At 35.1% G+C, this 72089-nt stretch overlaps 2 protein-coding genes across 3 annotated transcripts; one reads left to right on the top strand and one right to left on the bottom strand.

The window, feature by feature from the left end:
- The first annotated feature begins 25995 nt into the window (after positions 1–25995).
- Positions 25996–52303, top strand: LOC131432192 (protein PFC0760c-like). The gene is made up of 6 exons (XM_058598327.1): positions 25996–27240; positions 40491–41079; positions 50093–50150; positions 50213–50430; positions 50535–50812; positions 50872–52303. Exons 1-6 carry the CDS (start codon positions 26687–26689, stop codon positions 50984–50986), a joined length of 1812 nt encoding a protein of 603 aa, XP_058454310.1. The 5' UTR covers positions 25996–26686; the 3' UTR covers positions 50987–52303.
- Positions 52304–52344: 41 nt separating this feature from the next.
- On the bottom strand, positions 52345–71531 carry LOC131432191 (dynein axonemal heavy chain 2-like). Of its 2 annotated transcripts, XM_058598325.1 has the most exons (27): positions 71416–71531; positions 70654–71361; positions 70140–70597; positions 69951–70081; positions 67983–69880; positions 67762–67923; positions 67394–67616; positions 67209–67332; positions 66969–67120; positions 66731–66901; positions 65568–66669; positions 64557–65504; positions 64330–64482; positions 63142–64103; positions 62125–63087; positions 61539–62060; positions 61309–61480; positions 61076–61248; positions 58550–59209; positions 57564–58486; positions 56944–57400; positions 56045–56891; positions 55596–55796; positions 55388–55544; positions 53485–53825; positions 52922–53341; positions 52345–52767 (listed from the first exon to the last, which is right to left on the bottom strand). In XM_058598325.1, exons 1-27 carry the CDS (start codon positions 71492–71494, stop codon positions 52381–52383), a joined length of 13494 nt encoding a protein of 4497 aa, XP_058454308.1. In that variant the 5' UTR covers positions 71495–71531; the 3' UTR covers positions 52345–52380. The 2 variants fall into 2 exon arrangements, with proteins under 2 accessions (XP_058454308.1, XP_058454309.1); XM_058598326.1 differs by lacking the exons at positions 52345–52767; positions 53485–53825 and having other exon boundaries at positions 53140–53341.
- Between the last annotated feature and the right edge of the window lie 558 nt (positions 71532–72089).

Here is a 72089-nt window from a genome sequence, read left to right as displayed (position 1 = left end):
ATTTTAATACTTATCACACGATTTCCCTAAGTGTTAAAGACAATTTTATTTCCATGTCGCATAAATCACACGAGAATTCGATCGGTATAAAACAAAAATAAACTTGTCATTTTAACCAACAGCAAAACAAAAATCTAGCGAGAAGTGAATGTTGCACCCAAAGTTGTGTCTCAAGTGAAAGCGGCACCCAAATAGTGGTGGCACCTCGTGTCGATCGTGGTGACATCTGCAAGTGTTCGCCATGCTGATTGAGCAAATTTTACACACAGTTCATATGTAAGCCTGTATATCTGTTATCTGTGTTATAACTTTCATTATGGTAATGTCTATTTAGATTTAACGTACACTTTAAATAAAGATTATAAGTTTTCATATAACTTCTATAAATTATATTCTGCATATGATTCATTAGACAAATCTAATGATTATACATAAGATTTTCATTTCAGTTTTGGAAAAGTTGCGAAATGGTTCAATTTTCACTATTTAGCTTTGAGGGAATCGCCATTACATCTTGACACTTAAAGATATTTTGTTACGAAAGTAGGGAATCTCGTGGCAAAAAAGGATTATTGCGATTCCGGGAACAATTTAAAAATCATGAATACTGATATTTTACAGAAATACAATTTTCCCCTGAAATAATAATTGAAGTCAAACAATTTTACGTGGTGCACACAAAACATCATGTGCATGCTGTAATGTACTTGTTCGAACTATTTGTCTAAACCCTTTATTAGTACACTTCTCAGCCTGTGAGAGTAAGTAGCTTTGCAGAACTTCATATAAAAGAGACGTACAATATAGAGCTGGTCTCTCTTACCAGTCGTTGACTAAACCTAACGTGTCTAGTGTTATGATTACTGAGAAACCCCTAGTACTCATCTATAACAGTGGCGACGAGTCGAAAATTGCAATAGTCCATAAGTCGGCTATGTGCAACGGTAAGCGTGTGATAATTCGCACCCAGTGAAATTTAGTTTTGCCTAAAAGTTTTACCATTTGATCTAGGTTGCGTGCGCTATAAAAGAAAAGAGGCATTGTTTAACAAGCAAACGACCATTCTGGGGTAATACAGTTTCTAACAAGTATCGCCATTTTGAAAAGTGGCGTGGGTCGGCATACGCCAGGTTTTATTAAGGTCAGGGTAATTCGCTTATACTAGCGTGCTCCGTGAAGTGGATGCTGGATAAGTAAAACTCCCGCCAGTGAGTGCAATCGGTGAGCAGAATAATCTGGCTGCTATAAATCTATAAAGTGCGTGTTTCAGGCAAAAAAAATCCTGTGAATTGTGAGTTATTGCGGTGAGCTTAGTGATTTGAGAGTATTTGATTCGATAAAGTTGATAGACTTTGAGCTAAGTAAGACGGAGTTTAGTGAGCCAAGAATCCGTTTACTAACCGAGCTGAGTATCCGTGAGCCGAGACCCAGTGAGCAAAGGGCTGGTGAGCAAAGAAAGTGACCTGGGAGTCCGTGAGTCTTTAATTCGAGAGAGGCGCGTTCGTGAGCGGAGAGCAGCAAGAAGCATAAGTGAGCAAGATTGAGTTTCAGGTCACGTAAGTCGTTCTAATTTATTCTTTTTCACTCCTTTTCTGATATTATTTCCTGTATAGCATATTTAAGATTCAGCATGTCTTTATTTGGCAGCGTTGATCATTATATAAGAGGGTCTAGCTTCAGTCATTATATGGAACGTATAGGGTTCCTTTATCAGCTAAACAATGTACAAGATGAAAGAAAACGAAGTTTATTTATTACTTTGAGCGGACCTGTCATTTTTGAAGAGCTTAAGTTACTCTATCCAGGAAGAAATTTAAATACGATAAATTATGTTGATATGATCGGTAAATTAAAGGATCGTTTGGATAAAAGTGAACCAAATATGATGTACCGCTATAAATTTCACAACAGAGTGCAGGGCATAGAAAAGTCTGCAGAGAATTATATACTTGCTATAAAGTTACTGGGAGAAAATTGCGGTTTTGGGGATCATAAAGATGAAACTGTATAAGATCGAATCATATTGGGCTTAAGAGATGAATGTTTAAAAAAATTATTAATGCAGGACGGTGTAATGTTGGAAGAAGTGGAGCAGCTTGTGGTGAGAAGTGAGTTAGCAAACTTGAGAGCGAAATTTCTTGGGGACGATGCAGGTAAAATTCTCTCTGTGAAACACCGATTGGGTAACAGAGATGCTGAGCTCCGAGGTGAGTTGAGTAGACAAAGTAGACCGTTTGTCAGATTTCGAGATCGAACTCCCAGTCGTAGTCGCAGTGGCGGCAGGTCTAGATATTTCGGCAGAAACGGCTATGTTCGCCGTTCCTTTTCCCGAAACAATTATGATAGGTCAAGAGATAACCATACCCATTTGATATGTAACCGATGTAAAAAGCGGGGCCACATTAAGAGAAATTGTAGAAGTAGGGAAAATCGTAGATCTGTAAACTTTATTGACCAGGGAGATAACTAAGATGAAACCTATGATTTTAAAACTTTACGAATTACAGAACAGAGTGATGCGGATGATGATGTTTATCAATGTATGATGATTTCATCTGTAAACCATATTAGCGAGCCATGTTTAGTGAAAGCTAATATAGAAGGTGTAAGTCTTAGAATGGAGATTGATTGTGGTGCAGCTGTATCAGTTATCAGCAAATCAACATATATGACTAAATTTTACAAATTACCCATAAAACACAGTCAAAGCAAACTGATTGTGGTAAATGGTAAGCCACTAGATATTTACGAAAATGTTTTCGCGCGGGTCAGGGTGAATGAAATGGAAAGAGAATTAGGTTTGATTGTGCTGGATGGAAAGCATAGTTTCACTCCTTTGCTAGGAAGAAACTGGCTCGACATTTTTTATCCAATTTGGAGAAACATGTTTTTGGGATCGATGGCTGTGAATAATTTGGATATTGATAAAAAGCATGACGATAACTTAGGTATAATAAAATCTCTATTTCCAAATGTTTTTGAGAGCGACTTATCTGAACCAATTACAGGTTTCGAGGCCGATTTAGCTTTTAAAACAGAACAACCGATATTTAAAAAAGCGTATGATGTCCCGTATCAATTAAGACAGAAAGTGATAGATCATCTAGAACAGTTGGAGAAACAGAGAGTTATTACACCAGTTGATGTGAGTGAGTGGGCCTCACCAGTTGTCATTGTACTAAAAAAAGATAAAGAGATAAAATCTATCAATAAAGTCATCATACCAAATACATATCCTCTTCCTTTAGTGCAAGATATCTTTGCATCTATTTCGGGTTGCAAGGTGTTTTGTTCCCTTGATCTGACGGGGGCGTATACGCAGCTTCAGCTGTCAGTGCGGTCTCGAAAATATTTAGTCATAAATACCATCAAAGGTTTATATACCTATAACCGATTACCGCAGGGGGCATCTTCCAGTGCGTCCATATTCCAGCAAATCATGGACCAGATTTAAGTGGGTTTGAAATTGGTGTGCTGTTATCTGGATGATGTGCTGATCGGTGGGGCAACAGAAAAAGATTGCAAAGAGAAGTTATTGCTAGTTCTCGGTAGACTTAGCAAAGCCAATGTAAAGGTGAATTTTTCAAAATGTAAGTTCTTTGTGTCCAGTTTACCTTATTTGGGCCATGTTATAACCGACAAAGGACTTTTACCATCATTAGAAAAAATTTTGACGATTCAACAAGCTAAAACTCCTACTAATGTTTCAGAGCTGAAAGCCTATCTGGGTTTGTTGAATTACTACGGAAAATTCATAGCTCATTTATCAGGAAAACTTTAACCCTTGTATGGTCTGCTAAAGAAAAATGTGAGGTTTGTATGGGACGACAGTTGCCAAGAAGCCTTCGTGAACAGCAAAGAAGCATTGTTGAAGACAGGATTGTTGGAATACTATGACCCAGCGAAACCAATAGTGGTGGTAATAGCACATGTGATCGGTGGCAAGGAGAAGCCAATTAGTTTCTCATCATTTTCTTTAAACACCGCTCAACAATCATACCCAATTTTACATCTAGAGGCGCTGGCATTGGTATGCACGATTAAAAAATTCCATAAATATTTATTCGGGCAGAAGTTTACGATATATACGGATCATTAACCGTTGTTGAGAATTTTCGGGAAAGAAGGGAAAAATCAATTATGTGTTACGAGATTACAGCGATATGTGATGGAGTTGTATATCTACCAGTACGAAATTCGGTACAGACCTGCTTCGCAAATGGGAAACGCAGATTTCTGCTCTCGTTTCCCATTAACACAACAGGTGCCATCAAATATAGACACGGGAGAAATCAAAAACATAAACTTTTTCAATGAGATTCCTTTAAATTTTTTAGTAATAGCAGAGGAAACGGATAAAGATCAATTTTTGTCTAGGATAACACATTTTTTAAAAGACGGCTGGCCTCAATGCAAGCTCTTCATTCTCTAAAGGATGATTTAGAAGAATCGAATGGTTGCTTGCTATACAAAGATAGGGTGTTCATTCCCTTTTCTATGCGAGGTAAAATCCTGAACCTCTTACATACCAATCATAATGGCATAGTAAAGATGAAACAGATGGCTAGGCGATGTTCATTCTGGTTAGGAATAAACACAGATATGGAAAAAATTGTCAAACAGTGTCAGTCTTGCTTGAAAACAACTCCTGTTCCAAAGAAAGATTGTTCTTCGGCTTGGATCCCCACGACACGTCCGTTTAGCAGATTACATGCTGATTTTTTTTATTTCGATCAAAAATGTTTCCTTCTGATGGTGGATAGTTACTCTAAGTGGCTTGAAATCGAACTGATGAATTATGGGACGGATACAGATAGGGTTATAAAAAAAATTTACTATTTTATTTTCAAGATTCGGTCTTCCGGATGTCCTAGTTACAGATGGCGGCCCTCCATTTAATTCGGTAGGTTTTGTGTCATTTATGGAAAAACAAGGAATTGTCGTTCTAGAAAGTCCGCCCTATAACCCTAGTAGTAACGGCCAAGCCGACCGCATGGTACGTGTTGTAAAAGAAGTTTTTAAAAAATTTATTCTAGATTCTCAAACACGAAGTTTATCTATTGAAGATCGAATAACATATTTTTTAGTTAATTACATACATACATATACATACATGCTCTACTTCGGACGATCGGTTTCCATCTGAGAAAGTTTTAAGCTATAAACCAAATATTTTATTAGATTTAATACATCCTAAAAGTCATTATAAGAGTTATTTAAAAAAATCTTCAGAGGAAATTTTGAATGAGCCGGCTGATTTAGCCATTGAATGGAATACGCCTCCGCCTGATCAGTTTTCGAAATTAGTGTTGGGTGATATAATTTTATACAGAAATCCTAACAGAAGGGAGTTAGAAAAATGGATCGAGGCAACTTTTGTTAAAAGAATTTCCACAAATGTTTTTTGCATTTCTATTGACAGGTCAACAATCAACGCCCACAGGTCTCAGCTCAAATTGGTGCAGCAGATTAAATCGAAAGCTATTATAGGAGTACCAATGCAACGAATGAAACGTCAGAGAGAAGCAATGAATTCGGATGAAGATTCCATAGGTTACTCCAACATGGAAGATTCGGAGCATAGTACTACAAGTGATCGAAAGCGTGTCAAACAATTGAGGGAGTGTTCACGGAGTCTAGTGCTTACGCGAAGTAAGACGCGATCGAGAAAGTAGTGATGATTACATCACAGTGAAGTGACATCGAATGAAAATCTTTTCGCATGATTATTGTGTAATGAATTAGTTATTTTTGTATACTATCTAACTACATATGAATTTATATAATTCTTTAATGGAAACAGAAAACTTAAAGGGCAAGAATTGTAATGTACTTGTTCGAACTATTTGTCTAAATCCTTTATTAGTACACTTCTCAGCATGTGAGAGTAAGTAGCTTTGCAGAACTTCATATAAAAGAGACGTACAATATAGAGTTACCAGTCGTTGACTAAACCTAACGTGTCTAGTGTTATTATTACTGAGAAACCCCTAGTACTCATCTATAACACATGCAAAAAATCAAATTGCTCAAGAAGGAAAGAAGAAACTCGACGCAATGAATGTTTTTGATTTTTGAATTCATTTTTATACCGCGATCTTAACTGTAACGTTGCTATCAATTAACGGTCAAAGTTAGGATTCGATCAGTGTCGACAAGTTAAGCCCGTATCCGAGCGAGTTGCGCTGCGGTACGCTTCGCGCGTGCAGGTCGTGATTGAAAATTTCACTGCTCCGGAAGTATTAATCTTTCCACTCTGAAACTTTGCCAAGATAGAAGAAAAAATTAGGCCCAAGTTTGATAATTTTTAATTTGTTTATTAATTTTTAACTTTTTTCATGAAACTAACTTTAAAGGTTGTTTTATGGAATCGCTTATTTGAAAGCTAAGAAAAAGACGCACATTTCAGGTCTTGGAGGAATTTTTGTATCTTTATTAGATTTTACAGTACAGGCTGTTGAAAATAAGGCTCTTTTTTGTAAACACGAAACTTTAAAAAATCATAGCTCGAAAATTCCACGTAACATATCGAAATAAAAAATACGTGTCGAATATTTTCGAGTTATTTACCGAAAAAAAATAGTTGCATAGATGCCCCATATATAAAAATGCAGAGATCATTCTTTGTAATCGCATCACGTAAGAACGGATGGACGGATTTACATCATCCTTTTTTGTTGATCAGTTTTTACCCGGTGGGGGTAAAATACATAAATACATCGTACATAAAAAAAATTAGGAAAACTCGTCGGAAAAGTGGGAAAAATCGATAAAGTTGTTTTGTATGGACAATGGAATTTTCCGTTGAAAAAGTCGTCTATGCTTGCTAGATCATCGATAGATGTTTGGCGCATAACGAGTTGCGTTATGTTGAAAAAAAAATACTAGATCGTTGAGAAAATCCTTTGGCGCGCTACGAGTTATTCGTCATTTCGAACCACGTGCTTAATTGGGTATCAAAATTATTGCTTACCTTATGGCTCAATGACGGAATGCATATGACTGTTTTAGAAAACTGCTGTAGGCAGGAGAAAAACTTCTGATATCATTTACCAGTTGATGGGACGGGTATAGTATGATGGGTTAGTCGATGCCTTTCATGCAGCCCACCTGGGTTCTATTCGCAACCCCTGGCCCGAAGAGGCGAATGACATTAATGTTAAAACCTCTATAATCGAAACAAAAAAAAATTACCAGTTGATGAATTGTGTTCAATGGAATCAGATGAATAGTAATAGTCATCGCGGGCTCGAGTTAAAAAATTCAGAAAAATTTTGAATGAATCAATGAATAGATAGTGCTGTAGATGTACTAGGGTCAAACTAAGATATGTTTCTTGCATTTTGCTTTCTAATGATTTAGATTAGACTAAGCGCACACAATAAGTGGCAATTAGATATCAATGATTAGTTGATAGTTGATTATAATTCAAGATGGTAATCAATGAAAAATATCCACTTTATTAGAGCTCTAAAGTACGCGTGGCATATTTTAGCAACTTGAACATACAGAATAAGTTCTGAGAAAACATTCTCGCTGCATAAAAGCTGTACAATTATTATTATTATATCGTTTATTTTACCCCGGCCCACCCACAACCCCTCCCCCCTCCCCCCCAAATCAAAAACGTATAATTATTTAGAAGGCCTTAGACATGTGTTATAGAAATAATAAGACAGTAAACGTAATGAAATGAATATAATATCAGTTCCAGTGGAAAAGTTTAAAGTGCATGTTAAAAACACCCGTAAAAGGCCCAGCGAGAATTAGGTACATAAGCAATCTTCATTATTTTTTAATCTTTGGGCCCCTTTAACTCTACCGAAAGAACAACTCTAGAAGAGAAACACTTCAACATTGTGTTATGTTTATCAATACAACATTATGGTTAGTGAGTTTTTTATCGGTTACCTGAAGTAAGAGTCACATCTGGAACGGAAAACGTGGCATCTTATATCCATTATGTCGAAGCCATTAGAGAGGGATCTCCGTTCAGTGCATTGATTCAAAGGATGAGAGTCGGTGAGTCTGTTCATTGGCTCTATTTTTACTTAACAGAAATTGTTCACATGTTCACATTGATTTTTGTTTATGTTTCTTTTTTTATTGGGTTAATGCGAATGTGTGTCGAATTCCATTGATTGCAGGTTAATTATTCAGAAAAATATTGGAGAGAAACGTTAACCACTTAGTCGTTGGACAGTTCTGCTCTCCGGAAACATAAATTCGAACAAATATTTTTTGGGCGAGACGAAGTTCGACGGGTCAGCTAGAATATACATAAATAGTTGAACCATAAATTCTATCTGCAAGAGTAAAAGGAGATTCGATATATTCATACACTTGAAGAATAGAATAATAACTTCCTAATAAAATTGTGAAAAATGAGCCCTAAATAGTTTGTGTGTGATAATTTTCTGTTGAGCTATGATGGGCTCATGTTACAGTCACCTCAGAAATTAATAAAATTGCTGTATTTGAAGAAGGAATATGAAAAGGATTAGAGGGAAAAAATACTATAATAGGGTCAATTCATTCCAAGTTTAATAGTTGGAGATAAACTTCTATGAAAAAAAGCTCAAAAAAATAAATTAAAAAAAAACGAAATAATAAATAAAATTATTTCTCATCGTAAACCTAGTGTTGCAGGAAAAATATGAAGTCTTTGAAAAGCCCTTCTGAAGAAATATTTCGTCATCATTGATATATAGTTATTAAAATAATAATATTTCCTATAATAAATAAATTATAATTATATTGATAGAATCATTGTACAATACCTGAACTGTTGTTATTGTTCAAATAGCTCCTGTTAAAGGTCAGGGTCTATAATCTACTAAATGAAAAGGGTGATTTGAGTGAGTTGACATAAATTTAATTAATTTCTCTAGAATTCAGATTTCTTAATACTGAAAATACATAAGGTTGAAAAATAGCCACAGCTGATTCTAAAATTAAATGAGCAATTTGGGTAATTAAAATTGAAGAAATAACAATATAAGATGTTGATATTATGTCTGTATTACCTAATAAAGCTAATAATAGATGTCCTGCAATTATATTTGCTGTTAATCAATACAAACTATAAAAGGTTAAAACTCTTGGGATACCTTGAGGTACTAGATGAGTATGTAAATATATGTTGTGTATTTTTAATTCATCCATAAAGTATAAATCCTAATCATAAAGGAAAAGCTAAGGTTAATGTTAAAGTTAAATGACTAGTTCTTGAAAAAATATAAGAAAATAAACCTAAAAACCTGTTTTAATCCACCTAGTGGTGTAATGATGCCTTTCTCATATCAATCATACTATCATATATAATACTGTGGTATTCTTCAAAATTATTTTTCTTCGATTCTTAAAAGTCGGATGCGAATAATATTCAGGAATTTTGTATGGGATCACGAGACCTTTCATTTGAATCTGAGTTTGTGAAAATCGGTTCAGCCATCTCCGAGAAAAGTTAATGCAAAAAATTTTACATACACACATACGCACATACACACACACACATACACACATACACACACAGACATTTTGCGTACTCGGCGAACTGAGTCGAATGGTATAGGACACTCGGCTCTCCGGGCCTCGGTTCAAAAGTCGGTTTTCACAGTGATTGCATAACCTTTCTATATGAGAAAGGCAAAAAAAAAAAATTTCTTCGATTCTTTAAAGAATAACCGAAATCGGTTTGTTTGACCGTCTACTGATAAAAACCATCAAATTGGAAAAGATTTGAGGTCGATTTAAAAATTTATTTAAGGTTTTCACCCATTTTCAGTGATGGTATACAATTTTTAACACACTTTACCCTATATTTCCGGATCCGGAAATCGGATCCGCATGAAATTCAGGAATAACGCATGGGACCACAGGACCTTTCATTTGAATCTAAGTTTGTGAAAATCGGTCGCGCCATCTATGAGAAAAGTTAGAACACATATTTTCTTTTTTTGCACATTTTACCCCATAACTCCCGAGCCGGAAGTCGGATCCAAATAATATTCACGAATTTTTTATGGGACCTCAAGATCTTTTATTTGAATCTAAGTTTGTGAAAATCGGTTCAACCATCTCTGCGAAAGGTTAGTGCACTTATTTTCACAATTTTTTGCACATTTTACCCCATAATTCCGGAACCGGAAATCGGATCCAAATAATATTCAGGAATTTTGTATGGGACCACAAGACCTTTCATTTGAATCTAAGTTTGTGAAAATCGGTTCAGCCATCTCCGAGAAAAGTTAGTGCAAAAAAACGTTACATACACACATACGCACATACACACACACACACATACACACACAGACATTTTGCGTACTCGACGAACTGAGTCGAATGGCATATGACACTCGGCCCTCCGGGCCTCGGTTCAAAAGTCGGTTTTCACAGTGATTGCATAACCTTTCTTATGAGAAAGGCAAAAATATTAAATATAATAAGTGAAAATATAGAAATAAATATTAAAGTTCTTCCATTATTAATATTAGAATTTGATAATAATTAAAATTATTATATTATTTCAGATAATTTGGAATCGATTAGGTATAAATAAAAAAGAAAAAAGAATAATTAATAATCCAATAAATGTTCTTATTGAATTTAATGATAAATTTATAATTGAAGTAGAAGGGTCAAATACAGCAAATAAGTGTGTTATCATTTTCAAGTTATTGTTTTTTGTTTAGGTATTGTATATTGTGATGATTTAATTGATATAGGAAGAAAACAATAATAATTTTTTACATTAAAAATTATAATTGTAATACTGAAAATAACAAATAAAATTAATCAATTAATTGGTGCTTTTTGAGGTACTAAAATATATTAAAAAATTAATTTTTTGAATTTGACAAACTAGTGTTTTATATAATAATTTTTTTTTTCATTAGAAGTAAATGCTAATTTACTATAATTCGAACATTTAGGGGTTTTTTGGTTTGTGCAAAAGAGCACATATTTCCGCCTAGCAGTTCAATATGAGAAAGGCAAAAAAATTATAGGAATACTTTCAATTACAATAAGTATAAATCTATGGTTAGCTCCGCAAATTTCTGAACATTGACCAGAAAAGACCTGGTTGATTTATAAAAAAATAGTTTGATTTAATCATCCAGGAGTAGCATCAATTTTTATCTAGGAATGTTTCATGAATGAAGAACATTAGTGGCTGTAACTAAAATTCGAATTTGATTATTGAATGGTAAAATAATTCGATCATCAACATCTAAAAGTCGAAATCCATTAGTAATTAATTCGTTTGTGGGAATTATATTTGAAACAAATTCTAAATTATTGAAATTTGATTATTCATATCTTCAATATCATTAATGACCAATAGCTTTTAAAGTAATTAAATGAGTATTATATTATCCATTATACATAATAATCGTAGAGAAGGAAAAGCAATAAATACTAAAATAATGGCAGGTAAAATTTTTAAAAAAATTTCAATTTTTTGCCCATGTAACACAAATTGATTAGTAAATTTATTAAAAAATATCATAATTATAATATAAGTAATTAATGAGGTAATTATAATAAATATTATAATTGTATAGTCATGAAAAAAATGTTCTATTAAAAATGAAAATCTATTTTGTAATCCTAAGTTAGATCATGTTACCATTTTCCAATAAAAAATTAAAAATTGTTATATATGAAGCTTAAATTCATTGCACCAATCTGCCATATTAGAAATTAGAAGATAATAATGGGAGTTCTAAATATGTATGCTCGACCCACAAGTAAGAATACGAAAACCATCGATCACCAGGATAATTCAGCGTACAAGTTCCAACCGACCAGCCGCTGCCGATGACTAGTTGGAGACTACATCCTTCAAATCTGATCTCCTCGAAATCACATCACGAAATAGAAGAAATTACTCTAATTTTAAGTAGTAAAATTAATGCCCTCGGCATCTTATAGCTTAACGCAGTGTGCCTATATATATATATATATTATTGAATAAAAAAAATATGTACGCTCTATAGGTTGTATAGAATGGGATCATTCAATAGAAGAGCATAATTGTACAGGAAATAAAGAAATTCGTTGAGAAGATTTCTCATATAATAAGACTTTCTCATATAATAAATAGAAAGAAAATAATACCAAATAAAAAAATTGATCTACCTAAAGATGAAATAATATTACAAGTTAAAAAAAACTCTCTGGAAAATCAGAGTATCGTCGAGGTATTCCTGATAAACCTAAAAAATGTTGAGGAAAAAATGTTAAATTTACTCCAATAAATATAATTGAAAATTGAATTTTTAGTCATAGAGAATTTATTGTTAATCTAATTGATAGAGGATATCAATGAATAAATCCAGCTATAATAATACAGCTCCTTTTGATGAAAGTAGTAAAAATGGGTAACTACATAATATGTATCATGAAGAACTTTATCAATGCTTATCATGAAGAACATTATCAATACATTAATTGAGCTCCATGAAGAGTAGCTAATCAAATGAAAATTTTAATTCCTGTGGGCAGGGGCGGTAAGTTCCATGAAGTATTTGGGGGCCACAAAAAATTACTGATCATTGAACTTTGCAATATATATAAATCATTTTCATAAAGGAAATGGAGAGGTTAGAGCAAATAAAAAGCAACCAAGTAAAAATCACAAACATTTTCCCTACTATTCCTGTAATAACCAATATTCGAAAGTGGTAAAGTATAGCACATTTAGTAACTTAGTTTAGAAATATGAAGGATTACGGAGACGAAATACGGGGACAACAGAAAAAAGTGTTATATCATAAGATATTTCGAGCCAATTTTCTAATAATTAATCCTGTTGCCAAAATAGGAGAGGGGGGTCATGGCTCCTCCAATATATCTTTTGGAAGGTGCTTTGACCACCCCCCTCCCTTCCCATAGTTGCCGCGCCTGCCTGTGGGAACAGCAATAATTATAGTTGCTTTTGTAAAATAGGCTCGAGTATCTACATCTATTCCAACTGTAAATATATGATGAGCAATGAATCCTAACAATCCATTTGGTAATATAGCATAAATTATTCCTAAAGTTCCGAATTTCCTTTTTTCGTCTTTTTTGAGTAATAATATGGGAAAATATTCCAAATCCTGGGAGAATTAGAATATATACTTCAAGGTGACCAAAACATCAAAATAAATGATGGTATAAAATAGGATCTCCTCCTCCAATAAGGTCGAAAAATGAAGTAGTAAAATTGCGATCTGTTAGTAATATTGTAATTGCTCCAGGTAATACAGGTAGTGATAATCAAAGTAATAAAACCGTAGTAACAACAGATCAAACAAATAATTATATTATTTCGGTCGCATGATTGCAATTTGTTAACTAAAGAATGACCATGAAGATTAGATAAGTCCACTCTATTCTGATAGGTGATTTAAATAGTTTCAATGTTAACATTTTTGTTCTTGTAACTGTATTCCTTTCAGCACACATATATTATTACTTTATCCCTTTCTACTCACAAATGTATTAAGGTATGAAAAAGTCACTCTCTCTGTCTCCCCTATGTCTTTGTCTTTGTCTTAGTTTTAATCAGCCAGGTGGCAAGATTAGGGCGCTCTAGCAAGTGCTATCGTAGCCAACATCTGGGGCATTTGGTGAGCAATCAGAGCGCTCAAAGTCTGGTAAACAATCATTCGAGCATTTTAAATCGAGTAAAATCTTAATTTCCTTATCGTAGTGATGATATTCTGATCGATAATTTGCGGGGAAGTGCGGTAAAGGGTACTGAATAAACAAGTAGTTTGTAATATCCAATTTTTTGTTAGCCATTCTTCTTCATTGTTTTGGTTTTTGCAGAAGGATGCTGGCCACAGTTTCATGACGTCATAGCAGGGGGCTGCAAATATACGGGGTCGGCTACATAGTTGACATTTTAAAATCTGTGTTTCAACTTGAAGTATCTGTGTACCCTTCTGTGTTGCATATTTTCGATCATAATCTGTGAAGATATGTGAAAAATATTTTGATAATCTACCATTTTTATGAAATATTCATTAAAATCTCTAGAAATCTGTGAATTTTGATTAAATCTGTGTTATGTGTTCAGAATCTATGTCGCAAAATAAGCAAACAAATTTGTGGTTTTACAGAAAAATCTGTGAATATGGTAACTCTAATCGGCTAGCGGATATATTACTAGGACAAGCATATTCTTCAGTCGCCAATTTGAATGCGGTTGTTTACAAGGATTCGATGATTTAAAAGATGTTAGCGAGCGTCAATTAAATGGTCTAATACTCTGCAGTAGATTTGTAATAGATAAACTCAATGTTGTTCCTTGTTGAGATTACCGTCACATATGAACATGCACTAAAAAATCATTTCTACCTATCTTTTTAGGAGAACTCACTCATTGTCGAGCTCTTCTATAAGTTACCCAAGATTAGGTCGATATCTACTCAAACTTTAAGTTGATCGGTAAAAATGGATAGCGTGCTTTCCTATGGCATAACACTTGTACTAAACTTTCATTTACCTAAATTTTGAGGTCGTCACTCCTTACCCAAAATTGGGTGCACTTTAGTTGATTTGGGGTAGGTTTTAGCCCAAAATTAGGTAGCGGCTGGTAAGAGTGTGGAGATGAGAATAGCTTCGTTCGGAAGGTTTGGCCAATTGAGGAAAAGTATGGGGATGGTGTGAATTCTAAAGATTTTTTTATATGCTCTATTTTATATCTTCATTCCAGAAGAAGTCGTGTTTCTAGAATTTCCTATTGTATCGGTATCGATCAGATCTTTGTAAAACCAGTTATAGATGCAAGTTGTTAAAGAACAAGTAATTAAAAATCAAGGGAGCTTTCTGAACCTGCTTTAGCGAACTGAAAAACGTAAACATTGTGGCAGCTACTAACCGACCTGACTTGTTCGACACATCACTGATGAGGCCGGGCAGACTCGATCGTATCATATATGTTGGTTTACCCGATGCTAGGACACGGGCGGAAATATTCCAAATAAAATTTCGAAATATTCCAATCGCTAAAGATATTAATGTGCATATGCTTGTGGATAAAACCGACGGCTATTGTGGCTCTTAGATTGAGGCAGTTTGTGAAGAACCCGTATAGTGTGCACTGTGGAGATATCTCAGAAGTACTTCAACAAAGCATTGCTTATAGTAAAACCGCGCACTAGTTAGGAATTATTACAACTCTATGATACCTACTTGAAACAACATCAATCGTAGATCGTACTGTAAATGCTGAAATTAGAAAAAAAAAACGGTAAAATAATAAATGCCTATTAATTTATCTATATCTTTTCGTCTTCGATTATGCATCGAATTGATACCTAAGGAAACTTGTTTTTATCACCCGAGTTTTGTGTGGATGCAAAGAGACCCAGCATCATTTCATCATTTGCTCTGAGTTACAGACCCTGTCAGCTTGGAGCGAAATCAATCTTCAGTCCAACAACGCCATCGCACGGCATCACATTGAACAATTGTATTGGAGCGCAGTGCTGCTATTTTGGCGCGCACGAATTTGACATTTCTCTCCCCTACTTCTATGTACGAGATTCGATGCGGACTCGTCTGAGGGCGCCATGCTTGCAAAAAAGGATGTTGCCAACTATTTGTTCGGGAAATGTGAGAGCTGGATATCTTGTTAATATGATGTCTTTGGTTATGCTTAACAAACAAAGCAAATGTGTGAAAAGGGTAGTTCGAATCATTACTAATGGGCTTTTAGCACCTTTGTACCATTGAATTAGAAAAGAAGTTTAATGTTCATTTGGACCATGCTACCTGAATAAAAAAACAAATAGTCTAATACTTTAGAACGAAGGAAAGACCAATCGCGAAGATGATGGATGAAGTTTTGTTTCGTACTCTATCGTTTCTCATCTTAGAAATGAAAACGGTTTTATCTTAAAAAATTCAAGATATGCTGTAACAATAAATTTATATCGGCAATAATCAGCAATAATAAGGCATATTTATTTTTGTCACATTCTTGAAATATTGACTATTGAATAATCGAATAATTCGAAAAATCCGATTTCCCTAAACGTAAGGTCCGGTGTTGTCAATGACTTGTATGACAACTTGTCATACAGTAGAATCACATATTAATACGGCTACTTGTTTAAAGGCCGTTTTTCAGTCACATAAATATATTGAGAATCAATAGACGCACTAAAAAACAATCTCATTTATTCAACGATTCAGCCAACGAATTTTCAGTAGCTCAATTGTGTCTATAGTAAAATTCAGTTGTAAAATGAGTTTGTTTCTAAGACTGTGAGCCAACTTGCGAATTAATTTAACTTTTAGTTAAAATTTAACTTTTAGTTAAACAGACGAACAGTTATTTTGTCATAAAAAATAACGCTGATGCAACTAAGGACATATTCAGTAGTGTTCCTGTTCTAGATACCTATATAATTTTTGTCAGTCTGTGTTTCAAATATCGAAAACATAGAACGGCAGCGTATACCAGTTTTAAATTTGACAGTTTTAAATTTGGTCGAATAAACAAAACTATAACGGCTTGCTGGGGATACGTTTGTTCCAGTGTCTGTTCTATTATAGATAGCCCATATAAAACTTCCAGCTGATGAATTTGCTCTGAGGATACGTTTGTTTCAGTTTCAGTTATAGACCACCTATATGAATCTTGCAGCTACTGAGTTTGCTTTAAAGCTGAGATGCCAGGTAAAAATTCAGATATTTTCAGACAGGGTTGCAAAAGTCTGTATATCTAAAAAAAATCTGTAATAAAGTATGTCTTGCTGGCAGCAATTTCTCTATAAAGTATGATACGCTAAACTGACATGACGAGATAAAAAAGGTAGCTACAAAGAATATTTTAAATTGGAATGCTCGATTTTTAAAATCGAGTGAAGATGAATTTTATATTTTTCTCAAAGTTCACAAAATTCATATTGCCATTGTGATAGAAACTTTTCTTAAACCAAATGTCAAATTGAAAAGTAATCCACATTGGGCCGTATAAATAAAATGTAGTAAAGTCTGTTGTTTGTAGTATCTTCTCAAAAACAAAGTCCACAGAGTATAACGCGGTTTGGTATGAATAAAAAACAAGTTCGAACATGCAGTTAATTCTACTTCCGAATTTAAGCATTTACTGTATACCGTATCGACACAGAGCCGGAAAAGCTGGCATAAGCATGCACAAAGCAAGAAACGTACTTACATCTATAAAAATGCCACTTTTTTAATTTATGTACTTCACTTTATCAGCAAACACACGAGTAGCAACCTCTAGAACTACCTACCGAAAACTTGTAGTAAATACTACAGTTTGTAGCATGTTTTGACAGGAACGTGATCCACACATAGCATTTACTACCGAAATTCAAGCATGCTACATTTTATTCATACGGCCCATTATGTGGTTCATCGATTTGACAGGTTTACTAGAATGGGTGGTGGAGTTGCCATTTTTGTCCAACGGAAAATTGCCTTCTTTCAATACTAAAGTTATTGAAAGCTTGGGAATCGAAGTTGAAACCATTCATGGAATTTATTTGCAAAAACTCACAAGATATCGACCGAAATTTTTCGTAATAGGGGAGTTAAATGCTAAGCATGTCCAGTGGAATTGTAGGCAAAATAACAGCAACGGTAAAATACTTCATAATCAACTCTCAGCTGATTACTTCACCGTTCTTCATCCCAGTAATCCGCCTTGTTTCTCTTCCGTGAAAACCCCCTCTACAATTGATCTGGTTCTAACAGATCAAAGTCACATTTGTAGTGAACCGATTACACATGCTAACTTTGACTCAGATCATCTTCCTGTAACATTCAGACTTTCCAACGAAGCTATAATTGATCCAATTAGTTCTATATTCAATTACCATAGAGCTAATTGGTTGGATTACAGATCTCACATTGAAAATCATGTGGATCATGAAACTATTTTAGGAAATTCTGCGGATATCGACACAGCAATTGATAATTTGAATCATTACATTATCGAAGCTAGAAATCTTTCAGTTCCCAAAGCTCAAACTAAATTGAATTCTCCTATCATCGATGACAATCTTCAACTGCTCATTCGGTTGAAGAATGTTAGTCGACGACAATATCAACGTTCTCGTGATCCTGCTATGAAAAACAGGATGATTTAATGATTTTGAAGCGTCCTCCCTGGTTTAGTACAAATGAGTCACACAGACTCACAAATATAGAACCATTAGACGTAATGTCACACAATATTATAAGCAAATTCCGACACAAATCCATGCAATCTTTAATTGAATCGATTCGCTCTCTGTATCAGTTAGTAAGTTAGTATATAAGTTTCTTTTTCCCATTACACAATACAAGTAGGTTTAGAATTTCCCCTACACAAAAGTTACAGAATTGCGGAAGCAAATGATGTCTTAATGGTATTAACAAAATCATGTATATGGCACTTATGGCTGAACAATTTAAATTTCAATAATTTAATTTTAACTCATATTCCAATAAATAGTTTTTTTTTAAAGAAAAAAGGTCGCTACAGGTCATATGGTCCCATAGTCTGCTATTGAATTTTATTCCGATTCGACTTTCGATTCCGGAACTACACAGATAAAAATATTTACATTTATTTTCATGCACAAATTTGGAGCAGGAAATTAGGTATAAAGTAGCTCCTAAGATCTTTAATTTTTGAGTACAAAAAAAAAATCAAATTTAAGCGTAAATTGAAATATGTTGTATATTTCATAGAAAAATCAAGACATTCTAATTTACTTTTACATCGAAATATAGAAAAATATTACGAATTTGACTGTTTACAAATTGAAAAGGTTGTAATAGTTTATAACTAAAGAAAAATTCAAATTTTATTCAAGCTTGAAAAAAAATTTCTTGACAGAATATTCTAGTGATATTTTTAAAACTCATACTTGTTATGAGAAAGGCATAATTACAAACATAATCGTAGGCAGAATAACAGTAATGGTAAAATACTTCCACTAGGTGGATTAGAAAAAAAAATTTTATTTTTATTTAACACTAGCTTTGTATGCACTAATGCGTTAAAACACTCATTAATATTTTTGTTTTGAGATTCAACCACAGTTTCCAGAAGGCCAAACTGGGAAGGGCAGAACGAGTATTGCAAAACAAAGTCCTCTATAGTAGTCGCTTTTGGTTCACCGCATGCACGCCATCACCAGTTGGCTTCGGTCTGGAACAATCTGGCTGTTGTATAATGCTCATTGTTATCGAGATGTTTACTTTCGTGCTGAGCTATGATGATGCACATTTCTGGCGGAGCATAATTTGAGCGAGGCTGTAAAACAATATGTCTAGCATGATAGGTCGTGTTTGAACCGATAAATAATAGTTTCAAAACCTAATAAAGTGATTCCTATTAGCTTTTTAAGTAAGATGTGCTATACTGCTTGTATATGTTTAGCATATCCACCGACGTTTTCAATCTATAATTAGGTTTAGTGTTCGAACTGTTTGTACTCCTTCAATAGTGTTTCATACATAGTTATCGATTTTGGTTTTTTTTTCAGTTGGTTTGTAAAACCTCAGAATAACGGTTTAGTGGTTCAACGCAAATCTAGAAATCTCGCGTTTCACGCGAGCAAAAGTTCAGTTAACATATCCGATTGCTTACATCACATTTTCGGAACTTTTCTTTCATTAAATATTCATTCATTCCTTACATTTGTGTTCTAAGATAAACGACATACCTTCTTAAATTTTGGCACGCAAAAATATTTTTGCAAGAGTACACTTATAGGTTAAAAAGAACTATGTTTTCTGAATTATTGATGGAAAAGTTGGGGTAAACAGGCTGCGACATATGATTGGTATTAGGCAGGTGCACTATCTGTGAAATTATGATAACAGAGCATCGATGCGGAGACCGAAAGCAGTGATCATTATGCACGTTTATCATATAGAAACTTGCCTTGAAAGGCAAAATATTGCAAATGTCTGTACATTGAGCTGCCTTAAACATTATTTGCATATCTTAAACTAACGAACAAGTATTAGAGTGTGTATCGGCTGCTTGCTGAATCGTTTCAAAAAATTCCAAGAACCAACATGTGAGGTTTTGCATTTCTTGTTCCTCGACCAGAACCGACGGTTGATGCGATTCTGCGATTCTGTTTGTCTTACAGCACCAGTGAGGAGTCTAAGAAATGACCTGCTCGAGCCGTAAATAAATAATTGTCATGGGAGCAAGAAATGGAGGTATGGCCGTAAAATTCCAATTCGCTTTGCTGCAGACGTGCACACGGACTGCGGTATTTTACATTGATGGCCATGCTACCGTGTTGTCGTGGTTCTGCCAAGGATAAGATTATGCGACTGAATGTTGTGTTTGGTTTAGAGATAAGATTAGTATTGTTATCCTTCGCGATGGGATCTGCAATCCACCAAAAACTGAGCTCGCCACTTCTGAGTGTACACTCAATATAAATCATAAAAAGTTAGCATTTCACATCATTCAGATAGCAGTTCGGTCGAGTGCAATGGCATAGCTCTAAATAGAATTTTATACAATGACAATATATGGATTATAATGAAACTTGTTTACTGCATTCAAGTAAGTTTAAAGTTCAAACAAAATTGTTATTCCCAACATTTTAGAACTAGCACTCCTTCATTTGACACGGGACACATTTTCTATTTCATTTGTATTGTAGTGGGATTTTAGGTTCACGTTTTATTGTGTACATTGACCCGTATGCTTCAATATATTTTTGTTGGCGATATTTTATATGAATATTAATTTTATGAATTCCAAATGAAAACAGGTTCGATGGATCGTAGTACCGCTTTCTGCTGAGTCTCGCTATAACTTTTTCCTTATGCAAGAAATAAACATGGTTTCGTGTGCCATTTACAGATGTTATTTAGGAAACCTACTGATGTCAACAGTTTCGACTACATTTCACACACAGTAAAGCATAATTTTGATGCGACCGCAAATACTTCCGAGGATTTAAAGATTAGATTTCTTCTGTTATGATAAGTTTTTTAGTAGCTTTCTCTCTATGTAGCATGTCATTCAATGAGCACTTTTTGAAACTGTCTTGTTGATATTGTTAGTCCGAAGTAATTATGCTTTCTAGCAAATTAAGAGGGTTTTTTGAAAGGTTCCAACACACACCTTGCTTTGGCCGAGGTCAGAGCTAGGTAGGCATTACCGAACATCTCAATGTCATTATATCTAAATTGTTAACATTGCTGAATGAACGTTGTATTATACGAGTTGTTTCTGTTTCTTACGTTGCATTCTCCACCCATTCATTCATTCTCTCATTCATGATTATGTTCTATACTTTTTTTTCGAATTTTCCTTCCCTACGGACGCTTTTTTACGGTTGTTTAAGTGCAGAAGCACAATAATAAAAGCTGATCACTACTATAACGAAAGTCACGGAACACCGTCTCGTCCTGCGTATGAAACGGTTATGTTTGAAAAGACATCTTGTTCTTTTTTATTTTGTGACTCGTGCCCTTTGCTTTATCCGCTTGCCGACATACAGCTCAAAAATGTGAGAGACTGAAAGATCTCGTTAACATTTTATCTGATGATTTGTTTCATCAAGCTGAATCAGAAATCGTAAAGGGGTCATATGATTGTTTTACAAGATTATTCGGTATGCATGCAGTTTTTAATCACTATTTCCGGTATTTCTGGAACCAGGAACTTGGAACCAGTATTCGGCTATGCGGTTCTTTTAGTAAGTAACTAATTATAGCCTACAGACATTGCTCAGCTTGATGAACTGTGTCGAATGATATAGAACCTCTGGTCCTATTTTCACTAGTCAATTTTTCAAGTGATTGCACAAACTTTCTATATGAGAAAGGCAACAAGTGTACTTTTATAGAGAAGCATCGTTATCATGATTTTGTAGTAACACTAACAAGTAGGTACAAATTGAATAACAGATTTACAAATTTACATTTTTTTCACCCGAAAAATATAGATTTAAATGTGGCAACCCTGCATGCTACACGAAATTGAACAAAGCGCGCTGCGAACGGAGCAAAGTCGCACGTACCGACGCGTACCAGTTTTGAATTGTCTTTTTGAATGACGATTTGAATGTATTGATACTCATTGCCCTATAATTTCGGAACCGGAAGACGGATCTGGATGAAAGCTTTATTTGAACCATGATTCGTGAAAATCGGTTTAACCGTTGCTGAGAAATCGAAATGAGTTTCGTTTTAGAATCTTTTTTTCGCTATTATTGGTGCTTTCGGAAGCCGTAACCGGGAACTAGTAGTACCAAAGTAGTTTTATATATTCACTAACTAACAAGATTTACCAATTAGATGAACTTAGCAGTAAGTTTTATAAAAATGTGCACCTCGTTTCGCCATCACTTGTGAAAAAATATTCATGAAATAGTAAACTTTCACTAATCGCACTGTAATACCGGAACCGGAAGTCGGATCTCAATTAACTTTTACGGGACTTTTAAAAGAATTCTAAGTCCTTTTATTTGCATCTTAGTTTATGAAAAACGGGCAAGAAGTTTCCGAGAAAATTGAGTGCGCATTTTTTCACAAATATGCACCTATTTCCTTATAATTTCGGAATCGACAGTTGGATCCAAACGAAATTCAGGAAAATTTTATGAGACTATAGGACCTTTAATTTTATTCTAAGTTTTTGTGAAAATCGGCTCAGCTATCTCTGACAAACGTGTGGGCTATTTTTTTTTCTTTTTTTGGTACATATTACCCTGTTATCCCGGAACCGGGAGTCGGATCAAGATATAATTTAATAGCAGTTTATGGAACCATAAGACCTTTCATTTGAATCTGAGTTTGTGAAAATCGTCTCAGCCATCTCTGAGAAAATCCAGTGATATCACACATAAATACATACATCTCGACGAGCTGACTCGAATGGTATTTGACACTTGGATCTCTGGGCCTCGGTTGTAATTTCGGTTTTCACAGCGATTGCATAGCCTTTCTAATCAATTCAAATTGGTTAAAACAATAACACGTGAAGGTACTTTCCTTTTTAAGGGTACACTTTTGTCAGTGATCAGATTTAACGCATTAATTGCTTTCAATATCGGTTACTTAATCTCGTTAACCTTCTGTACTCCACTATTTTGTCCAAATCATCATTCTTCATATGTTGGTGTAACTTGTGAGCAATCCCAGAGATGAGCTACGAGTTATTGGACTTCATATACTCTGTTTTTGTTAAAACTTTGCACACGATTCCAGTATTATTATTTTTGTTCATCTGAGTTCTTTGAGAATGGCATGCTTTACTATCTTGAGAAGTCTCGGAAGCCATAGCAAGACAGTAAAATTATTAATATTTAAATGTTTATTTTAAATCAAGAATTTTAAATCTTACAAATGCCATCATATTGTTTTAGTTGGATTTTCTTTATTTTCGAAAATGTCTGGTGTTAGTTTTATGTACAAGTTTGAAATAGTGATACGTTGTTTGCAATTATTTACATTTCCAGTTAGTTTACTGACTCTTGAGGGAGCATAAGGTTTTTCATTTCAGTATATATTTTTTACAGTGTCCATTTTGGTAAAATTATTAATTTCCAACTGAGACAACTGCCTCATCAACAAAAACCTGACTTCGTTGAATCTCATACCGATACAAATTTAAAATGTGTTTTTGTTTCTTAACATTCCGAATACAAAAGGGGCTGGGGTCCACTTGGAGATTGATTATACCTATTAGCTCTCTCCGGACAGTACCAGCCTAGATGCCGTGTGGAATCCGGCGGAAAAAAATGAACCAAGAATAGATCCACTGGGTTCCTGCTTCCATGTCGTAAAAGGCGACAATTGCAGGAATTTCTTTTTCCTTTCAGTTATCAGATATTTTCAATGTTTCACTTCTGATTACTCTATTTTACTAAATTATCTCTTCATTCAACCTATCAATTTCCGTCTAGCTTCGAAGAAAAGTTTTATTTGGAATGTTTTCTTCCTCCATGTTATTGATTGTCTTTCAGAATTATAAATTGAATGATAAAAATCAACTTTTGCCAACTCCGTTGATATTACAAAGTTAATAACATAGATAACATATATCGGTATATTGAATACATAATAAAAACACATGATATCAATATTTTTCTCGGTAGCCGGCTGCCCAGATCAACCAATATAACCAATTAATAATTTTAATAAATAATTGAAATAATGACGTGGAAATAATAAAGAATCTAGACGCGCGTGAAATCTGTTGACCTTTATTTGGTGATTTAAAATGATTTTATAACAACTGTTTAGAATATGTCAATGCAATGAATCAACTATTTTATCTAAATCCTATTCACTCGTTTATTTTGTATCACGTAATTTCATTTGTAAAGAGCTATGAAATTTCGAAAACGAGCTGTGAATCAAGACTTGCCGGGACTTCAATATAAGATGTTGTTGAAACGTTAACTCGGGAGGTCAGTGAATTTAGTGGTGCATCCGAGCATCTTGAAACCGGAACATACTGAGTCGCGCGCAAATAATGCCAATACTGAAATTTTTACTAACAAATATCCTTCTCCCGTGACACTTGTGGAGTGCGCAGTAGTATATACGGCCTCTAGTAACAACAAGTGTTGGACTAACATCCCTCTCCATTCCTTAGACGATCTACGTTCGGGCCTGGCCGGCGCCGGTACTGATCAATGAATTCTCGGATTACCAGAAGATGTACATTGAAGGATGATTTACCAGTCCCAGGTCGGATCATCTAGAAATTCCCTGTACAATTTCAGCTAATCCCGATCAGTAACGGAGTAGCAACCAGGGGTGGTCGCTCAAGCTCAAGCTTAACATTCCGAATACAAAGGGAGATAGAGCTACTTTTTTATGGATTTCAAAAGTTTTGTTTTGTTTAATTAGAATGTTTAACTCATTGAGAATAAAATATTCTAGGGGTAATTAAACTTATAGGTTCAAAGGAAAAGTCTTAAAATTTCATACGGAATTCCTAAATTTGTTGTAGATACTTCCTGTTCCGGAGCTACAGGGTAAACATGATTTGTAGATTTTGTTAGATTAAGTCCGAACAAACTTTTCTACTTCTATTCAATGAACAGTTGTTTTTGCGAATTCCACAGTAACATTTATGATGTTACGAGTAATATGAGAAAGGCATCATTACACCACTAGGTGGATTAAAACAGGTTTTTCCTTATGTCTGCGTTACTTTGTCAGATTTCATTGTGATCTTTTTATTTTTTAAGTATTTTGATAAGCGTTTAAAATGGTGTTATGGTGCTCTACGATTTTGAAACCATTTTTTCATCTTTGAAAATAACATCAATATTTCAGAGATATATGACCTTTTCAGCATGGGCTTAGTAATATGACCAGGCACTGTACTAACAACTAAGATATGGTTAGTCAAAGTAAGCGTTGCTACATTTTTATCAAAATACTTTTGTTTGCGCTTTTTATGATAGTTGCCAAAATTAAACAATTCAAGTTACCTTAAAATGCATGTGAAGATTCCTTTCAGTCAGACACCATACTGCATTACTGCAATGATGTCGGTACTCGTTCAATCTTAGTCTGTCGAGAGTGGGAATCCACTAAGCAACAAGAGAGGTTGGTTCTATTAACTCGCGAGGAAAATCGTGAGAGAAAGACTGCTTTTGATTACCGAAGACAGTTTTTTTACCTCTTTGGTCTGAAGCATGCACGTTTACGCCAAATTTCACGAGACTTAAAATATTGACTGTCGAGCTCAGCTAACAGTCATCATAGCATTCAATATTACGAGAACTATAACATGTTTTCGATTTGTAGGTAGACTGAACAAGCGAACCCAGGCAATTAATAAAATCCACAATACGAAGCGCCACATTGATTGAAGAAACGGCCTTAAATAAACACCCACTCTCGGACCGAATCTTATTTTCTCGATTGCGTTGCTGTTCTCATGCATCTTTGCTTTCGCCGTTGAGAGGCCATACAGATGATAGGATTCATTTAGCTCCGTGGCGCGAACTTTACTCAGTGTTCAACGATGCCGTCCTCAGTTCATCTTTGTCTGGCAAACGGTCAGCATCGTATCGCACCGGTTGAATTAAAGGAAAATCGCGGACTTGTACGATATTTCCCCATGCGCTGCTTAGTCAGTAGGTCCAGTGTCGATTTACAATTCGCATTAGATTTATTTTGAGTGTTTATTACGCTTCATTTAACTCCTCAAGTGTATTTCGTATGAAAAGGTGGCTTAATTTCAACTCGAATGTTCGGGGACCGACTTGTGTTGAGCCATGATCATTTTTGAAAGTAGTGAACAAGATAAAGGAGAAAAAAGGAAAAAAATAAAATTAAGCCTTACAAGTTCAAATAACATCCGCATGGAGAAAGAAGAATGCGTGGAGTGAAAAATCGTAATTAAGTAAGCTGGAAATTATTGAAGAATGATTGTTTTATATCATTCACACAGTGCATTCACAAACCTCAGACAAGTTGATCGACGTGTGGGGATTCGGCCGATAGGCCAGAAGAAAAGAATCAAATAACTAGAAAAAGTAAAAATAAAGTGTGCACTGTCTGACTGATCGAGAAAGAGAAAGGAAGGAATCGGCTTTACAAAGAGGTGTTATTCGAGAACATGAAAATATAAAAATATATCATCTGATTAAATAAATGCTCTTTAGAAAAGTGGATTAGATTTCAATGTGTAACCAAACAATCTCGAAACAAGCATCCTATCATGAGATCATCCATAGGTGTTACGAAAATTCTCACATATTATTTCATACTTCTGTATTTATTTTTGAGAGTGAAAATGTGTGTCGGTTCAGTTCGTGCAAGTAGTGGCGTTAGTAACAGTGACATTAATTACTACGACGGTGATGAGTCACTGCAGTCAATCCCAGCCGTAGCGTCGGCACAGTCGAATCCTACCGGTTTTGTGAATTATAGTGCAAAAAAGAATCATCACCAACACGCGGTCGCTACCACTACAGCACACGTGCGCCACGAACATCACTATATGAAAAATCGACACATCACTCAAGCAGAACGAGCACTTCGCGCATATAAAAGTAAATTTAAAACTGTAGACTATAGAGTAGACAAACATCGACATACTATTCATCATCAACCTCACCGTCGTCACGATCTGTCGGCACATCATCCCAGCAGAAAGTCTTCCAAACATAACTATGACAAAAGTTGGCACAACTTCAACCCATCCGGTAGTTCATCACACCCGGTGTCCCAAGTAGGCACATCTAAGACAGCAAAATACGAAAGAAATTCAGGGTATGTGGATTTTTATGATTACTTGAAGCTGATGATCACGGTACCATGTGGTTAAATATACACATAATACAAGAATTTCTATATATGAGATTTTAAATCTACACTATTATAGGCCACTAAGGCCGTATAGCCAATTAATAGCTCATTTCAAGTTTTAATTTGAATAATACTAACAATTAGCGTCAATTACCGGCACTGGCTCGCGGTTGAAATGTTTAATATGTTTAAATTTATTCGCTGAGTCCTATTTCCAACTCAGTCAACGCCGATAAGAAAAAAAAACGTCCCTGATCATCCCGGATGGTCCCGTCTCGGCCGTCTCGGAATAGTGCGAATAGATTACGAATAGAAACAATACCGCAGAGAAAATAGTTCGACAATTGTGCGATACTGCTGTTATAGCCACGCAAAAACTCGATGCGAATGCAACTATTTTCATTTTACCCTTACAGTCAATGGATCGAGCAGAGACAGCAGATCTCACTCTAACTTTTTGTTTGAGTATATGAGATTACTACTGGTGCTGAGATGAATGGGGGTGCCGTAACCCTATACAAGTAGCAGGTTGTAGCGATGTTCATTATTATTTAATTTTTATTAACGGAGATCTGTTGTCAACCTTTGATTCATAACTCTACACTATCTTTTAAAATTCTAGGTAGCAATTTGTTAGTCTGGATCCTATCTTACAATTTTGATTTGATTTCATTATAACTAAAGGTTGTACCGTTCAAATTGTTCAAACTTTTGACCCGTTTTGTAAAATTTATTGAAATGTTTCGTTGACATTGTTTAATGTGCACTGTTCACACTTTGTGAATTGATTTCAGTAGGTGCGCAGAATTTTTTGAAATTCCGACGAAAGAACAGAGCATCCGAGAAACATTTATGGTCGAGTACTTTGAGAATAAGGGTCGGAAAAAACGTTATGGTTCGAAGAACGCTTGATTGTTGAGCTATGATCCGGGAAAAAGTGGGTGGGTAATATCAGAGACATAACTGACGTGAATACGAATTAAATTGACACGCTCTTCCATACTTCAAAATATCGATCGTATTAATTAATTGCTTCTTGAATTGTGACTGTGTAGCTAAACTAAAGTACGACTTATCGACGCCAAATTAATTAGATGAAACAAATGAGAGTAAAAAATTTCAGATTGTGTATGCGACACGACCGATTTCGATGACATTAATAATACAATCTTCAAATTCATTCATAGATAGATCAAGATATAATATATGAAATTTGTCACCATCTAGAATTTCTAAATTTAAGTAAGGAATTACCCTGTCTTTTAAATACAAATTGTTAAAAAAATGTTAAATGGCGGACCCTGTATGGGGGGTGGAAGTAGCAAGTGCCTTTAAAACGGGGGATGTAACGGCATAACTCCGCAAATACTGAACGGATTGCTATCACACTTGGCACAAATGCGTTTTGCTCTTCAGGGATAGTTGGAAGGGTATTTTTATGGGTGAGAGGGTGTAGCAAGTGTCCTTAACAGGGGTCATGAAAAATTATTTCAATGCATAGGACGCTGGGCTTACAAATCAATGGTCGGATGTTCGAGCCCCGACCTGGAAGGATTCTTGTGTCAGTAGGATCGTAGTACTATCTGATTCTGTACGCTAAAAATCATCTGTGAAATCTGCTGAAACAGAAAGGCCAAATTCCACAAAAAAACGTGAAGCCAGAACTTTGGTTTGCATCAGTGTCATCTTTAATTTGGGTTGGAGTAATTGTGGAACGTTGTTGTATGATTATAACAAGCATTGCGACTCGTATCAATTGGATCTTCCAAATACCGCCGACCCTACGCTATGCACACTATGCACCCATTATGCACCCATCTGTCATGGTACAACTCGGTAGTCTTACTTGTCTTGTTACCATGTTTAATTTATTTGCATATTATTGACTAAAGCCGTGATCACTAGCCATAAATAAACAATGCAGTTCTTCGTTATTCTAAGGATGACTAGCTGCAAACGATGTGATTGATTGCGTTAACTACTTGGTTTAGCACTGTTTTTACTGGTTTTACTTATCGATCGTTCGATGCATGGGGAAATACAATCTTCAGAGAAGCGTGTTTTCAAAACATTGTCCGTTGTCTGAATCATTTTTCATTGCGGTCTTTTTACACGCTATCCGCGGAGGTCAAGCTAACAGGCTTTAAATGATCTGTTGGTTTGCTTAGTCGTGCAAAAAGTATTTATGGATGTATGTGCAGAGACGGATTATGAGGCAATGGAGTTAGTTTGTCGTGTCTCTATTTTCTATTCATATTTCAGAGTTCGTTTTATTAGCACGGTCTACACTTTTGGGCTGCAGCACCCTTTTGCAAACGGCTATAAGAAAACATTGGTGTTAATTTTTGAACGTAACCCTTCGACTTGTCTGGATAAAAAGCAATGGCTGACAATAGCTGTTATTGAAATAAACTGAAATTAATCATACAATGGCCTTTTACATACAATCTCTAGTAATATAGGTACATGCGAACTGATGCATACCGATAAAGAAGGAATATATAAACGATTAATAATAGGTGTGTTTAGGGAACCACCTTTCATTGATAACCACTATGTGGAAAGACAAGATATGAAGACAAAATAGCAAACGACAAAGTCAAAATATCCATGGGCGAAATGCTGAACAACTCACAATTCCGAAAGAAAAAGAATATAAACTTATACAGAAAAAATATAAATTTTACAGGTGGCATAATTCTATAAACGATACAATTTATAACTACGTAACGTATCAAATGACGTAATATTCAATTCGTACAAAATTTTACCGGAACCGAGTGTTATTTGCATTTGCCGCTTATTCATCATGCAGGCAGATATGTGCTTCTATGGCTCAGGTAATTAACCGACGTGCTTTGTGATTTAATGCTTCTCGGTTCAATTCGCGCTGTTGCTCAAAAAGTTAAAAAATATAAAGATCAAATTCAAAAGATTGAATATTTAATTCGAGACTTTAAGTAAAGTTTTAAGTTTTACGAATGATACAAATCACCAAGCCATCGTAAGATGACATAAGGACACCATTTATGTAACTGTCATGCATGTGAGACCCAGTAGAAGTATCATCGTAAGAATCAGCTTTTTTAATTCTAGTGACAATCTACCTAGTTTCCGCTTTAGAGATATAAAAGTAGTGAATTTGTGGCATATTATATCTGTGTTACTCTATATTATCACGAATTAATCGTATTTCAATTCCGATATCTAGTATATTCTTGATAGCATAAGTACAATATGGTTTCTGAATTTCGTGAAATTCTCTGAAGTTGAAAAGAGATTTCAACTTCAGAGAACTTTTATATTAAGCAACATAATGCTGTAATATGCTTTGTCATTATCAACATTGTCACTAGAGGCAATTTTGGTGTTGAATATTGTACACCGTAACTTAAACCGGCGAAACAAAATACGCAAAAAAAATCTAAGCTGGACTCAAAACCTTACAAATCGATAGAAATTATCAGTAGGTAACAAAATAAAGTGATTCTGGCTATCCTGGTTCCCGGTCTCCTCTTATGGAAGCACCGGAAACAGTTGTCCTATATTCAAAAAAGAATCTCACTCACTTTTCTTAGCGATGATTTGACCGATTTCCACAAACTTAGATTTAAATGAAAGGTCTCATGGTCTCATATGAAACTCCTGAATTTCATTCGGATCCGGCTTCCAGTTCCGGAATGATAGGGTAAAGTGTGTTAAATATTGGACACCGTCATTTAAACAGGCGAAACAAAAACCGTAAACAAATATCTAAACTGGACTCCAAACCGATTCTTAGGGTCAAATGAAAGGTCTTACGGTCGTGCCAAAAATTACTGCATATTTTCGGATACAACAAAAATTATAATCGTCCTTGCGTCATCATGCTATTTGGCGGTCGTTTTTTTTTAAGATGACCTGTGCGAGCAAAGCACTGTTTCATTCTGTAGGTTATACTAGTTAATGCACAAACAATCCCTTGGTTACTTTAAAAAATCGAAGAGAAACATTGTGAATAGAATACCACAGAAAAGGAGAGAAAGGTGTCATTACACCACTAGTTAAGTGGATTAAAACAAATTTTATCTTTCGTTTAGCTGCTGGTGTGACTATAATTAATATTCATAACCAAAAATTATGCCTGCAATAAGCCGATGAAAAAAACGAGCGACTGTAGCGTCAGTGACCCGAATATGGAATTGAAAGTCATCGTTCTCAACGATTAATCAATTAACCTTTGCCAAGAAACAACGAATTTGAAATCGTATCATTTGTTGGATGAGGCTCAGAATGTGAACTTATACGCCAGAGTAATATTTTTTTCTTGACATGTGTTATGAGATTCATCTAAGCATTATCCTGAATGCCACAAAGCAGAAATGGATGTTAGTGGAGACTAATCAAAACTGCGAATAATCAAAACAAAGCCATTCAATAAGTACTAATAGCACAAAAGCCTCTTTAATTTCAATTTTGCAAAAATCGCTCGTCGACTTTGAAATTTGGAAATTTATTTGCGGTGTTCCCGGAACAGAAATTCGAGGACCGATAAGCCAAATTCGATCGTTTGTCCAGCAAGTAAAAATGTATGTATGAATGTATGTGTGAAGCCACCATCAGTTCAAGGCATTACCAGTGTATGCGTTCATTGGTAATAACACTGATTTCTTTGCCGGTTTCAATTTGCTATAGTTTGTATTTCTCGTAAATAAAGCAGAGATTACCTAACTTTTGATAACATGATAACTTTCTTGGTATTTGGAACATGACAATAATGTATGATTTTTTTTACTTGTTTCGTTTTATAGAGGACATAACTTCAGGCCAGCAAAAGAAAAAACAGAAAACCGATATAGCAGTAATCGAGCTATCATCTAACTACTAGTTAATTAGTTTGTTCTTTTTTTCATTATTTATATGGAAGAAGAAGATTTGGGGTTAAACAGTTATTTGCGGTTGTTCTGATTAGCAACAATCCATTTCTATATCGGGTTCGCTCTCATTGCTACGTGCGAACCCAACTCAGTTTCGTGGAAATTGTTTATTCAAAGAAACTACCCTGAATCAGGTTCAGTTTCTCAAGTGAAAACGACTTAAGTTCGCGAATTGGACCGATCATCTCTAAGATATCAAAATAAGTTCCAAATCAGTGTCGGCAGCAAAGTAGAAAGGAAAAAAATAGACTTGTTATCAGTGTGTGTTCTGTTGGATTTGTTTCCATAGATATAGGACTGCAAGTGAATACCGAGTTTACCAAGTACAGCGAAGCATGCTTGGTTTTTCTCATCAATTGGCCTATATCTTCATGTGTTTCTATATGCAGGGTAGTTTAATTGGTGAAACAATTTCCTCGGTTAGGAGTTAGCTACGGGTTCGAGTTCTCTCTCTGCAGTTTTTATTACATAATTGCATTCGCATGTCAATTTAACAATCTGTTTTCCTCGTTAGATCATATCATCATGATCATATTTAAAACTAGCTCAAGACCTCTACGTCTTAATAAAGAATAAAACTCAAATCGTTGAAAGTTTTGAAGATTTTGACCACCAATTCCAGTCTCCCAGAATCGAAAATAGAAAACCAATAGAGCCGAAGTCGGTTTATTTCGTTATCAACTACCAAAAAGAATTGGCATTTTTCTTTTTACATTGTCATTTGTATAAGCTCACTCCATAAATTGCTGGTTTAAATTTTCATCAACCCGTAACTATGGTAATAGAAGCAGGATTTTCTCATCTTCGAGAAAATTTAGTGTGCATATTTTGCATTTATTTGTACATGTTATCCTGTAATTTCTGCACAAGTGGTCGAACCTGTGTAAACTTTGGAACTATGCGACTCTTAACTACAACTTAAGTTGATACAGTTCGGTGCATTAATCTTAGATAAAATCAATAGTGTGAGCTTCGGGCGTTTGAGTCTCGACCTGGAACGATTATTAGAGTCAGTATGATCGTAGCACTTGCCACGCAATGATTCTGTACGCTATGAATCGGCTGCGAAGTTTGTTGAAACAGAAAGGCCAAATTCCACAAAACGAATGAATGGACTTTGCTTGGGATTTGGGCCCTTCATTTGAATCTAAGTTAGTGAAAATCGGTTTAGCCAACTTCAATAAAATACTCATACAGGCATATTCTTGATGAACTGAGTCGAATGGTAAATGACACTTGGCTCATTAGGGTAATATACTGACCGTGGTTTAGGAGTAATATTTTGATCATAATATAATCAGATAGCCAGTATTCCATTGACGTTCTCACAAATTCAGTCAAGTTTATCTGTTTTATAACATTTATTTAATGGGAAGTCAAAGACCCTGTTGATGTTCGGAGAAAGTTTATTCTTTGTTGGCATTTCGTTACCAAATACCTGTGTCCTGCCCACGTGCATTTGGAATCAAACCAGACCCCAGTGTAGTTGAAAGTCAAAATCAGAAACGATTTGCTCTAAGAGCATATTCAGCAGTGTTCTTGTTCTAGATGCATAATTTATGTCAGTTTTAAAATTTAAATCTGGATTTTATAACAAGAAAAACTGGCAGCTCTAGCAGTGTTTCAAATATAGAAAAAGGAGAACGGCATCGTACGCCAGTTTTAAATTTGACAGAAAAACTGTTCGAATAAATAAAACTAGAACGGTTTGCTGGGGATACGTTTGTTCCAGTTTCAGCTCTATTATAGATCTTCCATATAAAACTTCTAGCTGCTTAATTTGCTCTAAGAGCATATTCAGTAGTGTTCTAGGTCTAGATGCATAATTTATTTCAGTTTTGAAATTTAAACCTAGCAATTATAACAAAATAAACTGTCAGCCCTAGCAGCGTTTTATCTGTGTTTCAAATTTTCAAAAAAAAGAACGGCAGCGTATACCAGTTTTGAATTTGACAGTAGAACTGTTCGAATGAACAAAACTAAAACGGTTTGCTGGGGATACGTTTGTTTCAGTTATATTATAGACCACCCATATGAATCTTGCAGCTGCTGAATTTGCTCTAAGGTTACTGTCGGAGTTCAAGCCTAACACTAAGTGTCTAGACTCGCGTGTGGACTAGTTAGATTTGATCAAGGCTAACCTGTCAGAGTGAACGCGATGAATTCTCTCTGGCAGCATCCTAACAGTGTGCTTTTGCGTAATGTGAAAACAGCTCTTAACAATAGAGTTCCCACAGTATAAAATAATCGTTATTTTACCAAAAGTTGAATTCACGGAGCTCGGTTTATCGATTCACAGTTAAAGATTCACATCTTTATTAAAAAGTCTGTTTTAGTCCACTTAATGGTGTAATGATGCCTTTCCCATATCAATCATACTAAATTTCTTCGATTCTTGAAGGAATAACTGCAATCGCTTCGTATGGCCGTCTACTGATAATGACTACCGATTGGAGAAGTTTTGATGTTAACTTAGATTTTTTTTAGGTTTTTTGTTTCGACCCGTTAAGTGATGGTATGAAATTTTAAACACACCGCACCCTAGAATTCCGGAACCGGAAGTCGGATACGGATGAAATCAGGAATTCCGTATGGGACCCCAGGACCATTCATTTGAAGCTAAGTTTGTGTAAATCGGTTGAGAAAAGGAGTGACATCCATTTGGGAAAATTGACCACTATTTCTGGTGCCTCTGAAAACGGACACCGGGAACCATGATAGCCGGACTCAGGTTTTTTGGCCGTCTACTGATAATGACTATCGAATGGAATAGTTTTGAGACCAGTTTAGAAAATTTTTCAAGTATTTGTTTCGCCCATTTAAGTGATGGTATAAACATTCTAACACACTTTAACGTATAATTCCAAAACCGGAAGTCGGATCCAGATGAAATTCAGATATTTTGTATATAATCATAAGACCTTTAAGTCTAAGAATATGAAAAGAATATGAAATTTGTATATAATCATAAGACCTTTGAGTCTAAGAATATGAAAACCGGTTCAGCCGTTTCACCCTTCCGTGGTTGCAAACACCATCAGATACAATTAATTAGAATTAGAATTTAATATAGATATATGTTACAGCTTTAACATAATTTTTAAATTTAATGAATGAAACACGGAACGACTTAAATAAGATGTTGATTGCATTACGCTCCAAACATCCAGGGCTCCGGCGAACTTAGTCGAATAGTATATTTATTTTCGATTCTTTATCAAGATTTGAATTTTGAAAAAAATGTACCAGTAGTCGGACTTGGACAAAATTCAGCAGATCATTTATGGGACTATCATTTGATTGTTTGGTTTTAAACTCTCATGATTTGCAACTAGAGTAATTCACTTACCAATATAAAGAGGTAGCTTATGATTTTTTTTTTCTTGAAACTGACATTTTTACACTAAGCACCAAACCTCCTGAAGCAGGGGTTTGAGCTGAATGAAAGTTGGGATATTCTTATGGTATCTTAAGACTATTCATTTGAATCTAAGTTTGCAGAGATCGTTTTAGCCATCTCCGAGAAAAGTGAGTTACATTATTTTCACATATTTGGTACACATCACCCTATAATTTCGAAACCGGAAGTCAGATCCTAATGAAATTCAGGAACTTCTTATAGAACCACAAATCCTTTCATGTGAATCTAAGTTTGTGAAAATCGGCTCAATCATCTCCGTGATGTAAGTGTCATGTAAGTGATATTTGTCACACACACACATATACACACAGACATTTGCTCAATACGTCGAGCTGAATCACATGGTCTCCGGGCCTCGGTTTAAAAGTCGGTTTTTGCAGTGATTGTATAGCCTGTCTATATGAGATAGGCAAAACGACAACATATAAATATAAGGAAACTAGCACTCATCCTATATTTAGCGTCGCTATAACATCATGCATGCATGCATTATTCGTTGAACTAATTTTTCTGTAACATTGCTCTTAAGGAGTGTATCGAAAATAAGCTATCCACATACATTTGTGTTGTACGCATGTATTTGTGATGGTTCTTAATGCTCAGATCACAGCATGCTGTGCGTTTGGCTGTCAGCTTTCGATTCTTTACTTGTTTGTGCGGTTGACATTCTGCGTTTTCAAAATGTCGCGTATTGAGAAGGAAATGGAAATAAAAGTTCTGGACACATGGCTAAGTGAGAAGGGTATTACTTTGCGAAAATTGGCGAAGCGGTTTGGAATTCATCATGCTAGTGTTAAAAACATAATTAATAAGTTTGGGGAACATTATTCTTAGGATGAGCTACCAAGAAGAGGTAGAAAACCCGGTTCAAACTGGACCAGAAAGTTGTATCTCTAATCATGAAGGACAAATCAATGTCAATACGTGATTTTGCCAAAACAGCAAGAACGAGTGTCGGAATGGTCCAGCGTATCAAGAGGCGAAATCACCTAAAGATCTACTATCTCGGAGCAAAGTGTAAAACAGAAGAAGCAAGCAGCAACAAGGGCCCGGAAATTGTATTCGCGTCTTTTGCAGGGTCCGAATGCATGCGTTTTGATGGACGATGAGACTTATGTAAAAGAGGACTCAAAAATCCTTCCAGGTCCACAATACTTTACTGTCGTCGTTAGGGAGGATGTGAGCGATGCGGACAAGTCGATTCAAGTGGAGAAACTCGGTCGAAAGGTACTGGTATGGCAAGCAATATGTTCCTGTGGTTTGAAGTCCACCATTTTTTACACTACCGGAACTACAAATGCAGAAATCTATCGATCTGAGTGTTTCCAGAAGAGATTGCTGCCTTTATATAAGAAGCATAGTACACCTCCACTGTTTTGGCTGGATTTGGCGTCGGCTCACTATGCCAAAACCAACTCTCAATTGGCTTGCGGAAAAAGGTATACATTTCGTTGAGAAAAATATCAATCCACCAAATTGGCCTCAGCTTCGACCCATCGAACGTTACTGGGCAATCGTGAAGAGGGTCTTCAAAACTCGTGAAGGGAGGGTTTGAAAACTCGTGAAGGAATAATTCAAATTTCATCCGGTTTTCTTTATGCTCAAGTTTAACCGCGTACAATAAAGGATCAATTTTTAGTTTGAATAAAATATCGCTTTTATCATAATTTGAAAGAAAAATTTGTGGATAGCTTATTTTCGATACACTCCTTAGAGTCGAATCGAAGATATGGTATCGCAATTCTTTGAATGGAAGTCGAGTAATTGCTCAAAATTATGTGGTGTCTTCAGCTACTAATCAGACGACTATGGGTACATTGACCCTGTATTATGATAGTGTTATTATATTGTTTTACTAAACATAATGATTTTCAGAAATTTAGAAAATAAACCTTCGAAAAGGCGAGGTAAAATTATTTTTTTCTATTGAAAATGTTGAGAGCAAAGAATTTTACTAGTAGTACGAAATTTATATGGCTGTTGGAGTACCTTGAACTGAATTAATTTTATTCGTGTTGAGTACGTGTTTTATCAATGGGAAATGGGGTTTTTCTTCAAAATTCATTCCTACAATTTATTCGTAGAGCCACTGGTACGGGCCTACACTTTTATCTATTGCGTATGATGTGTGCTTTTGGATCACCTACGCTCACATTGCTTATGGTTGTATCCGCACACACAAAATTACTCGGGCTCGTGAAAGAATATTTATAGTACAATCAGATGGGACACCACTTCATATTATAGCATTTTGCAAGTCAACCTTGCATGTGGCGTATACAGAAAGGCAGTGTTTAGGGATCTGTTTTGTAACACGACATAATAAAACTGACCTACTTGTAGTTAGTCGGTACTCATAAACGCGATAGTAAAATCTTCTTATGTGTAATTTTGCTACCGAATGTAAGTACAATGCTGCAGAAAGATTATTAAAATTGTATTTAATATATTATTCTTGATAGATATGAATGTCTTGAAAGAGTGAATGTAAAATAACAGAGAATAATTTTTTGAAGTGTTTGGAATTAACTAAACAGGCACAGGAAAACATGTAACCATGTATTCGATGGTACGTCATTCTCCATACATCAAGTTATAACCAGAAATTGACCAGCAATATCAACTTCCTTTTCAGAGTAGCCTAGATAGCCGCGTATTGTCGGTAACGGTAACGGTAAGAATAATACTACAGTCCACTTGTCTCGGGGTAATACTTGTTCGAGACAAAATCTGGTCAGACTAAGTTTGGAATTTGTTGTTAGATCAATCTAAGATACATTTTACCTTTTTTCATGAACATAAAAAATAGGTACAGCATTCGCACAAAATTAAGAAAACTTTAAAACTCCCTCGAGGGTTGGAGGTTTTATTTAATGTGCATTATGGATTGTTTGGATTTATTTGGTTTTTGTTTTGTGCTGTTTTCCACCTTCACAGTTCCTTTCCTTGTTCCTTATATCCTTCCATTCCGATTAGAAAAATTAGAAAACGTAAAGCAAAGTTACAACAAGGCACACATTTCAAAATAACAAGGGGTTCGTTCTACTTGAGCCAATTAGTCCTGAGCTCTAATGAACATACTAGGTAAAAACAATTTTAAGATGGACAGGAAACATGTAACCAATTACAAACGAAATCGAAGGTCGATTTTTTCTTCAGCTTTTTTGATTTGGCCCCAATTTTTCATGGATTTGCTGATCTCGACGAACTGATTTGAATGGTATATGGATGTTATGTTCTTCTAGCATTTATTGCTGTAAGTAGTTTAAAACAATATAAATATGGAATTGCTTTCAACTCGAAAATTCTGCCCTCATCTGGTTTACATACGTCATATTCGAACGATTATGTTACCAAAAACGAATCGTGCTAAAATCTGTCCGAGGCAAAATGTCATAAAAAAGGATGCTGTACACAGTCGTTTTGGTACTTAGAAACAATTGCATGTAACTGTATAAAAAAGCGTGTTTCACGTTGCTCCCAAGCATTGCTTTGTCATACAATGCACAAAACTCCTACTGCTGGAATAGGGGGAAAAGTCGCTTACACAAAAATGTCGATATCTCCGTTGAAAATGAACGGATCTTTACAATCTATGGCTTTTTGGATAGCTATTACCGTGCGGAATCTAAGTCTGAAAACATGTTTTGTTTTCAAGATGACAGATACTGTCAAAAAACTAAAAATTTTGCAATAAAACCTCGTGTAATTCAAAAAGTTAACGAACCATTCAATAGCGTTCAGGGTGACGAGGAGACCTTTCATTTGCGAATAGTTTGGTCAAAATCGGTCCAGCCATCTCTGAGATCTCGACCTCTTTGTTGACAGACTCACACACATACACACGGACATTTGCGGAGTTCGTCGAGCTGAATCGATATGGTATATAACATTCGGCCTCCGGGCCTCGGAAAATTTTTGTAAAGTTTGAGCGAATTCTATAGCTATTTTTCATATATATAAAAAAAGGTCAAAAGGAGTGAAACAGAGAGAAATAAATGTTGTTGCAAAGGAGGTACTGAAGCGAAATTACTTAGGTCAGCGAAAAAATCTACTTAGTTCACGACGAGATAGTGAAGAGACTTGAGAAGAGGGTGAGGAAACCAAGTGATGGACAGAGAGGATGTTTGGATGTAAGATATCGGTCGGGTGACGGCCAGGATGTAGACCATGTTCGATGTTCGTTGCTACTATGTCTGTTTTGAGTTTTGGAGTGGCTAAAACAAGATCAGAGTGGCGAAATGGTAGCGCGTATGCACGGAATGCATAAGAACGCAGGTTCGAGTCCTGTCTCTGAGCATATCTTTTTCCAAAAATTCATCTTTTCTGTTAGTTTTTCTTTCACTTGGCTTCTCCAATATATATTTCCGCTCAGTCATTGCAAAAACCAAGTATCGTTGCTCGTTCGCTTTTGTGTGGTTTTGCAGCATCCTCGCCTTTGCAGCATTCTCGTCGATTAATTGTTTGCATGCTCCGCCAAATCAGTCATTTCCATTCAATACCTTTGTAGACCTAATAGGATAACATCACTTATCAAAAACTCGAACACGAGCGCACCGCAGAAGAGTGTTTGACAGTGCTAATTTCGAATCGAGTGAACTTTTGATGTTGACTATTCGTGAAACTAGGATTCACAAGGGGAAGATTATTTTGGTGGTTTTTTGGGATTGTTATGACATACCTCCAGAACGGAAAGCTCATTACGGAATATTACTTTTCGGACGTGATCAAAAGTTATTATTTTAAAACTTCACAACAGCGAACATAATTGTACTTCGTTACAATAGCAAAACCATTTTTTCTTACATTTCTACCATTTACTCATGATTCGTTTTGTAATACCGTTTTGTAATACCGGTTTTTCTTTTATTCACCAGTGATAGCAATCAACAAAAAGTGGATAGTGATAAACGAGCTACTGGCCAGAATCGTTCACTCTCGTCTTTCACAGTGCCTTCAGTAGTAAAAGATAATGTGAGCATCAAACACAAAAGCAGCATGAAAACTCACAAAAAAGATAATTTTAAGCAAAATAGTAAAAACTATTTTGAAAATTTGCTCAACAGATACAAGCATTATTCCACTTTCAAAGAGTATCATCAATTAGACAAAAGTAAAATGACTAAATCGTTAAAAAATACGGAAAGAAACTGTAACGGTGAAAGATGTATTAAAGGAGAAACGAAAGAAGAACTTGATGACTATGAATATGACGATGATGTAGATGATGATGACGATGAAGGTGATGATGATGAGGAGGACGAGGAAGACGATGAGGAAGAGGAAGAAACTGACGAACAAAATGATTATGATAACACTGAGACACAAGGTGACGCCGGATATAGCACAACAACCAGTCGGTCTGTTTACGAAGCTGTATCTTCTAAAATATACAAACAAAGCCACGAAAGAAATAAAAACGATAACAGCATTCGTCGTGATGTACTGAGGGCAATTTCAGACAGGGTATGTATACTGACTATATTTCTAATTGTACAACTCTATATGTGTAAGAAGGAATAAAAATCGGTGAAACAGATTTTTTAGAAGACCTAAGCTAACACTAACTTGTTAAGGTGTTTCGATTTTTTGAATTTGTTAGATTTTTATTGGATAGATCTCTAATGTTACACGACTGTATGGGATTATTATAACAAATCTATAAGTCAATCAAGAGTTATTTACTTTTCTTGTATTATGTCCTTCGTTTTATTATATGAGACCTAGAAGTGAGTCTACATGGTTTTACTGTCTTCTGTCAAATAACTGGATGCAGTGTTGTCTCTGAGTAAATTGAAAGAACATTTTCATTGTACACAACGGTTTTGATAGGTATTAGAATTGCTGGAAAAACCGACTTTCGAACGGAGCCTCGGAGACCCATAGTGTTATGTACCATTCGACTCGTGTGTGTGTGTGTGTATGTGTGTGTGTGTGTGTGTGTGTGTGTGTGTGTGTGTGTGTGTGTGTGTGTGTGTGTGTGTGTGTGTGTGTGTGTGTGTGTGTGTGTGTGTGTGTGTGTGTGTGTGTGTGTGTGTGTGTGTGTGTGTGTGTGTGTGTGTGTGTGTGCACTTTTAGGAGATATTTGAACGTGCTCAATTTTCTCAGAGATGGCTAAACCGATTTTAACAAACTTAGGCTCGTTTGAAAGCTACTATCGGACCATTGATCAAGTTCGAAGACCAAATGGCTGTGACTTTTGGTTCCAGAGATATAATGGTATAAGTGACGTAACCGACAAAACACGTTGATTTTTACCGCTCTTATATATATATATATATATATATATATATATATATATATATATATATATATATATATATATATATATATATATATATATATATATATATATATATATATATATATATATATATATATATATATATATATATATATATATATATATATATATATATATATATATATATATATATATATAAGGGTGCCAAAATTTTGGGATCACCTCTGTTTTCGTTAAGCTCTAGTGCTCAAAAGTGAAAAACCCTCATGCCCGGCGGTTAAGGTTTGAAAATTTTCGATCTTGAAAAAGCACCATAGGGGGGAGTACATGAAATTTCCAAAATTGTTTTTTTTTTGATGCCGAGATTTAGTGTCATTTCAAAAAAAATTTCTGGGACTTGGAAAAATTTTGATATTTTCTCTAAGTCCCAAAAAGTCAAATATTTCAAAAAATTTTTTTTCGAGATGACACTAAATCTCGACGTTTCATGCAATTCTAAGCCTTTTGTCATCAAATTTTTTTTTCGATTTCGATTCCCCCCTATGGTGATTTTTCAAGATGAAAATTCCACTAAGTGGACTAAGAAGGGTTGTTTTTAGATTAGCATCACTCTTCTCATACAAATTGGCAACGTAAATGCCAAGCGCTTGATTGGAAAAACGATGCCAAGTATGTAACATAAACACTGAAGCATGCTTTTGAGAACCACTCGAATCAATCTGAATTAATTGGTGTCAAGAAGAAGCCAAAATCAGTGTCAGAAACTTTTTCATAAAATGATAAAAAATTCATGGGACTGCTTCGAAGAAAGAGAAAGGCATTATCACACCACTAGGTGGATTAAGAAGGGTTTATTTTCATTAAGAATGCGTGACAATTTTAAGCTCTGCTGTGATCCAATACCGTATGCAAATACCTATAAAGCCTTTCCCCTACAAAACGAATCTCTCTTTGTTATTGTGGTGTATCTATTGGCATTTTAATAGATACAGGATTTTTAATTAAAATTTCATTTCTCTGAATTCTATAATTCAATCACAAGCTAACTGCAAAAATACTAAATCGATTGCCGCTATATCATTTATTCATGTTTTTTACTTGGTGTGCAGTTGAAGGAATAATGCATGACTTGGTGTGCAGTAGAAAGAATAATGTTTGACTGAAAAAATTTGGGAACCACAAGCCTAGAGGTTCTATAAAAAATAATGAGCGCTAAACCATGTATGAGCAAATGTTTAGGAAAAATCAACCCAACTCAGCTCCTGGAAGCCAGAAAGGGAATTGATGTCAATCTCAATACGATCAGGTGACTGCAACAAGAAGTCAAAATTCAATTCCGTCATACAAACTCAGCACAACCCATATGAAAAAAACCTGTTTTAATCCACCTAGTGGTGCACTGATGCCTTTCTCATATCTCACATATATAAATGTGTGGCATTCAACAAAATAATTTCCTTTGGTTCTTAAAGAAAACTAAAATGTTTGTCCATAAACTAGTATAACCTACGGAGTGAAACAGAACTCAGGTCGGTCATCTATGTGGAAACGAAAAGAGGTACTTCCGAAACCGGAATCGAGGAAACCGATATAATCGAAGTTGGTTCGAAAAAAGTAATTGGGATTAATTTTTGAGTCTATTGCTACAATCCTCGGTCGTTCATCAAAAACCCAAGAACAAGGAAAGCTAAATTCATGTTTGGCCGTCCACTAACAATGATTACCGATTGGAATAGTTTTGAGGCAAGTTTAGAAATTATTTTGATTTTTATTTCCGGTGCTTCCGGAATCAGAATAGCCGAAATCGGGTTGTTTAGTTGTTTATTGACAATGGCTACCGATTGGAATAGTTTCGAGGCAAGTTAAGAAATTGAAATCGATCAAATGGAAATCGATCAAATCATCTCCGAGCAAATTGGGTGAGTCTCGTTTTAGAGTGTTTGACCACTATTTCTGGTATCTCTGGAACCAGGAATTTGGAACCAGTATAGCCAAAGCCGGTTCATTTAGTAAGTAACTAATTATAGCCTACGAATTGAATCAGTTTTGAGCCAAATCTAGAAGAATTTTACCCTCTTTTGCATTTTCGCTCCAAAGCTCGATGAACTGTGTCGAATGATATAGAACACTTAACCCTTCGGGCCAGTTTTCACTAGTCAATTATTCAAGTGATTGCATAGACTTTCTATATGAGAAAGGCAATAAGTGTACTTTTATAGAAAAGCATCGTTATCATGATTTTGTGATAATACTAACAAGTAGGTACAAATTGAATAACAGATTTATAAATTTACATATTTTTCCCCTGAAAAATATAGATTTAAAAGTGGCAACCGGCACGCTATACGAAATTAAACAAAGCACACTGCGAACGGAATAAAGCCGCACGTACCGACGCGTACCAGTTTTGCATCGTCATTTTAAATGACGATTTGAATGTTTTGACACTCATCGTCCTATAATTTCGGAACCGGAAGTCTGATTTGGATTAAATTGCAGGGTATATTTTAAAACAAAGATAGCTTTATTTTTTTGGTTAAAAGATATTTTATTCAGGCCTGTTTGCGTACAAGTTTTACGTGGTCGATTGAGCTGAGTTTTTAGAGCTTTGATTTGAATCTTGATGAGTGAAAATCGGTTTAACCGTTGCTGAGATAAATTTTAATACCAGGACCGGAAGTAGGATCTGGATCAACTTTTACGAGACTTTTTTAAAATTTCCAAGACCTTTTATTGGCATCATTGTTTGTAAAAATCGGTTTAGAAATTTCCAAGAAAATTTAGTGTGCATTTCTTCATAAATTTGGACATATTTACTTATAATTCCGGAACAGGAAATCGGATCCAAATGAAATTCAGGAAAATTGTATAAGGATATAAGACCTTTCATTTGAATCTAAGTTTGTAAAAATCGGTTCAGCCGCGGGTCATCTCGCTGGAAGCCATTTCGCCGAAAGTCGTTTCGCCGAATGCCATTTCGCCGAAAATCGTCAAGCATTCATTTGACTCCAAGCTTGTGAAAATCATATCTGAGGAAACATTACAGAATTCAATGAACTGAGTCAAACGCTATATCACTTTTTCCAATATTTATTAGTCGAGTTTTAAAGCTTTTGCCTTACCTTTCTTTGTTCGTAAGAGAAAAAGCGCAAAATCATCTTGAAAAATATTATATTAAAATATTTGTTTCCATTTTAAAATTAATAGTTTAATAAGAACTTTACACAATTTAAGTAGGAATTACTTAGGAACGTTCTCAAACTTAAAATTTAAGCCGTCATTTCAAAACCAAATATCAAATTATTGATTTCAAAAGCATCTTCAGGTATGTGAAAACGGAAAAAATGTTTGTTACTGCTATTTATTGAAGCATAGCATTTTTCGGGTTGAAAATCAAAAACATGATCGACAAAAGTGTTTGATTTTTTTTCTCAATTATCTAGTATAGTTTTATCTGAAATATAACGGCTCTTTATATAATATCTGGACTTGCTATAATCTTAATAAAATCTGAATGTTTGCTTCTGATTTGGAATCATATTTATAACATAATGAGATATAAATATTAAGATCATATATAATTTTTATAGAATCCTGTTATGCTCTGTTGATCGGGTAGTCACACGTTTGATTGATACAAGACAAATATTTAAACGGTATTTGGCTGCTCAAAATCATAGTACAAGAGTGAAAATAGTAGATGAGCGTAAATTCTGTTGACTTTTGTCTAATGATCTATGAATCATACGGTTTTCATACATCATATTCATAAGTTGAATGAACTAGTAAAATAGAGTAATCAGAAGTGAAACGTTGAATATTTCTGGTAACTGAAAGGAAAAGGAACTTCTGCAATTGTCACCTTTTACGACATGGAAGCAGGAACCCAGTGGATCCTAGATATATTCTTGGCTCATTTTTACTGCCGGATTCCACACGGCATCTAGGCTAGGAACTTCTGCAATTGTCACCTTTTACGACATGGAAGCAGGAACCCAGTGGATCCTAGATATATTCTTGGCTCATTTTTACTGCCGGATTCCACACGGCATCTAGGCTGAAAGATGATAGGTACTATCAATCTCCTAGTGGACCCCAGCCCCTCATGATAATATTATTCGGAAATTTACTTACAAAGTACTCCATTCTGTAATGTATGCATTGGGATTCAGACAATACCTCGGTTTCTAGTAGCAACGTGTATCTAACCAACCAACAGTTTGGAGAAAAAGGAATGATTTCAAGTAACTATTCTCACTTTAAAGTTAACGCTATACAGCCAGATTTGAGGCAGCGAGAAAGTTTGCTCGGAACTTGTTCTGTACTTTATTCGCCAAATGTTCTCGGTGTTTTTTTGACCTGCGTACTTTCAAGTTGACTACAAGATCGTGTGTGCTTTTAAGCAGCATGAAAGTAGATTTTTCCTGTAATTGTGGAACATTTGATTGCTTTAGGATCCTTTCCATCCCAAGTAGACCGCTGTCGATATTGATCAACATGCAAAAATCAATGCAGATTGCAAAATGTTAATCAACGTCTTATTCTCAAGTATGTTGATTGAAAAGAATATTTTGCTATTGATCCTGATCAATAATGGAGCAGCAACGTATGGGTGTTCTGTAATGCTAATTCTGAAAATTCGATCGTATAAAACTCGGACTCTTTATCTCGCGCATCCTTCCCAACGAACATTTTCTGCTAAGTTTACTGAATTACATATTGTATTCGTCGAATACAACCTATTATAAATAATTTGTTCTTCGTGTTGTACGACTTAGTTACGGTCTGACAGTATCCCTAGGGATATGAACCTCTCATTGAAGGTAAAACTTTACTCCATTTAGCATTCCGACGAACGTAGTGTTAACGATTTCTCTACCTTTGCTTCATATAATTGAACGCCTTTGGCTTGATTTGAAAGGTGTTATACGAACTATGGCATTTCCTACTGGTTTATCGACACATGCTAATCTGAACAGAAGGTCAGTGCAAATCACCTGGTTGGAACGATGCTTTGCTCTGAGCTAGTTTGAATGGCTTCATTCGAACAGACAAGCAGTGTTATTAATGTATGTGAATGTTTGTGAATAATGTGGTCTTCATTGAGTAGTGGAATCTTTCTAATGAAACAGATTTGAAGATTTTACATACCGTTTAACAAGTTTTTCGCAAAGTTAAAAATGTATATTATATTGTTTTACATAAAGTTGGGAACTCAGAGGACACTTGAATGTCATTGCATACCTATCGTCTGTATTGTTTTGACATAAAATCATTATATATATTTGTAGTAAACGAATTTATTATTGAATGATAGGTTTTTTTTAAGAAATCCTGAAATTACAAAGTGATCGAATCTCTTGAAACTCCTGGTCTTACTTGGCTAAACGAGATCGAAAAATGTAAACCTAGGAACTGATATTGTTCTCAGTTTACTGGGAGATGACAAAACTGGGCTGATAGTATTCATCTCGAATCGAGTTTCTCGAAACGGCTATTTTTGGAGCCGATTTGACTAAACTTACGTATCACTTTCGACAAAGTCATCGAGATCCCAACAATGTGGTACTAGACTTCGACTTGCGCGGTTCGAGTTATTCAATAAATGTAAAGGAAAATGTTTGTAATACTGTGGATGAAAGATGTCACGAAATTTTTTTGTGGTAATATCTCGATGAACATTAGAAAAGGTCCCAAGTGCAAATGACAGTTTCTCTTAATTTACTTTCTCTTTCAATTATTACGGCAAATTCCAGTAATTTCCAACAAATTCTACAGTGCATATCGAAAGTTGATGGATTTTGCTATTATCCCATGTAAAGTGTTAGATGGAAAGATTGCAGATTGGACCGTAATACTCGAAAGAGAAAGTAAACAAAGAGAAACTGTCATTTGAACTTAGGACCTTTGCTCATGTTTGTCTTCATATGATCACATTTCTGCTATTTAAATCAATTAGGAGGCAAGTTCACATGAAAAAAAAGTGCCTGATTGTTTTTAATCTATTGATGAACTTTAAAAATTATGGTAAACAATTTTCTTTGTAAATAAATAAAAAAATAGGTATAGAATTCGCTCAAACTTTCCGCGGCCCGGAGGTCTGAGTACCAAACGATTCAGCTCGACGTACTGAACAATTGGCCTTTTCGAATTATACGAAATTTTATGTCAAAGTTTTCAGTTTTTTTTTGGTTATATTTGCCACAATATTCAACAAGCCAAAGGTTGCTAAAATCCGTCCTTTTTAAGGGCGATTCCGAAATGTTTGTGTATGCGACCTTCTTCTCCTATTTCCGTGCATAGTGGTCCAAATCATACCAAAACGCGTTTTTTGTTTGCGCTTCAGAGGTTGTTGTTGTTGGAGTAGAATGATTGTAACCTAACCCACCTCCCCCCCCCCCCCCTTTCGTACCCACCTAGAAGTGATATTAAAGTTATAATTTGCCTACATTGTGTGATACATGATCATTTCTTGGGGAAAATCATAGACATGAGCTCCTTCGTTGTCGAGATTAGAAGCATTATTTATAAAAGACTATTATTATCTATTTAAATTCGCTCAAACTTTGGAAAATATTTCGGCACGGAGAGAAAGTTATCATATACTAATTGATTCAGCTCGACGAACTGAGCAATTATCTGTGTGTTGTTATTAGATCCAATAATTACTTTTTGTTTCAACAAAATCTTTTACCCACAGCTTCACAGTACTACGCGAAGGCACCGACAGTTTCGGTTTTTATTTAAAATGTTTTGCCTTTCTCATATAGAAAGGTTATGCAATCACTGTGAAAACCGACTTTTGAACCGAGGCCCGAAGGGCCGAGTGTCATGTACCATTCGACTCAGTTCGTCGAGTACGCAAAATGTCTGTATGTGTGTGTGTATGTATGTATATAACATTTTTTTTGCACTCACTTTTCTCGGAGATGGCTGAACCGATTTTCATGAACTTAAAAAAATGAAAGGTCTTGTAACCCCACACTAAGTTCCTGAATTATTCGAATCCGAAAAATGAAAATAAGTGGACTTACTTTTCTCATAGACGGCTGAACTGATTCTTATAGGATGAAGTGTGTTTAAAATTGGATACCGTCACTTGAAGCGGCGAAACAAAAACCGTTCTAAACTGGCCCCGAAACTATTGCAATCGGTAGCCATTGTCAATAGACAAACAAATAACCCGATTCCGGCTATGCTGGCTCTCGGTTTCTGAGTCCGGAAGCACCGAATAAGTAAAGAAGTAGAGTAGAATAATTTCTAAACTTGTCTCAAAACTATTCCAATCGGTAGTTATGGTCAGTACACGGCCAAACATTAATTTGGCTTTCCTTGTTCTTGGGTTTTTATGAATGACCGAAGATTGTAGCCATAGACTCAAAAATGGATCCCAGTCAACTCGAACCAACTTCGATTATACCGGTTCCCTGATTCCGGTTTCGGAAGTACCTCTTTTCGTTTCCTCAGAGATGGCCTAACCGACCTGAGTACTGTTTCACTCTGTAGGTTATACTAGTTTATGGACAAACCTTTTTGTTTTTTAAGAATCAAAGAAATTTATTTTGAAGTATACCACACATTTATATATGAGAATATGTAAGATATGAGAAAGGTATCATAACACCACTAGGTCGATTAAAACAGGTTTTTCAGACTCACTAATAGTTGTAACGTACGACTGATTCTTCAAAAACGAGTTCTAAATAAAGAGGGTGACGAAACTCCAGTGCTCCTTGATGGAAAACTACTAGACGAAAATAAACCTTCATGCTTCTACTTTCCGATGCCGTGTTCGGTTTCTTCCTCCCTTGTTTGGTTCCAGTGTATGTCTGGTTCCTTTGCGAAACCCTGTATAAGTGACCGATAAACCGCAATTTCTGTTTTCTGCTCAATTTTTTGACGATGACTGAATCGAATTTGACAATCAAACGGCCCTTTTTTGGTATTGGCACGATTTTCTCAGAGATACCTGAACCAACATCGACAAGATTGAGCTAATATGAAAGTTAAGATCACAGATCGTGTTCAAATTGATCGCGGTGGCCACTTCCCGCTCCGGAGAAATAGTCGTGTAGTGGACAATTGAAAGCATCGTTCGACTAATATTTATGCTAGATTTATTAGTTCAGAGTTGTTGTCATTTATGAAAACATAATTTATATAAAAATCTCCGAGTTAGAAAAATGCTAATTTAATTAAATAATTATTCAACGTTATTCATTTATAATTCAATAGGATGATCCTCAGCCTGTAACGCAAGGAAAAAAGGTTCAAACAGAATTCCAACGAACAGGTTATCGAATTAGTAAAACAAAATTGGTTTATTCATTTAAACGATAATACTTTATATTCCAGATCCTTCTCGATTGGCTTCGCACCACGCAATTAAGATAAGGAGAGAAGGGTCCTGCTCTGTACCGAAACCAAAGATTATACTAGCTTCGAATGATCCCACAAAACAGTACACTCCTCATTGTACAATACTACATCGTTGTGGTGATGATGTAGGATGTTGTTTGCCAACTCAAACATGTGCAGCCTCTAAAAATTCAACTATTGAGCTGTATTTTTTTGTAAGTAACCTTCAAATGTATACTACATGGATACTTGTTTAAACAGTATTAAAATCAAATTAACTATGGAAAGCGGTTACTCATTTCTAAATTGTTGGTCATAGGTTCAAGCCGTTGGATCAAGGTCATCAATCGAAAGACTGAGTTTTGTAAACCATACAGAGTGCTCGTGCATCAATCGCCACGAAACGTTTATTTCAACTTTAGTTCCGCCTACATCGACAACAACACCAATCATAACGGCATCAGTTTGCACTTGCCCGTCGTTATTTCAACGGGTAATTGACAATGACAATCGTTGCTACTGTGATTGTTCATCCAGTGACGCACAGTGCGATCAGTTCAAAAGAGGCCTGGAGCACTTTTCCATGGAAAACAGAAGGTAAATGAATCAACTACTAACGAATTTACTTTTATAATATTAGTTTGTTATTTCATTAGATGCATAAAGGATGGACGCTGTGAAGAACCTGTGTGTGAATATGGGCACTACAATAAAGCGAAGGGAAAGTGTCCTACTCGAGAAGACAAATTAAGCTATTCATACAAAGGGTAGACGAATGTTATCCAATTACATAGCTGTTACCAATGCTGTTGAATACGCTTTGAAATAGGCGGCTGCAATCAATTTTCACAAAAGTTTTGAGATTCCTATCTGCCATACTACCTTACAACTAGAATACAATGTGGGTCTTCTCGAACAGGAGAAATATATTTAGTAAGAAATAAGAAATGTAATATATAATATCTTTTATGTTTTGTAATATGATGCATTCTTATTTATTGAAACAAAAATTATTATCGTATAATTTTTATATTTTATGTTCTGAACGGTGTTCCGTGGAACAACATATGCTACTTATACTGGTAATGTCATTCCAACTAGAGCTTGGTCTACACATTTCATTCAATACAGAATTTTACAGTGTAGAGTAGGTAACCATTTGAACGAATCGATTTTTGCATGCATTTTCATGAAAAAATGTGTTACTCAAATAATCGCGCAAAAATCAAATTCTTAATTCAAATATATAATACTTATAAAACTCTTTGTTTTAACCATAAGTTCATTAGTTTACACAACAGCCTTTCGAAAATATTGTATTTTTTCCAACATTCGCATTGTTTTAAATCTAATCTGACTTTTCTGCTTACATTATTACTTTCATTATGCGTAAGCTAACCATTGCCTCGTTATTGGAGTTTTTTCATAACCTCCAAAAAACTAATAAGGATCAAGTCATAGTTGGAATACTGGTCGTGAACTATAAGTAATGTTAGACGCTATGGCCATAGTATTAGGAACATTATGGTACTATTTATATGTTCCTTTACAAAATTTACATGAAACGAAAATTTCAAAATAAATCAAAGCAGATCCAGTTTGAAATTGAAAAATTGTATTGAACTACTCGTGAAAATGAATAAATAATGATACATTATTTTACTTGTGCGATATTCCGCTATCATGTATACTAAGATTGTATGGGTTTTTCTGTCAATGTAGCTTCCAAAGACACAACGTTACGCTTTGGAGGGATAGAAAATTTTCATAAAAACAGTTGTATAAATTATATTGCATATAAATCTAATCATTACTCGTGCGTATTAAATTTCCTGTAGTAGTAATAAATCTTCTCTGTAATATTTTTTAAGTGTTCTGAATTAGTTTTGTCTAGTGCCAACTTTGAACTGTAAAAATGCTAGTCATTTAAGACGAATAGTATTATTATTGTAGTACGATTGTCCATTGAACATATAATTAAGCGGATAAGTTTTTTAGATTTTCTAAAATTAAATCAGAATTATTTCAACTTTCATCATTTAAATAAACGGTCATAAAAACGGACAATGAAAATCCGTGTATATCTTATATATTTGTATTCTTATATTGAGAAAATTTACTGGCTTCTATTCGAAACAAATGTGTCATATACCTACACTATATTTTCAGTTATTAAGCAAAATAGCGATATTATACTTAGTCCACGTATCATCACAAAAATCTCCAGTGCTAAGATTAATAGCCATGACATAATCTTCCTCTTCTCTACGAGTGCTATAGTAACATGGACACTTGAACATTTGTTTGCCGTGTTTTAGATTATCTCGTCTAACTGGTTTGAAAGCTATTGGAGGCATAGGGTATTGCATTTCTAAGATTCTGGGCTGCCTGAGACTTTGATTTTCCAAATTCCAGCTTGCGTTTTCCAAGTGCAATCCCCTTGCTATAAATCCTTCAGCTATCTGAAGACGTAGTAGTGGCTTCAGAGTGGTAAACACATATACATCCCACGTTAGTTCCACTAACGGAATATTGTTTGCTTGAGCGTGTAGCTGAAAATGTAGAATGATTCGAATTCAAACTTTCAAAATATATGCAGTTTTGTACGATCCATGTTCCAAGTTAAAACATGTTTTCCCAATAACCATTAAGGATAATGGGAAGATGACTTAGCAATGCGGTTTATCTTCAGATTTAATCACTTACTTTTAAAACGCTATCCAAAAACAACCTTGGTCGTATGAAACGGCCCAATAATATATTTGCCGGCAGCTGTCCCGTTTCAGACCATCTTCTAAAATATTCTGTTCTGTCCTTCAAATCTAGTATCCAATCCGACAGAAATTTATTTGTACTGTACAAAATCCACGCCGGTGGTACTTGGTTATTCTGAATATGAACTATTAGGGTGTGATGACTGTCAGTCATGCAGTGCTCTCCGCACAGCACATGAATTATTTCTTCGAGGTTTCTTCGAATAAGCTCAATGATCTGATTGTATGAAAAGATTTCTAGCAGAAGAGATTCACTAACAGCTGTTCTGTTTGTTCCTACAATTCGTTCGGCGTTATGATGATCCAGGCAAACAGGAAGTGTTGCTAACAGTTCCGAAACAGTTTGTTTTGTCTGTGAATATAAGAGTACAGATCCTCAAGCTATGTTTAGAAGTACATTGAAACATAAAGTGTTTATATTGAGCAAATTTCCACTAATATGTCGCGTATAAATGTTAATCGTTTATACCAGATCTAAAAGAAAACAATACATACATTATCATAATTCGTAACCTCCCCGGTGCTGCTAGCAATATGTTCTGTCTCTGTAAATCCAAGATTTATCTTACGAAGCATCTCCAACATGTGCATCGATCGGGATTGTAAATATTTGATAGCAGCATTCTCATTTTGTCCGAAAACATTTGTGCCGTCATTAATTGGCAATTGTTTGGTTATGAACATGGTATATGATTGGTAGGTACCATCACTTGGATATACATATGATGCATCATTGTCAATCAATGCACAGTGGGATGTTGTTTCAATGTGTGGTCTGAAAATATCTTTGGTATACACATCATATATTCTTCGATCCCATTTGTTGATAAAATGAGCTGAAAGAAGATAACAAAATATGCTAATATTGAAATTCGATTTATTAACAAACATACACGTAATTGCGCGCAGACGGGATAGAAAAACATCCTATATTTAAATCGGTTAGGTATATGATGATCGCATATGCTGCTTTTGAATTTCATCCAAATTTAAATTTCGGTTCCGGAATCAATAATTTTCTTCGATTCTTAAAAGAATAACCGAAATCGGTTTGTTTGTTTGTCAATTGGAAAAGAATTGAGGTCGATTTAGAAAACTTTTTACGGTTTTTCGCTCTTTTAAGTGATGGTATAAAATTTTCAACACACACTTAAATTTTTCAGCTGAGTCTCGGCAAATTCGCACAGCTGAGGAATCAGTAATCATCTCGGCAAAAATTAAAATTACTGAACTTCTCGGCACCCTCAAATTCGAAAAACGTCAAATATTGCCAAAATCGTCAGCAGAAGATTTACTGTTTGTTCAGTTAAACTTTCACTGAGTATTCAGTAACGCAATGAAAAAAAAAGAAAAACGAAAAAATGAATTACTGAATCATCAGTAATTAAAAAGTTAACCGATTAATTTAGTTCGTGATTTGTCAACATTATAAACAGGCCGTTTGGGATCAAAAATTCATTTTATTTACACTTAAAGGAGACTTACAAATTTGTTGCCGGTAGTCCTAAAAGGCCTCTACCTGAAAACAAGTGGCATAAAATATTTTTAAAAAAATGGTCGGACGGCTCGCATTCAATACCGAATACTGTATAAGCATCATCATTAAATGTTAACAGTATTCCCGGTCCCGCGGGAATTAATACATCTTTCCAAATTAGAGAGCAGTCTCCTTCGCCAAATTCCTTAGACATCACTACTAATAGCGACGCTTCCGGATGCGGCCACTTTGAGTCGAGCTGGAAATATGAAAATAAAAATAGGTTTTTATATAACATTGAGTTAACTTCCAAAAATTCCAAAAATTGCAAACTTCACGACAATAGAAATAAGCAATAGAATTTGCTTTCTATATAAAAAAGAATGTGTTGCAATCGTACTTACTGAATAGATCGTAGATTCTTACGTCTTCCTTACTAACAGTTTCTAAAATATCCATTTCTTACTAGAAAATTTCACCAGAAAATAACCGCGCAATGCGAAGCGAAAATGTAACGCGGCAAGAAATGACAGCTGGCGTGCTGAATTTCGTCAAAAGCTAGCGCATATTCCGAAATCTCGGCAAACGTAACTGCTGATGTCGGCATATCTGTTGTTTACTGATAAATTCAGCAAGCAATTATGCCAAATTTCGGCAAAATGAAGCATTTTACCGAAGTATCAGTGAATGCATTTAACGAAGTTCGGAAACATGCGTATTGATTACTGAGTAAACAGCAAAGTTAGGTGTTGCCGATCAGTTTCGGCATTTTATTATGCCGAGCTCAAGAAATGGTTTTAAGTGTGCACTTTACCCTATATTAATAATAATAATAATAATAATAATAATAATAATAACAATAATAATAATAATAATAATAATATTAATAATAATAGTAATAATAATAATGATAATACTCACTGCCATATGCTACCTCCAGGCATATGCTCTTAATGAACTGCCAAGGTATAATTTCTTCGAACTCGTGTTCAGTTTCAACGTTTTGATCAACAATTTTCTTATTAAGATTCGTAGGTACCAATTCGAGCATTCCAAAATCCAGCAATTTTTCCGACAGCTTAAGTTAACAATCATGAAGATGAATTACTCGTTTATATTCGGAGCTTACCTGGAAATCCAGAGAATTTAAAAAATATTGTTTCATCCATCCTAGCGTTTGAAATTTTTTCCTTTCAATCAACAAAGCGTGAAAAAAAGTCATAGAATAAAGTATTTTTTTCAGCTGGATGTGGTACTTGTTTTTAGATTTTTTCTTGAATCTACTCTCTCCGATAACTTCATAAAGTGAATGCATTCTTTGCCGTATTCCCTACAAATTAAAATGATAATGAATTTTTGTTTTATTTTGATATAGTTTATCTGAAGGATATATATATATATATATATATATATATATATATATATATATATATATATATATATATATATATATATATATATATATATATATATATATATATATATATATATATATATATATATATATATATATATATATATATATGCAACTTCAATCGGAGCTAGCTGCTATAAAAATTGATTTTAACTTTTACTTACCATTGTTTCATTATACATGAATTTGGTACAGTCTTTTACTACATTCACGGGCACATAGCTACAATTGACATCAATAACTATCCACAAACGGAATTTGGAATTTGAATTAATCTGGTTTAAAAAATTTAACACATGAGCGAGTTGTGATAACAAGCGTTTCGATTTATGACAATCATTAACGAACAGCCATTTTTCCTGTTTGACACTTATTTTCAAATTGTTGATGATAGTTTCTATTGATACAGTGTTTGCGTTTAGATACAGTACATTTTCATCTGGATTTGCGAAATTTGAGTGCGCTAAACATAATACGTCACGCCACGGATTGCCATGGGAGCTAGCTATTAACATGATAGGGGTCCGTGCTACAGACTGATTGAATATATCATTGATGGTGAAGTGGGGAGAATCACTATACTTTCTGCCGAGGTAACAACCAACAAACTCGTTCAAGCAGTATTCTAGTCTGTCTAAACGTAGACTTCGAACAACTAAATACTTTTGAAATTTGGTCAGATTTCTTTCCCAATTTGCCGGTAGACGTTTTACTTCGGAACTTGGGGACATATACCAAGATTTCCAGTCATCATTTACTTCTTCGAACGATTGGATTAATCCACGAAATCCAGGTAATTTGTCTAATTCTGTGATATTATCCCACTGAACATGCGAAATCCATTCCGGGTTTGGATTTTCCACTTGCTCTACACGATCAATTTTACCTGCACCATAAAGTAGGTAACGAAATTCTCTGTCGTTGAATTCATCATTTGCATATAACAAACTTATGGTTAAGTAGAACCCAAATATCTCTTGGTCCATTCGATTCAGCCCCAAACACACATTCCTGTAAATATGACACTATGAAGTAACTGCTAATTTCATTTAAACAAACTTACTTGAAAACATGGTAAGTATGGTATTCGTTTATTTTCGTTTTACGTTCATCTATTATCTGAGATCTGCCACTCTTTTCCAATGATTGCAAAAACAACGAAAAATACCAATCTAAAGAAAACCAATAGAAGGAATTGAACCGTTTCATTGTATTAAGCACGAAGAAAAGAAGCGCTGCTCTTTTAGCGCATGGTTTATAAGTTCCACGAGAGATTTCAATATCTTTCTTGGCTTGCTCAGCTAGTTTCAATCCCTTATTTAGATCTGATGAAGCTTGTTTCGACACATTCAAGGTACCATAAAGTTGTTCATTTTCTAAGAGTGGTACCTTTCTTTCATTTAAAATGAGCAGAATATTATCTTCTAATTTAACCAAAGTTGTTTTGTTCTCGGCAATCGTACGTATTATTGTTTCTTTGCGTTCCTCTAGGGCTGGATTTTCATGTTCAACAACAAACGCTACAAACGAATATGAAATAACGGATATTAGAATGAGTATCAGAAAGTTGTTCTGTAAAGTAATGATATAGTAGAGATGAATGCTTCTTCGGAAAAGCTGAAGATGAAGATTCTTCGGAAAAGCTGTAAATTTAGAGATAATTCACATCATCATTATGCTTACCTAATAATTTTGTTTCTAGTCCAGATAATCCAAAAACAAAATTCACCATATTAACAACCTTGCTTGAACGAAAATCCAGAATTAAGTTTTCATAAGTAGTCATGAAGAGAACAGATCTCGATTTATCGTTAATGCCACTAGAATCTTGGTCATTGTGAGAGATATTAAATTGCTGAATCCAAAAAAATATTTTCTCTAAATCGTTCACATCATGTATGCTTGAGCTTTTAAAATTGTATAGAAGTAGTGGAATGCGATCACGAATTGTGGTAGCAATGAACGCTTCCGGGATATCCTCGTCAAAATCCCTTTGCAAAATTCCACTTGCATTATATTGATTCAATATCCACCGATAGATTTCATTTTGTGGATCAACTGCTAACGGCAACCTAATACTGTTCAACAGAATTGTTGTATTTTCAATAGAGAGGTCATCAGTTGCTAATCCATTACTTTGCCATACTTCTAGAACATCTGGATGATAGAGTTGGTTGAACAAGACAAAATTCTCTGTAAATAATATTTCTAAAGCTTCTAAATCTATTTTCCACTGCGTTCTCAATTGTTCTCGTAAAGCGGAAGGTAATGATCCAAAATATACAAGAGATCCCGCTGCTAACAATGCATTTCCAATTAAACAAGAGTACTCATGTTCAAGACATTCGGCAGAGTTTGTCCATTTTACTCTTTCGCTTGCCAATCCTTCTACTAGAGCCTTGGACCTTTCCAATTTCAATGACATCTGTCTAGCTGCCTCATCAAGCTCATCTTTACATTTCATTTTGTTTGCATACTCCAAATGGAGAGCATCGAGTTGTGCTGCAAGATCCGCCAGTTTTTGTTCCGCTCTCCTGAGAGAATTTTGTTTTTCAAGAAGCGATGCCTCAGCTTCCTCCATTTTTCTAATTTTGGGTCCAACGTATCTAGAGAATAAATTTAAAATTAGTTAAATAAACTCAAAGCGAATTATGCTCGAGAAATTTTACTTGTACACCTTTCCATAGTTTTCAATTGCTCTCACCCACATCATCAATGATTTGGCAGCTTTAGATACAATTCCCACTTTATTAGGCTCAAGATCAGGATTGCGAACGTAGCCGCCAATTGTTTTTAGTGTTTTATCACTTATGTGATTTCTATCCAAATTTTTCAAAGTATCCAGAAATTTTTGTTCGCCCAATTGACGTTTGGCTTCAGTCCATGTTGGTTCTTTTCCTAACAAAATCATAACCGCATTAAGTACAAGCTCAACTTTCACGGGGGGTCGAGCATATGATTTTATTTCATTCATATCTTTTTTGTTCAGAGAATCCAGTGCCGCTATGGCATTATTTAAAGCTGGCATCGCCTTTTCCAAATCAGCGCCAGCATCATCTGCCAACTGTTTGCAAAGAATTTCTTCAGCTCCTATTTTCTCGCGCTGCACTGACACCTCTTGGCTTTGTTCATCGGCTTCCGCTGTTTGCAAATTAATACTTTCAATAAACTGTTCTAATTCAAGTTGGTATATTCCTATTTGTTCCTGTTGTTTCTCCAATCGCTCTTGTAGCAGGGTGACGTTCTGAGTGGCATCTATTATCTGTTCTATTCCAATGTGAAATTTCCGATATTCATTGCTTAAATTTGATCTTTTTAAAACAAGAATCCTAAGAAAAAAAGAATGTAGAAAATAATAATCTCATTTGCTGAAGATTACAAAACAGTCATAGAAAATAACTATTTTAGTGCACGTAAAGAACAAAAATCTTTTTAGTAGGGCATTTGTACCAAAAGACAACTATTATTTGGCTATCTCGGCTTTTCAACCCAAACAAGCAATGCTGCAGTATTTTTGTTGTGGAAAATACTCACAATCTTATCATTTTACCCAATTCATTTATCACAGTTTGCAGATCGCACTCTAATGGTTTCTTTGATCTTTTTAATGATTTCAATATACGAGATAAATAGAGCAGCTGAAATGATTATCAAAAAGTCATAACTGGAGCACGTGAATACGAATAAAGCTGACATACTTTTTCCACACTTCGTTCGTATTAGTAAATTGTGTGAATTTTGCAACTTTTATTGCTTCTCTTCCAGAATTGCAACGGTGCATCTATACTTAAGTACAGCTTATTGATTGAAAACATATTCTAGTTTTACCTTTTTCTATAGAAAGGTAATAAAATTGCTGGAGAAACTGACTTCCCTTAATCCGAAACCCATAGTGCTATATCCCATTCGACTCAGCACGACGAGATCAGAAAATGTGTGCGTATGTGCACTTTTTGACGAATTTTTTTCGCGCTCAATTTGCTCAAAGATGGCTGAACCGATTTTATCAAACTTAGGTTCGTTTGAAAGCTACAATTAGGCCATTGATCAAATTCGAAGATTAAGATCTCTGATGCCGGATATATAATGATACAAGTGAAGTAACCGACAAACCGCACATTATTTCTTACCGCTCAATATTTTTCGGTGAATACTGATTCGATTTCTATAGACTTGTGTGCAAGCAACTATTGGGTCATTGATCAAGTTCAGAGATCAAATAGTTGGAACTTCTGGTTCCGGAGATATGATGGTATAAGTGACGTAACCAACTAAACGCACTTTTCCTCTTTTTCAGCAAATTTAGGCTCATTTGGAAACTACTATTGATTCATCAAACAGGTTTGAAGTTCAAATGACTGATATGATGGTGACGTAAACTTCAAAATTCACTACCGTTCAGTTTTCGTGTATATTGATTAACCGATATCAATAATTATATGCTCGTTCGAGACTAAATTGGGCTGTGGGCCGATTTCGAAGAATATATGGCTAACACTTCAAGTTTCGAAGATATAATCGCACAACTGATGTAACCGACAAAATGTCTTTTTTTATCCGTATAATTATTTCAGATAGCATGATTCCAGATCGAGCATGATCTTTGGGCGTGCGCCGAGTACTGTGTCCATATCTCAGCTAGTTGAATCCTTTCGGGCCCAAGGCAGACCACCTTGCATTCCCGCGCGTGATGCTTCCAAGATACTTTTCACATGGCCTACCTCTACCACTTCCTAAAAATCATATAAAAGCGCAAATATACTACTTTCCCTTTTCTTCGCCTACAGTGATCTTACACCAATCCACCCCTTCTACTGAACATTTGCTAACCTGAATTGCTGGAAGCTATCGAAAATCGTTACACCAATGTCAGAGAACACCAAAAAAACAGTTCAGAATAATTTCTTTCTTGCTACATTCTGAAGAACGTGAAACCCCAGGAAACGCAAAGTCTGTCTACTAGATTTACGCCACAAACGAATAATATATTTAAATTTAAAATCAATATAGTGTAGACCCTACCATCCTGACCATTTTTTACTAACTTTAGGGGAATATGACGCCCCTTAATACGGCATTGCTTCTCCTCCCCCTAACAGCAGACAATCGGCCACATTAAGCTAAAGCAAATGAGTCAAAATTGTGAATAATGATAACTTCGGTTAGAGCAATGATCAAGATCTTACTATACCTACCTTTCGAACGTAAGGAGCATCTCAAAATACCAACTACAAAGCACACTTGTACGGGCCTGTGATGATACCATGTCATGTTTAGCCGATAAATGAACTCTAGGAATAGCATCCACCGTTGCTAAGAGTAATCGTTCCTCGGTACTCTGGATCAAACTGTCTCTTTTTCGGTATTGCTTTAATAATGCAGTGGAATAAATGTAAAATTAATACAAATCAGCACCGAAAATACTTACTTGTTTTCTTTGAACAGAAACAGAATTGTCTGGTCCAAGTATAGGAATATCGAATATCACGTTTCTTTGCAGAAACTTTTTAGTTATTTCTGTCAAACTTTCATTGCTCAATGATTGCATGCAATTTGTTGTGACACTAGTACACAGTGATGGAAATGCATTACTTAAAAGACTGAAATAGGATGATAAAATTTATTTATTTTTTTAAATGAAGACGTTCTCAACTTTACCGATAGTGCTCACTGCTATCTGGAATGCAAAGAACAAAATGAAGATTCAGCCGAACATCTGTCCATATAAAATTTTCTGGAAAGTTGTGAAGTGAATCGGAACAAGGGTAAAATCCATCGATTGTGCCATTTAGAATGATACTATTCACAATTTCTAACATGCTTTGGTTCGTTTTCTCGGGTTGGTGAACTTGTATGAGGCATAGAACACGACTACTCATACATCGAATGAATAGCTTTGTAAATTTTCTATCTATTGCTTCTGCATCATCAATCAACTTGATGCGTAGGTGGTGCAATAAAATATTATCTCGGGTATCAGTTTTCTGGAAATTATACATCGACATAGCGATCTGACAAACTGTACTGCGACCACTTCCAGCATCACCCGAAAGAATTATATGACCGTTTTCAATTTGAAGGATTCTAAGTAACTTAGCGGCATGTTCGACGGCTGCCTTGTGAACAATAGGAACTGATTCTGTTGCAAAATGAATTTGAGCTGCTTCTTCTGTTAATTGTCTGAAATATTTGAAAACTGTTTAAGAACGTAGATATGGAAATGATGAAAAAACTCAGAAATTACATTAACTGTTCGATTTCAGCCACATCCTCATACTTGGAATCAGCTGTTTTCATATCGCAAAACACAGGACTGCGATTTCTGGGACAAATTCCATGTAGAGTAGCTTCGAAGTATGTGGAAATAGTATCGTTGAATATTTCAAAGTACTTTTTGTGATCTGAAGCGCGTAATAAATCATATGTTTCACGGTAACATTCATGAATCCAGAATCTAAGCAACGATGTTTTATCGGAAAGTGTAGTCTTGATGCTCAGTTGACAAAAAGCGTTGAGAATCCTGCCAACGGTTTTCATAGAAAACTGATACCGTGGGTTGTTCGGAGTAGGTGGCATGCTTGTAGCAAGACAACGAATCAATTCAACTGTAGCTGGAGCCAGTGAATCTAGAATTTTGTTTGATTTATCCGAGTGCATCATGGTTTTTATCTTCTCGGTAAATATGAATGCCTTGTTTTCGTCACTATTTGTAGCATAGTAGATGATGTTGAATTTGTTCAGCAGTCTTCTAACAGATGACGTAAATCGAGAAACGTGAAGAATGTTTTTCATTGCAGCAACTATAGCAGTGTTTTTCAGATGTTGTGGACAACGATCATGGTACCAAAATTTGTGTTCAATTAAGGTTTTCAAGAATTCCATTGAGTCCGTGTTGTTTTCTAAAACTGTATGAAAATCGTCCAGAATCCAAAGCAATTTCTTGCGGTCTTTTGGATAAACAATTTCTTTTGCTACGTTTATCGAATGTTTGGAAAGTATTCTTCGTAAGCAGCAAGCAGAAGTTATTTTTGTCAAATTAGTAAAGCAGTTTAGTTGATTTTCGGCATTTCTCGATGTCACCAAGTGCTTAATCATTGCACTTTTCCCTACTGTTGATTCACTAGTAATCAATACAGGCTTTACATCCATCATCATTAATGCGGTGATATATTGGTATGAAATATTTTCTTTTGTGTAAACATAATCTCTAGAAAGAATTTTTTCATGTATAGCATTATGTGTGGATTCAATATCAACTTACCCGAAACTAAAATCATTGCCAGCATTTTCAAGGTGTTGCGTGTTCCATGTAACCCAACTTGAAGAGTTTTCGGTGACTTCAACAAAATAATCGAAAATATTTCCTTTCAAGGGTAGACTGGAAGCACTATCAGAAATTTGTTCACGTATCAAAATATCAAGCTTTTCACGATTAGTTTCATTTAGAGATGCTCCGACCGACCAAATGCAACAAAAAAAGAAAAGTTTTCTCAGAGCTTCTTTTGTCATATATTCGCCCACTAATAGCTTGTTTGTTTTCCAATTTTGAAAAATAGTAGTGTATATGTGGCAAAACATTTGCATTGCATTTATGTCATTGGTTTCGGTGTAGAAGTTTATGTTAGTCTTAAAAAGTTTAAAAAAAACTTCCAAGTAGGTATTTCCCAATTCCTTAAGATAATTTTTAACGTCATCTGCCATAAATGTAGAAAAGGTTAGCCACGTAATGAAACTTTGCTTCCATGATAACTGTTTTTCATCTATATGCACAATTCCAAAATTAATTATAGATGACGGTGTTGCTTTTCCCAGATCGACAATTTCGATGACAATTTTAAGATCACTAGCTACACATGACACATTAGTTAAATCATTCGTAATAAATTGATTCGGCAACGATTCGATACATTTTACCCATGAATCGAGAAGTTCTGCACAATCGAACAGAATACACTTTCGTATGTGCTTTTTCGATTCCATTATTGTAGTCAGAATTTCATCAAATTGTGACCTATTCAATGATTGATTATTGGTTGGTAACTTCAAAGTTTCCGGATTTATATAATACTGCTGATAGCATTGGTCATTGTTGCGAAGCGTCAACAGTGCCGCCTTCAATAAATGAGATTTTCCACTAACAGGTTCACCAGTCACGATTAACAGACGGTTTTGTGACAATTTCATTAGTATTTCTTTCACCTTCGATTCTTGATATGGCGTCGACTGTAGAGCGAATATAAAATATGAATAAAGGCATAACTCAGACATCTTGTAGAGACGAAAGATATACGGAGAAAATTCCACACTAACAGAAAACAATACATTTTACATATATTTTCTCATTTTAGTCAATTTACTTTGGTTACCGAGTAAAACTCGCGCATGAAGATAAGTTTTCCTCAACGCCTTGGCAAATATCATATACAAGGAATAATTAATATATTTTTACCGTAAGTTGCAGTTCATCAAAAGCAGATTTTAACTTCTGATCACTATCCATGTCACTTATATGATTCTCGTTTTTAATCATTGGAAATATGGATGACATCCATTGCTCGAATAACTTATTCTCATTGTCCGATAAGCTTGGTGCAAATTCTTCCTGATGTTGTAATGTAAAAATTGTCCGTTCAAGCAAGCGGTGCTAAGTAAATTCAGGATAGCAAAATTACATACCCTCAGAGCACTAGCCACAACATCTGTTTCCGAACAGGAATTTTGTCTCAATAGCGTTTTTGTACGTAAAATAGCATTCCAAATACGTTGACGGGTCCACAGTTGGTAACGGTTGTAAAGATGAAGTTTAAGGTGCTTTACAAATAATTTAATCAATCTGGCAATAGTGCGGTAATGATTAACACCACAATAACATAGCATATTCTGAAGCATGATTTCTTCATCTGGTGAAACTACAGCAATTGGTCTTATCACACTTCGCTCTAATTCCGTGACTACTTTTACTCTATCACTTCCAGTAACAAATATTTGGAAATTTGAGTAAGACCGCGGTTTTTTCAACTCCAAAATCTGACTATTTGATTTTTTTGACGATGATTTTTTTATGATGCCATTTATAGTCGCAAGAATTTGTGAAGGTAGTTTTTCAATTGCACTGAAGCAAATCCAGGCTCTCATTTCCAAAATTCCCGTCAGATAACGAATTACGGGTTCCGCCTTCCATTCTCTGTCACAGTACAGTACAGCAAAGAATACGGCCAATTCTGTCGAGAGATTTTTCAGTAGACCTACACTCCTGTTTTCGTCTTCGCCCAGAAGATAAGGTACAAATTTGCTTTTCATCGCACATGTTACTGCCATTATAATTCGATTCGTATGAATATTCATAAACAAAGGTTGACTTGATGATTTACATTCGTAGCCATACGGAATGGTGTTATCGATGTGAACAATAGAACAAGTGTTGGTTTGATCATTCCAGTACGATCGTAGCTGTGAGAGCCATTCAAAATTTTTCAAGTCCATTACTTTTTGGTCCGAAAAATGATTTATGACATCTCGAGCATTAATTTCAATAATGATCATATCGTCCAGCTTTTTGCTCAGCCATACATTTTCGTCTATGCTTGTCAAGTTCCGAGAGGAAACTGTTAGTTCATTCAATAGCTATAATTTGGTGAAATTCAATTAAGCTCCACTGGACATTGTTCATAGGATGAAGACTGTTACCTTATTATGCATCTTGCGTAGCATTTTCATTGGCTTTGTCTTACCGAGTAAATCCGATTGCAATAATGCATTGCGAATATGAAGGGTATTCTCTATACTTGTACTTTTAAGGCATAGCTGATGAAGCCAAGCATTTAGCCATCCACATTCAACGCGCTTAAAATAGTTCTGTTTCAACTGCAATAAACAACCACGTAACGCATTTTTCAATGATTCTCGAACGCTTTGCTCAATTTCATTTATAATTTGATCGATATTCGTATTTGTCTCTAGAACATAAGGTTTGAGAAATGTAACGCATTCTTTGTGTTTTGTACACACGCCTAAAATTTCCCAACGACTATTTCGCGGTGGTAGATTCTGACGTCTCGTACACAAACTACTGAAGTTCTCGAAAATAAGTTTGATAGCTTGATTTAATAACTCAAAATCCAAAGGGCCGGCAATTAGTTTGATAAGTAAACGATCGGAGATCAAATATAAACGAGCACAGCATTTTCGCTTACTGTCCATCATTTCGTTTAAATGTTGAAATAAATTTTCGAACCGTTTCCGTAGAGTTTCGACCTTATCTAAAAATGGAAGGCCTTTTGGACAGATTTCTGATCGCAAATTTTCATTGCTAATCAACTGACCAATAGTAGTCCAGTCTTTCTGACACAATGAGAATGCATGATTGAAATGTTCTAGTTTCTCAGAGCTGACGGTCATCTTGTATATATCTTCCAACAAATTATGTTTTTCTTCAATCACCAGGAGACAGTCTAACAAATCTTTCATCAAATTTAAGGTTTCTTCCCAATAATTGATCGTTTCTTGAAACGGTAAGCTATGGACCGATTGTTGTATACGATGTATTCTTAAAGAATTACTTTCGATAATTGAAAAGCATATTTTGGCGTTGGTTATTTTATACGCCGCATGATTACGTTTCATTCTGTAATCGATTTGTTCAGATACTTGCTCAATAATTTCAAGTTCCATTTCAATATCGTGCTCTTTCCGTGCTGCACAGCACAGTGTATTTAATTTTTCTTCATGCAGAAAAAAATTGTACTCAATCATACTGCCTAACGAAAAGTTTTCTGTGTGATTGAACTGTCTGAAAATAAAAATTAAACCATAAATGTATATGATAAATTTTAACTATAAGAAAGTTCTACTGCGACAATATGTTTTTAATTGCACTCCAATGGCGGACTCGTAAATAAGATGATTTCATTTCTATTAATATGGAGACTGTTATTTCAAAGTTCAGAACATCAGCTCGCGTCGAATAGTAAATTGGATACTTCATGTCTTCGGTTATTTCTGACTCTAATGTTCTGAGCTCGCTGAAATAAAAGTTTGGTTTAAATCACCTAAAATATGAAAACGGAATGTTATTTTTGTATTGCATACCAAATTATGTTCATTATGTATTCGTGAATCTCATTCACGGAAATTTCTTGAAATATTTGAACTAGAGTAATTTCTTTGATGTGCTTCCATTTACACATGAAGATCCATATAAGCTTCATGCATTCGAGTTTTTTTCGAATTTGTATGATTGCCTTAGAAATAATGAAAATTTTAGCTTCTACTCATCATATTTGCGTATTTATTTGATATCAAAATTAGATCAATTTCACTTAAACTTACTTCTAATGGATGATACTCAACGCCAAGGAGACGCATTTTATCCCTAATGATGTTTTCTTGAGCTTCTAGTTGTTCCAATTGTACCATCAAATTATCTATAGTCAAAAATGCATCTTCTGGCAATCTAGGGATTTTATGAACTTTTTCTTTATCCATCTTAAAATAAACAGGTGGTGTAATCTTACATATCGCAATCGACCGGCATCTGCATATCAAGCAGTTTCAGCATTTCCAAAGCATTAACTTTTAAGCTTGCGACCTCACTAGTCATTGATAGCTTGAATTGACTCTGATAGTTTTCGATTTGATCCTTAATGTTGGTGATATGATCCATGTATCGTTCCCAAATATTATGTATATTTTGAAAGAGGTGATTTGCTTCGGGAAGTAAATCCGACGTGTATCTTTCTGCAAAGAAAAAATCTCATTGTTTTAATTCAAAAATGTGTGGATTAAGTAAAACTACTCTTATCACTTATAGTAAGAACACTGAATTTATAAAATATTATACTATATTACAATCACATACACACATAATACCATATTGCCTTACCTAAAACTCCAAAATATTTCACTATTACTTTAATATCTTCTATCATATTGGGAATGGCATCGTAACAATTTTGATACGTAGATTCTAATTTCTTGAGGTCCTCCACTTCCTTTGGTTCATAGCTCAAGGCTTCCATGTTATTGTTTAATGTGTTGTTGAATTCTGAAAATGGTCATTCTGATGATCGTTTCATGAAGGAAGATGAAAACAAAAACTTTTACCAATGATAAGTCCGTATGATATGCACTTCAAATACTCGATATATTTAATTTGCCAATCGTTGATATGATTGGTAATAGCAGATTTTAATTTCAAAGCATTTACTTCAACGCATTTACAAACTGTAACATCATTTTGTGTAGAAAGCTGATTCAAAAGTTCTTCAAATTTTTCAATGTTCCTGTGAAATGCATCGGAAGACATAGCGGAAAGTTTAAATTTATCGATAAACGCTGTACGATTGATACTCCAAAACGGACGAAAGACGCTCCATTTTTCCTTAAAAGTACGAAGCTCTAGCATCGCATTTGCAATTGCTTGACATATACTGCTGTTTATATCTTGATATGCACTGTTTTGCAAAAAATCTGTTAGAAAGTTTTCATCAGAATTGATCTGAAATTTTTGACACATGCTAGGAATGAGTTTTAAAATCGATGGCACTTCCATTGACAGCCGCTTCATAGCAGTTTCGATCGACTCTAGTGTTGGTTTGTATGTAATACCATTTTCGTCCAGCACAATCTCGACACTTAATATTGGGTAATCAGTATCAGTCAGTGCTTTCTGGATGCACTTTAATGTCTCCAGAGATGAATTAAATATCGATGCCTTCAGTATGGTATCAATCTTTTGCACATATTGGGACCAACTTTCTTCCATCCTTCGTACGTTTGATCCCAAACGTTCAAAAATGCAGAAAATATTTTTACTTATCTCAGATAATAGGTTGACAAGTTCTGTTATCGACTTCTTCTTTTGTTCTCCAATATTTTTAAAAAAATCTTTAAGTGTTTGGGCATGTAATTTGTTAAGTTCAAACAGGTACAGATTGAAAATGCTTTCCATCCAGTTTGCTATTTTTAGATTTTCTCGTTTATAAACTTGAATTACGTCCAGCAGCTCTTTAACGTTGATTACAAACGTATCAATAAATTCACCTAAATCTTCATTCCAGGTAAGTTTGCTTTTCAATGGCTCCAGTTTTCTTTCGGTTTGTTGAATCATATGTTTAAAGAAAATACGTTCTTTTGCCGAAACTGATGATATTACATTGTTAAAATATAATACAATTCGAATCACACTGTCAAACGTTTGTTTAACACTTTGATTTTTCTCCATATCAATCACTGACGGAATGATGGCTCCTTGTACCATGAAAAAATGTGCCTCGTCGATTGTTAATAGCATCGATCTTTCGATGTGACATTCTAGTAATCCAGGACGCATTTGACTTCGACAAACAAGATTTCTGTTTAGCCATGTACCGAAGTCACTAGTAATGGATTTTATCCAAGCATCATTGAAACCTTTTAATGCAGTCTTCACCTGTTTTTCACACGATTCAAACAATGCTAAAGTGTCTTCACTTTCCAAGTATTGTGGAAAAAATCTACATCGTTCCAATAACTCTTTCAGTCGATATAAATGTTGGAATTTTATTTTCAACATTGTATACTGGCCAACGTTTGGTGGAAGAAATGTGGGATATAATATAATGCCAGATGAAACTTCCTTCGATAGATCTGTTATCTCCGTATGAAAAATATGCCAAATTTCGGCGATTTTTCTCATGAAACTCTCCTTGATGCTTTCTCGGTTATAGAAAATCAAAAGGGTAATCAACGCATCAATTTTTTCTTCCAGATTTTCGGACACTAGAAACACGTTAGAAAGCAAATTTTCTATAATGTCATCTAGCGTTCTTAACATTTCTCTGAAATCTGCTATATATTTGTACCATCCTTTATCGTTTATGTCGAGAATCGAACCAGATGTTGAAAGGATTATTTCGATTCCTCCTGTGAAAATTTGCTCCACCTTGTCACATTTCTTTTCGAATTCTTTGGCATTGTTGCACGAGAACCGATTGTTTTTATATGAATTACTATCAGTGTGCCTAAAACATAAAAATGGATTCATATTCAATTTGCATGTTCTAGCTATAAGTGTTCTCCGGTAATATTTACTTTCCAAATATCAGCATGGCTTCGCATATTTCCAAGATGTCACTCAAACGTTGAATGAAAGCATTGATTTTATTGAAAATAACTGCATAATCCAAATTCCAATTGAACTCATGTTTATATTGTTCTAGCATCTGCAATCAAATTGTTTTTAGAATTGATCCACTATCGACAGTAATGAGCCGCACTTACTTCCTCGTAGATAATTTTATAAAATTCACAACAATTAATTTTCAAACCACAAATTTCAATGCCGTGTTTTGGTGAACCGGACAGTATTTTATCAACATCAATACATTGCATGCAAGATGAAACGATTTCATTACTAAGATAAAGGAATAGTTTCGTGATGCAATCATCCTCACGTAAATTACACGAATTTGAGCCAATAAATCGTAGCATGTGCATCACATGCACTAGTTGCAAGCAGAGATCATCTTCACTTTCCAAAGAACGAATGGCAAAGCACGGTTCTACCATTAACTTTAGAAATGGGATGTTCGATTCCGCTATTTGAATTTCTTCTGTCAAACTGCTAAATACATCTCTGAGAGGTTTAGTGTAAAGAGATTGGGCTAGCTCTAGTATTTTCAAAATATGCTGAATGTTAGCTCCTTCGAACTGAGACTTCATTGCACAAAGTACTTCATCTAGAAAAAAAATAGAATGATACATCTTATGTCATCCACACGAAGGACGTGTTTACGTCTATATAACCAAAAATTATACTCATCCGAAGGACGAATTAAATCATCTGGGACGAAATGTTGTGTATCACTAAGAGTCGATCGTATTTGGCTAGTCCAATCGATGACCACCGTTTCAAGCCGTTTCACCATCGAGCGGTTAACGGCAACTTCTTGGACTTGCATATTATGTCCTTCGCAAGGAACATAGAGCAGTGTAAATCCAGATAGCTTGTAATGAAGCTCGGTCAAGTACGCCATGAACGTATTATAACCGGATATAACTTGTGCTTTTACATCCTCGGACCACTCAGTATTAGCGAGTATAAGTGGGCCGTAGACTTGCTCCAGTGTTACTAGTAATGACCCTTCGATATCGTTGTGCAACGTACCAAATATAATATCGTCATGAAATTGTTCTATTACGTTAAACAGTTGGTCAGGTTCTCTCATAAAATACATTAGATCGTTGAAAGGACACAATGGAAATGCTAAAGATGCCGACAGAATATCTCCATCGTAGAATATGAACATCATCGGATAATTGCTGTCAATAAGCCATTGTTTTACTACCGAGGCAGCATCATCTCCGAAATCATTTCTATCATAGTCAAACAGTAAAACCATGTTGCTAATGAATCCTACCAACGTATTTAAATCCTCATCGCTATAAGCTGGTTTGTCATATTCTTCGATTGTTTCCTCAACCACTTCCACTATTTTTCTGGCTGCATGCAAATTAATGTTATAAGTAAAAGTAAACTAGTTTGTAATAAATCTACCTTCGGAATCTGATTCGGAGTAGCTTGAAATATCGCTGACATTATCAGCTACCATATCCTGATTACCGAGATCAGCCATTGAGCATAAATCGTGTTCAAAAGCACTCACAATTAGCCTGTACTGAAACTGTAAGAAAAAATAACAATCTTGTCGTTAGGCCTCGTTGCCTAGGCTACTGTTTATATAGCGTAAAAGTTGCGCGGGTATTAGGGAGCTGTTGCATTTGTGGTTACTGTTTTTATTCAACATCGTTACAATTGCAATCGATGTAACAATAATCATATTAGAAGAGCAAACCAAATGGTCATTACTGGATAGTGATTTAAAAATGGAGAGCTCAACTTAACTCTTTATTTTTGATTACTTTTCATGATAGACCTTATCATTAAGTTAATTTAACAGCTAAAGTTTACATGCAAACGTTTTTTAACGTTTGCCTTTCTTATGTAAAAAGGTTATGCGATCACTGTGAAACATGCATGGTCGGGTAAGCAATTTCTTAAACTCGAATCCGACCCGCACCCGATCGAAAGTAAAAAACCCGAACTCGATAAAAAATTAAAATTTTCACACCTACCCAACCCGAACCCAAAAAAATCGATACCCGAAACCTGACCAAATTTTTGAACCCAAATCCGACCCATACCCATTAAAAATGAAATAGTCATCACCC

This window comes from Malaya genurostris, chromosome 2 (genome assembly GCF_030247185.1).
Source record: "Malaya genurostris strain Urasoe2022 chromosome 2, Malgen_1.1, whole genome shotgun sequence".
NCBI classification, from domain to species: Eukaryota; Metazoa; Arthropoda; class Insecta; order Diptera; family Culicidae; genus Malaya; species Malaya genurostris.
Note: the sequence above shows the minus strand (reverse complement) of the source record. Positions and strands in the feature narration are given on the sequence as shown.

Bases quoted from the DNA above. Each gene is read 5' to 3' on its own strand.
- LOC131432191 (XM_058598325.1), bottom strand. From the start codon at position 71,494: ATGGCTGATCTCGGTAATCAGGATATGGTAGCTGATAATGTCAGCGAT. The intron at 67,333-67,393 runs GTAAGATTACAC...TAAAATCCCTAG, and splicing joins ATGCCGGTCGATTGCGATAT to ATTGCCAGAAGATGCATTTT. The intron at 53,342-53,484 runs GTATGTATTGTT...TTATATTCACAG, and splicing joins AGGTTACGAATTATGATAAT to ACAAAACAAACTGTTTCGGA.
- LOC131432192 (XM_058598327.1), top strand. From the start codon at position 26,687: ATGAGATCATCCATAGGTGTTACGAAAATTCTCACATATTATTTCATA. The intron at 27,241-40,490 runs GTATGTGGATTT...TTTATTCACCAG, and splicing joins AAATACGAAAGAAATTCAGG to TGATAGCAATCAACAAAAAG. The intron at 50,431-50,534 runs GTAAGTAACCTT...TGTTGGTCATAG, and splicing joins CTATTGAGCTGTATTTTTTT to GTTCAAGCCGTTGGATCAAG.